We start from the raw sequence: 71,723 nt of genomic DNA, 5'->3' as shown, positions 1-71,723 counted from the left end.
GTGCAGAGCATGCAGTAAGCACCCAATAAATGCCAGTTATCATTACTCCATGCATCTAGAGTTTTAACAACATTGTTGAATGGAATATCATACATTATCTTTTGTAACTTCTTTTTCTATCATTTAGTGTGAACATTTCCTTATATCACTAAATATTCTTTGAGGCATTTTTAATGACTATAATATTTTACCTCAGGAGTTATGATAATTTATTTAGTCCCTTTCAAAGGGATGACTTCTATAAACTACTTTTTTTAGCCCAGACTCTCCCAGGTCAGAGTTGCAAGGGCGGAGGGGTGGGGTAGGGGCTCCTTCAGAGCTACTGACCCTCCCTGCCCCACCCCCAGTCATCCATAACCTTCTGCCTGTGCCTGCCTCCCAACCTGTCTTCAGCTGGAATCAATTTCCCTTCCCTCCCTCCTACCCCATAACATCAATCAACCAATAGCCACCACTGTGTGCCCAGCCCAGTGCCAGCAATACAAGGGACTCCTGATGGAAGAGGTTGCCCTGACCTCCAGGATCCTGTTCCTGCTGGGAGAGGCCAACTGTTGGTGTATCGGACAAGCAGAGAATATAGGCAGGAGGCCATGCTCGGGAAGGGACAGGAGGGGTTGGCGGGAACTGGTGTCCCTGAGAGCACTGGACCTGGAGCATGCAGTCTAGTGGGGACAAGGTGCACCCTGGCAGGCTGGGCGGGAGTGGGGCAGGGGAGGGGTGGGCTGGAAGATAGAGTCAGGCAGGAGTGCAGCTGTGAGCCCTTGTGGGGGTCACAGTCCTGCTGGGGCCTGAGCTGGTGGAGACTGCTGGCCTGGGGGGTGCCCAGCTTGGAACTAATGCCCCCAGTGGCTAGGAGCAATCATTTCGAAATGAAGGTAATGATCCAATTAGTGGTTATCCATCAAGTTCAGTTATCTCTCCTTGGGCTGGGGAGCGGAGAAGCTGAGTAAACACGTGCCTTGGACTGTGACATCAAACCAGACTCCCTCGTGCTGGAAAATGAGTTCAAGATGTGGGCTGAGCCACCTCTTAGGGCCTGCAGGTTAGCGTCTGTGGCTCAGGCTTCCCAGGGCAGGGTCTCTGAGATGGCAGCTCCTTCTCCCCCCAGCACTGTGAGGGTGGGGAGAGGCCAGGCAATATGGGCCAGAGAAGAGCTTTGCCACCACAGCCCAGGTCAGACCCAGGTCTCATGCTGAAGGCTGCAGTTCATGTCAGCCCTGACCCCAAACCGCCAGCTTGGAGCGTCCAGAAGCCTGAGCCGGCCTCCCAACTCACCACCTCTTCCTCCTGTTCAGTGTCTGTGGAACACATTTCCACACTGGTGTGTCTGTTGAGCCTCCTTATTCGGACTCTAAGTTCCTAGAAGACAAGTGCTCTTTGTGTCTTCTTCTAGAAGGGCAGAATTTATAGTTGGAGGGAAAATGGCTGAGTGATCTGTTGCAAGTGCCCACTTTAAAATGAAGAAACTGAGCCCCAGAGTGGGCAATGATGGCCCATCACCAAACGGATGGTTGCTGAATGCTACTAAAGCCAGAGACAGAAACCCCCACCCATGGAGCTGATGTCTCGCGATATGTGGCAGATGATGTGCAAATGAACTAAGTAAATGGCATGTCACTTGATGTAAAGTGCTATTGGGACAGAGCACTGGGGAAGGATTTTGAATTTGGGAAAGGACACTTAGACCACTACCTGGGGGAAGGTGGAAAGTAATAGTGTGGCTTTCTGGGGATAGGGACTGGCAGGTGCCTTCTGGGCCTAAGGCAGGAGAGTGCCTGGCAAGTGGTAGAAACAGCAAGAAGGCCAGAGTGGCTGAGCAGAGGTCAGGGAGGTGACACAGGACAGGGGTCATCAGAGGGTGCAAGGCCTTGTGGGCTGTTGTGAAATGGCTTTTGCTCTGAGTAACATGGGGACCATTCCAAGAGTGTAAGTGACACAAGGGTCATTCCACGTGTGTACACTGAAAAGGACTTGACCTGACTTTGGTGGGAAAGCAATCACGGCCTGTTCTTTCCCTGTTACCCACAGCCCTGCCTGCAGCACGATGTGCCTCAGCACGCACAGCCTGAGCCCATTTCACCAGAACCAGGGAGCAGAGAGGCAGGGCACAGGCAGTGGATGGCAGAGTTCAACACTGAGGGGTCCTTCAGGTGGCTAGTTCCCTGGGCCTGGGACAGAAATCATGGGAAAAGAAGGAGCAGACAGAGTGGGGAGGAGAAATGGACCCAGGGTGCACCACATGCCCATGTCAAGAGGGACTCAGGGCTGAGGTCCTTCAAGAGGCCTGAGATCCACCTGGAAAAAATTCATGTGTGTTTTCTCCTTAAGCAACAGGAGAGGGGGACACTTGGTGAATGAGGGTGCTCATGTTCGGAATGCCTCAAATTCCTTTCACTGAAACAGAAGTCTGTTTATCCTCATTGTCCTCAAAGAAGGGTCCCAAATACCATTCCAAGCTGGCTAACTGTTTATGAGCTTCCTCTTACTCCGCCTTTCATTCTGACTCTGGAACTCTGGACATCGTGGTTGAAGCCAGCCTCCCATTTCTCACTCCCTGCTTATGGTACCCCTGCCCCCCGCCACACACATACATACCCAGAATAGGACATTATGGAACGGTTCTGCTCCCTTATTTCCCACTCAGATCACACTGCCATGTACAACCCACCACCACCACCCCCCACTCCTAATGCTCACAGCTGCACTCCCCCCAGCCCCAGAAGTTACTGTGCAGGATACAGGCTGGTGGCACCAACTCACCTTCCCTCCTCTAGGTGGCTCAACTTTACAGGGGCTGTCAAGTAAGACCAAACCAAAGGATGACATTACTAAAGCTAGACTCTCCCTGGGTCCACCAGGATACCACTGACCCTTCGACCTCTACTCTCTACCCTGTGAAGGGACAGGACCCTTCTTACCATCCTCTGGACGTTGCCAGTCCTCAGCACACTCTGGAGAAGGCAGACCTTGAGCCCCGCGTGGAGGACTGTCCCCTTCTGTACCAGGACTGCAGGAATTGAGGCCCAGGGCTTCCCCTCTGCAGAAATTTCCTAGTGGACTCATGGTTTCTTCCTCTTAACCCAAGTGAGTGCTCAGTAACCAGAGGTGGCTCCCTGTCTTCTGGGCTGTTCAGATCATCTCGTGAACTCTGCTTGCACCATCTGCATACTAATTGCAATACGTTTTACATAGTTAAACAATTTCCACTTATTGGATCCTCTTCTGTCACTTCCCTTCCATTCCTACATATGAAAATCCATCAGGGCTTTGCAAAGGTGAATCCCAGCTCTGCCACTTACATGCTATATGACTCCAAGTAAGTGACTTAACTACCTTGGAGCCTCAGCTTCTCTATATATAAGATGGGAAAAAAATAACAAGTACCTCGAAGTGTGGTTGTTGTAGTTAGAAGTGGGAAGATCAAGGGCAGACTCATGCCTGGTACAAAGCAGGCCCTCTGCTAAATGGTGGTGGTTATTAGTGTTGCTGTTTCAATATTCACATTCCAAGAGCCACTTCTTTCATGATACCTCTCTCATGACTTCATTTGAAAACCCTTTTATGTATTGCATTTTGTATTTTTCTTGTAAAACTTCCCCCAGGGTAATGGTCACTGTGGAGCTAAGGAAATAGGGGAGATGGAAAAATAATTTTTTTAAGTAGAAAAAAATGAGGGTGATTAAACAAAAAATGTAATGATTGATTGCATAAGCCAGGTGGTAAATGGGCTTCATCTCATGTGGTAACAGGACTCGGGATGGGAGTGTTGAATCACAGGAGAATAGTGTGTGGTTCATTAATTATGTCTGCTATGGGTGCGGACTCTGTTGTCATGTACGTGCCAGTGATACAAAGCACTTTCGAACTGTGGGCTACAATTAGATGGACAGGATTTGGTCAAAGTTTTTCATACACTGCAGTGTATGCTAAGGTATACAGATGTGGAATCTTTATTTACTGATTTATTTTTCATATGACTATTACTTTACTTATAGCTGTGTCCCACAGGAATCAGGATGCAGTAAATTACATAATTCTCAACCGTACAGCTTTCTAGGTTTTTTTTTTTTCCAAGTGAGACCCTAGAACATTCTAGAAATTTGGAAACCAAAAAGAAGTATGTTAGCCCACATGACAATGAGTGTTTACAGTGCACTCAACAAAGACCAGTTTAGGTATAAAACCATAAAATTGACAAAATGTTGTGGCACTCCTACAGAAGAGGGGTGAGAGGAGAGATTATGGGGAGTTGGGACCACTGCCCATGAAGAATGTAAAGCCCCCCAGCATTGTTGCCTAGAGTAGTCTAATATCTGGGTACTTCAGCATGAGGACTCAGTCAGTAACTATGATGACTGTTTATCAAATGGCAGGGGATTCAGGACACCAGCAGGGGACTTAATTTGTTTCCCCTGAGAGTTCAAGGGCTTCCAGGGGAGAGACTTTACTACAAGGAGACCACCCACACTTGCTTGCCTACATTGGAGGTTCTGTCTATGCAATATTCGGAGATTACCATCTCAACCACCTTAGAAAACAGAAAAATTGGTTTCCATTTGTCCTGTAAGGACCACGGCTTAGTTAAGTGGACTGCACAGGGATAGCAGAGAGTGTGGCAGAGCCAGGATTTGCACCCACAGCTTCTGACTCCAAATTCTTAAACAATGCCATGCTTTTTGGTGCTCTAGGTCCCTCTGTATAAGGCGTGGAATCATTTGAACAAAATTCTGCTCCAACTCTGAGCATAGAGTAGTTGTCACCTTGAAGTTTGACTCTCTTCAATCCTGTTGGTGGTGATTTCTGAGAGTTGCTTAAGCTGAGTCTCTAAGAGAATATCCCCACTGTGACTGTTCCTCATTATCCCATGGAAGAGTACCCTGCTTTTGGAGGGACATGCCCCTGAGGAACATGAAAACCCCTGTCTTTGGCAGACCTGCGTGGCCCTGGGCAGCTGGCTGTCCATGAGTAGGGTGTCCTGTGGGGCCTCTTACTGGCCAACTCTCACTTGTTGAGTGGCTATTGGTATGCATCCTCTGAGGGGTCCAACCATGTTAAACTGCTTCAAGCAGCCTATAAAATAAAGACAATTTCAATGCCATAAGCAATAGCATATCCCCAACCATAAATAAATTAGGTCTCTAATTCCATCAAGGCATGTGGGTGACATCACACACCGTGAGAGCTGAGCTCGGAAGGGCTGTTCACAACACCACAAATCTGAGATGGAATTACCATCTTAATTTATTTACATCTTCTTGTGGCTGGGCTGCTGTGACAGATGATTCTGAAAAGTCTGATCCCTCCAGATTATGACCTCATGTTCTGCTCTTTTCCTCCCCCTCTCGCAACCTTGCCTCCTTTACCCTTTCTCCCTACCCCTCTTCTGCATTTCCCTACATTTCCCTCATTATTATCTTATTTTCCCTGTGGTCCTGGTAAAGAATGGAAGGAGAGAAGTTCCTGGGTCTGAGAAGAAATGGCAAATTCCAGATGCAGAGGACAGGCCTAGGCGAGGTGGGGGAGGCACAGGAAGAATGAACCTCCTCTGCACCAAGATTTGTTGCACTGCCCCAGGGCCATTCATCCAGGGCCTCTCTGGGGACATATAGCCTTTCCTTGCCTAAAATTTCAATTTAATTAAATCCACTAGGTGTGTTCTTGGATGTCACCCACATCCTAGACAACATGGGGCAGTCAGAACCATATGGAACCAAGGAATTTTAGAGGCAGACGGGCCTTGAGTTATTTCAACTCCTCATTTTACAAACGAGGGACCCAAGGCCCAGAGAAGTGAAGTGATTTTTCTAAAATTGCATGGCTAATTAATGGCAGAGCCAAAGTCTAGACTGCAGAAAAAGTAGGAAATGTTAACAATGTCTGCCAGGGCCTTACAGCTTAGTCAGAGAAATAAGACAGACAGTTTCAAATGAGTTACCTAATAGCAGGACGGTGCCTAATTCAGCTACCAAAACTGAATCCAGGAGAGGAAGGCAACCACACTGGCTGGTAAGTCTGGGGCTGCTTTCTTAGAGGAAGCAGCAGCTGTGTTGAATGTTGAGGGTAACTGGGTCTCACTTGGCAGGGAATATAAGGAAGGGCCTCACAGGCAGAGAAACAGCCCAAGCAAAGGCCTGAAGCTAAAACAAGTCAGTAGACTCCAGAGAGAGGGGTTAGTATCTAAGTATTGCTATTTGATGGGACCAGAGGACTTTAGACTAAATGCTGAGTTCAGCTGATGGTACTAGAAGTTCTTGAATAAAGAACAATAGAGAGCCTCGGCATGGTGGTGCACAACTGTGATCCCAGCAACTCAGGAGGCTGAGGCAGGAGGATCACAAGTTCAAAGTCAGCCTCATCAATTTAATGAGGCCCTAAGCAACTGTGTCAAAATGAGAATAAATAAATAGAAAGGGCTGGGATATAGCTTGATGCTTAAGCACTCCTGGGTTATATCTCTGGTAACAACAAAAAAAAAGTTTAAATAAAGCAGTAATGCAAGCATTATTTTGAACTTGTCTGCACAAACTATGGACTTGGGGGCGTGAGGACCAGAACAGCCCTATTCACCTTAGACTCACTGAATCAGAATCTGCCTTTTAATTGGACTCCCAAGTGACTCACCGTCCTCTTCAAACTGACATCTGAAAAGCCCTGCTTTAAGAAACCTGCTTAGCTAGAATGCTGCTTCCTGACCAGGGTTGTTCTCTGGTGCTGATGTTTTTTTTTTCCCCCCTGAACAAGAATGACTTCTGAGTAATCTTCATTGTACTTGGAGATTCTTGCAAAGCAAAATAAACTAAAAAGTTGTTTTTCAAGAATGAAGTGCTCAGGAATATTACATTTTGCAGTTCATGAAGATCACAGTGTTACATTTTGTGATCACAATTAAACTTGTATTCATTTCCACCTTGCCATTCTTTTATTAAATTTTGGAGCCCAGGGATTTCCTTCCAATGATCAGGTATTTTCTGAGCCCTTGAAAACCTCTTAGGCATTAGCAGCTGATAGATGAAACCAGCCATAGTGGATCTTGCAGGAGCAGAGACACCCACCTACCTGACCGCAGCAGCTTCCCAGGAAGGTGGTAAGACCTCAAAGAGGAAAATGGAGAGTCCCTCCCCCATTCAAGACCCCTACCCCATGCCAGGGGACTTTGAGGGAGCCCTTGGCCTGGTGTTTGGTTCCCTTGAGTTGGAGGTAATTCCTCTTCTCCAGGCACCACATAAACCTCCCAGATCCTGGTGGTGCCCAAAGCCAGGGAATAGGAGGAGCCAGTAATAACTGAATTTCCCACCAGCCCACCACATGGAAGCTTAGAGTTGGAATTAAATTGATTTAAAGAAAATAGACTAAGTGGTGTGTGTGTGTGTGTGTGTGTGTGTACCTCAGTGTGTAGACCAAAATGAATACTTGCTGTATTTTCTTTTTAAAAAAGCACACCCACCCCACTCCAAAGACCTCCATCAAAGGGAGGAGAGGGTGCGCATGCGCATGTGCTGGCGGTAAACCACAGCGAAGCTGCAGAGTCAAGAGGGCCTTTCAGTTCTTTCTGCGTTAGTCTGACGTTGGTGTGGAGCGCAGTGGCCCTCCTCCTGCCAAACCACAAAATATGCGACCCGTCTGGGTCATCGTTTCCTCTCCCGGGGGCCACCTTGAAGTGCTTGGGGCAGGCTTTCAAAGGCAGAAATCTCACCTGGGACTCCTCCACCATAACTGGCACTGCATTGCTTTGGTCTTCCGGCGACAAGTTCTCAGGGAGGGAAGGGTCCAGGGGCTTGTCTGCTTCTCTCTCCATGGGTCATGTGTGCTGGGGACCTGCCCACAAAAATCCCACTGAGGTGCCCCAGTTGTGCCCCTCACATGGCTTCCTTCTTGGAACATTTGGGTCCCTGTAGTGTCCTCTCCACTCAAAGGGGTTTTCCAGCGAGAAAATCTCCCACAGCAATGGGAACCTTGCTGCGAGTCTCCTTTTTTTTTATTTTTAAAATTGTGCTGTAATTCTCATAGCCTAAAAATCAGCCTTTAAAGACTCTTCAGTTGTTTTCTTGTCTATTCACAAGGTCATGCCACCATCACCACGATCTAATTCCAGAACATTTTTCATCACCCAAGAAGAAATCCCATAACCCATCAGCAGTCACTCCGCATTCCCCTTCCCCCAGCCCCTGGCAACCACTAATCTGTTTTCTGTCTCTACGGATTTGCCTATTCTGGGCATTTCATATAAATGGAATTATACAATATGTGTTCCTTTGTGGCTGGCTTCTCTTTTATTTTGCCACAAGCAGACTTGTCTCACTAATTTTTTATGAAGGTCTCAGAAGTTGCTAGACTAGGAAAGATGGTATCCTTCCCAGAACAAATTCTCCTGAGGAAGACCATTGGCTGTTCTTCTCTCCAATGTTCCTTGGGCAACTACACCAGTGTCCTTGTTGGGACTTGACTTTATTAGAGGGACCATGTCCACACAGGTGAACATATCTCTGTTAGGGGCTGTGGTCAAGCTCTGTGCTTGCTGTGCAGAGCAAGGGATGGCCACTGCCATAGAAATTAGTTTAACTCAACTGGCCATGGCCCCTCACAGTTTATAAAATGCCTCCTCAACTGAGCTACACAATTGTGGAGAAAAGGGCGTAAGACTTGCCCAATGTCATGGACTGAAGGGTAAATGCAGGGTTCAAGTTCATGGCTTCTGCCTCCAGTGCTTTTCCCATTGGCTTCCACTTACTTAACGACCTCAGACCGCTTGCTGCAGCTACCCTTCTAGTCCTCTTCCCTTCAAACTTCTCCCCAAGAAAACTGCCGTGGAGGAAGCAGGGGCAGCTCTGAGCTGGCAAGGGCACACTTTCCTCCTCTTCCTGCCTCCCACTGAGCTCCCTTCCTTCCACATCCTGTCCTACCAACATGGACCTTTACTTTGTTTCCCAACTTTCCAACTGTATGACAATCATGGACTGAATGTGTGCCACATCTCCCCAGGCTCATGGGTTGAAGCCTAACTCCCAGTGTGATGATATTTAGAGATGAGGTTTTGAGAGATCATGAGGGTGGAGTCTCATAATGAAATTTGTTGTCTTATAAGAAGAGAAAATGATCAACAAGATCATGTGGGCACATAGCAAAAAGTCACAGCCTTCTGCGAGCAGAGAAAAGAGGACTCACCAGGAACCAAATTGGCCAGGACCTTGATCTTAGACTACTCAGCCTCCAGAACTGTGAGAAAGAAACCTCTGTGGTTTAAGCCACTTAGTCTAAAGTGTTTTGTATGGTGGCCCTAGCTGATGAAGACAATGATGTTGAAAAAATTATTGAACTTCTTGTCCTTACATTTTTTTTTCATTTTTTACAAGTGAGGATAATATTAGTACACCCACCTTTTAAGGTTGTTGAAAGGGCTACTTAAAATGTTCAGTAAGTGTTAATTTTTTTTAAAAAAAATTGTATATATTTGTACTTTTCATGCTATTGAATATGAAATGTTATTTGTGCATACATGCCTTATCCAAGAGATTTTCACAAATATTGTAAGAACAAAGAAAAGAAGTAATGATGAAAGAAATAAGGAATGAGAGAGGGAAAAGAGAACAGAGGAAGGAAGCAAATACTTTACAGTAGCTTCTAAATAAAGAATAAATGGATCTAGAGCCAAGTTTTTATTTTTTATTTAATATCTCTCTATGTATACCCAGAGAAAATTCCAGCAGTGCTAAATAAATAAATAAATAAATAAACTCATCGGCAATCTATGAAATTCACTTGAGGTTGCAAAGGGAAAGGCTAGGATAGCATCCTCTTTGTTAGTCAATGCTGTTCTAAATGTCGGAGAGTCAGTGCTCAACCTTTTAGAACTCATTCTCACATCTAAACCTGCAGTTATTCTTGATTACATCAATTGCCATTTTATTAGGTTCTCATTTCAGCATCCTGAGGGCCTGGCTTCTTTCACCCTCTGAATTGACCAGATATCAAGTTCTCTGCTTGATCTATCCTTCTTTTTCTCTCCCTGTGATCTTTCAGGGAGAGAAAAGAAGACTGATGCTCTCACTTGTAAAATTCACAGCATTTCCTCACATTAGTATTAGGCTGCCTTGCCGATTTCCTTTCAACTCGTCCATCCTCATACATCTCATGTCAGGAAATGCTCTCCATGTCTGGTGAGGCTGCGTTGGGGGTGGGGAGGTGAGGTGAGAGGACTGAGATTCCAGACAACTAGGAAGTTCTTTCTCTTGATCATTCCTACCCTTACTTGTGTTCCTGGTTCCAAACACAGCAGCAAGAGATAGCACTGGATAACATCTCTAACCTGGACAGACTTAACCTCAGAAGGCTGCTGCACCCTCCATGGATTCTGACAGAAGACACTTGTGTTATGGGTAGTCTTTAAGTAGCCATCTTTTGGACTGCTTAGACCGGGAGACAGATACCTGGATTAAGGACACCCAATCCAAAAGATGAGCTGTGCCCATCTGACTCTCTCTAAGGCATTTGAACCAAGAACTAACAAGTGAAGGATGTCATCAATTACAATAAGGTTAAGACAGAAAGTTTGTGATATAAAACAAAACCAGGAATCCATGATAATCCAGTGTAATCTAAAATTACATGGAAACAGAAATTAGAAATGAACAGAATCCAGAATCATCAAGACACACAGAAAGAAGCAGAAACACAATGATACAAAGAGACCAGGCCACCCATGGGAGAGGAGCCTGGGCCCATGCCCTCAATTCTAGACTACATTCTGGTCTAGAAATCCTTATGTCCTCTTTTCTCCTGAGATAACTTTACGGAATCCCTATTTCCTACAACTACCAGACCCATAGTATCTTCCCGTTCCTCAGACTCTCCTGATTGGGAGTCCCATGGGGTCCTCCAGACCAGATGTAGTAACAGGGATGAGTTCAACTCAGCCCACTGCTTTGCATTTGGAGTCTGGGGTCTAAGCTAATCCAATAAGTGTCATCTGAAGGCCCACTATTGTGAGATCCTATGAAAGACTTGCAGAGGACAGGTGAGTAAGAAAGCCCTTGACTTCAAGAAACATGTGATCTAAATAGGGATGTAAGAAACACACAGAACTAAGTCAGTACAAAACTGAATACAACCAATGTTTTGGAGTTTCAAGGGAGGCATAATCTGAATTGTTTTCCTCCCAAAATTCATGTTGAAACTTAATCACCGATATAACAATAGTACTAAGAGGTGGGGTGTTTAGAGAGTGATTAAATCATGAGAATGGGTCTCTTAGGAATGGGATTGGTGTCCTTATAAAAGAGAAGGAGGGAGTTGTTTTCTCCTTTATGTGAGGATTCAACAACCAGGCACCAGGGATCAGGGATCGAGAAACAGAATCTGGTGGTGGACCTCCTAGCCTCCAGAACTGTGAGAAATAAATTTCTATTATTTATAAACTACCCAGGCTAAGACATTTTGTCATAGTGACCACAGGGACTAAGACAGGAAAGCCATGGTTCCATTACTACATGGAGTGGGAGAACGGCTGTTCCACTTTGTTGGGTGTGCAAAAAAGAGGTAAGAAATATGGAGGTTTCTCGGTCGGAGCTTGACAACCAATGGACTTTGAGAGGTGAGGAGGACACAGAGGAGACAGTGAGATTCCAAGCAGCATCGTCAACAAAGCAGGGCAGATATTGGGGAGCGCAAAGCTGATGAGCTCCATTAGGGGTGAGTTGAAATTGTGGCACCAGCCAGCAGGGGACATCCCAGAGGAGACTCCACCAAACAACTGGAAGTATGGCTGGGACTTAAGAAAGAGAGCAGACTAGGAATGTGGATGAGGGAGCCATCTGCAGAGAAGTAAAAGCCAGAAAGAAAATGTGAATTGCCGAGAAGTGGAAGAGGTCACGATGGAGGGGAGAAGACAAAGATCGGGGCCACCGAGCAGCCAGAAAGGAGGAAACATACAAGTGAGCTCAGTCAAGTGGGGTGGCAAGGAAGCCAAAGGAGGGGAGAGAGTCCCCATGGGAAATGGTGACCAGAAGAGCCAGCTGCTGCCCAGGGTGGACTGTGGGAACTGTGGAGAGGTAAGGAAGGGCAAGGGTGGTCATTTGAGGAAGACTGGGGCAGATGGGAGTCAGAGAAGGGGAAAGAGGGAAAATGCAAGAGGTCCACGTGTGGTGGAGGTTAAGCACGTGAACTTAGTGGGCCACAAGCCAGAGCTTTTCACCTCATCCTGCACTGGGGGGCTTGGAGTGGGGTACGGGGTAATGGCTGTGATGGGGCAGGGAATGAGACACCCAAGACAAAGCTGCTGAGCCCTGAGGAAGAGTATAAATAGGTAATGGTCTGAAAGTTACTGCTGCTCACTGAGGTTCAGGCGTCCTCTGAATGCAGCTTATGTCAGCCCCTGTGGACTTCTGTTTTTAAATTATTACATTATCATTCATAAATTTTTCTAATTTTATAAATAAAACAAGCTCTTCATTTAAAAAAAAAGAGGATCTAAATAAGGCATACATCTATAAAGTAAAAGTGAAAATGTGAGATAAATCCTCCCTCCCTAAAGATACAATCTATACATTTTTTCCAGTCTCTGCACATGAAAACACACTTTGGTTTGCTCCGTCTCAAGGAAAAATAAAAAGTCAAAGAATACATGCTGATGCGCAATGTGTTTTTGTTTCATTTGTTTTTTAGCTTATCATATGAGACACAGAAGATGGGTACATACAGATCCACTTCATCGTTTTTCAATATTCATGCAGGATTCTATTGTGTGGAGTATCAGCTCAACCCAGTTTATTTAGCTAATTCTTTACTGATGGACAATTAGGGGATTCCAACTTTTTTCTATTATAAATAATGTAATGAGTCTAATCTATGTTGCTTATGATTGCATGAGCATTTTCATAGGATAAATTCCTATATGTGGACTTTGGGGTTCAAAGGGTATGAACATTCTAATTTGCATGGACAATCCAAATTGCTCTCCAAAAAGTATAGGCCAACAATTCACAATAACCAAGTCATGGAGACAGCCTAGGTGTTCATCAGTAGATGAATGGATAAAGAAAATGTGGTGTATACATGATGGAGCTCTATTCAGGCACAAAGAAGAATGAGATTATGGAGCTGGGGTTGTGGCTCAGAGGTAGAGCTCTCATCTGGCACGTGCAGGACCCTGGGTTCAATCCTCAGCACCACTTAAAAAAGAAGTGAGTGAAATAAAGGTATTGTTAATAAATATTTTTTTAAAAAAAAAAGAAGAATGAGATTGTTTCATCTGCAAGAAAATGGGTGGAACTGGAGACCATCATGTGGAGAAATAAGGCAGACTCAGAAAGTCAAGGCTCATGGGTCTTCTCTCCTATGTGGGAGCTAAAGAGGAAAAAGAAAAGAAAGGATCCCATAAAAACTGAAGGAAGACCAGGAGGGTAGAGAAAGGAGACCAGGGGAAGGAGGAGGGAAGGTCCTGGAGAAATGAAATTGATAAAATTATGTTAGATACATGGACAAATATACCACAATGAAACCCACTATTCTGTATAACTATTATGAACCAATTGAATTATTTGGTTTGTGGAAGTATCTCTTTCCTGCCACATCTTTGCTAAGCTAGAGTATTTATTTGTCATCTTTCCTAATCTGAAAGGGTAATTAAGAAAGCAATCATAATTTTAATTTGCCATATTGTTGAAGAGACTGAACATATCTTCATATACTTTGACCATTTGCAGTTTATCTTCTATTAATTTCTTCTGTGAATTTGTATAAGTTTTCACATTTTTCTAATGAAATGATGGGGTGTTTTTTCCCCCTTCTATTTGTAAGGAAATTATTTTAAAAGATATACAGATGTCCATGCAAAGATATATTTGTAAACTTGTCGGGGAATCTAGAGAACCACACCATCTCCAATGCTGAAGTACATCATGGATCCTCACAGTGGCAGGCTGGGTAGTTAATACAGTACATACAGCATTAATCTTGTATAAAATACTGAACTTTGAAAGTAGAGACATGTGCAATTGGAAAGTTTTGTAATAGTATACTACTTTGGATTTGAGGAGTAGTTCAACATGGATACCAGTTAATGATACAGAAGCAGATTAGACATAACATAAGGACCCCATGCTGCTTGGGCACCCCATTCCTTAGGGGGTTATACCAATACTGAGCTTGAAGGATGTGGTAATTAAGCATCAGAGCACGGCTGCTCTCACACATGCCCATGATGAGGAATTTACTCTTCTATTGATGTGCATAAGTAACAGCTTAATAAATTATGTATTAGCGTATTCCATTGTTTGAGTTTGGCCTCTTCTCCATTAATCTTTTGCTGTTCTTAGAAAATCTCAAGAATACTTTCACATTTTATTAGGAGATGATACCTGGAGCAAAAATAAGTGTGTGAATTAAAATGCATGCAGGTAGAGGCGTGGGGTAGGAGTAGAGACGACCAACCAACAATTGCTGTCACCATACCGAAGCCCAGAGTGGACAGACTATATGTGTGTTTTTTTTCCCTTCTATTTGTAAGGAAATGATTTTAAAAGGTATACAGATGTCCATGCAAAGATATATTTGTAATCTTGCCGGGGAATCTAGAGAACCACACCATCTCATAGTCCCAGAGTAGTATCCATTACCACTGAATGCCCCACCATCTCCCCAAGCAAAAGGAAGAGTCAAGTTCTAACGTCCATGAAGCTCAGGACCAGGCACTCAATAAAGGCAAGTTCGTTAAATGCAAAATTTCTTGGGCGAGTTCCTCCCAAGAAATGGAAAAGGCACACAGATTTAAGATAAAGCTAAAACCTGAGTGGCTGCAGTCAAGCACAGACCAGCTCATTTGTACTCAATGAGGTGAAATTTCTTCCCAGGGGACATTTTTTTCTTCTATGATTTTCAGTTTCTTTCGCAGCCAAGGCACACTGCTTCTGCCCCTCCTCCGGGCTGCGGGAGACCCAGGCAGGTCCTACAGCTGCTCAGCTGGGCTCTCTTTGGCAGCTGATTAGTCCATGAGCACTGCCTGGCTGGTCCCTCAGAATCCCCCAATGCAAATGAATGAAAACATGCCTTTCCCAACAAGGAAAAATATGTGAGCTTGAGTTCCCAGTCATGTTTCATGTTTACAACGGTCTTCTCATCATCGTTAGTTGGATTAAATTTAGTGATTACAAAGATTTTTGTTTTTATCAATAATACCCTTGATCTTGAAAACAAGAGCAATTTAAACAAACCCAGATGCTCTAAACTTCACCACATGTTTGTCGTAGTTTTTTTTTTTAATCGCATTGTATTTGAGGCTGTCCCTTAAATAAATTAAATATGGACAGTATTCCTACAGCCACATTTCCCCTGCTTCTCACACTAAACTTTCGCTGGTTTGAGTTATTCAATGGCAGAACTGTGGGTGAAAAATGTCTAATGTTAATTGCGATGTTATCCCTGCTCATGCAACATAGGTATGTCCCCCTACCAAAGCCCATGCAGAAGACAGAATGTAATCCCAGGGAAAAAATTACCCTGGATCTTCAAAGTCATTGGATTTTAAGTCACTGCTGTCTGCTCCTTTTCAGAAAAAAAAATGTCCCCCTGACCGCCCCCCACCCCCCGCTTAAAATGGATTGTTTAGTTGAATTATTATCACTATGATTATCAACAATTCCTGCTGTCGATATAATTCAACCAAGATGTACCAAGTGTCCACTGTAAACATGTCCTCTATCTCTCAATCAAAGCAGCTGATTAGTCCATGAGCGCTGCTCAGCGGCTTTGGTCACATGACAGTGCATTCTGGGCCAGGAGAAAAGAGTAGAGAAGGAAGACGTGGAACAATAATTTAAATTTAAATAACTTAAACAATATCTTAAAGAGAAGGTGGCCATGAATTGAACACTGACATTAACATCCCCCAGGGACCTTGGGCATTTAACTTTATTTCAATTTTAGTTTTCTCATCTGTGAAATAAGCACGTACCTCAATCTTGTGAGAAAACACCCCTGTGGACACTTTGGTAGGTGACAGTTGTACAACTGCAACCTCAACAGAGGACCTGCACAGAACTGGAGCTGCCTCCAGCGTGGAGGAGTTGAAGCCTCCTATAAGAAGTTTGGGGCTTTTTCCTGGAGCTCTTGGGTCTTGAGGATGAAGAAAGAGCCCAAGGATCTCCTGCCAGAACCACCGAGGACGAAGCATACAAGAGGGCTCCCTGGAAGAGGATGACAATCTGGTGTCCACCACCAGGAAAATGGCCAGAAGCTAAGAAGAGTCAGCAAGGGACTCACAATTAACATTAGAGGTGACCAACCCTTTGGGATGAAAAAGTCAATCTCTTATCCCTCCTGGGATGAGCAGGGCTGAAGATTCCTGTCCTCTTGAAGACAGTCAAGATTTCACTTTTTTTTTTTTTCTTTTCTGAGCCCTCCATTAAGATTAGCTGAAGACTCTGGAGAAATTCTAGCTGTTTCCTCCGCCCCAGTCCTTCTTTCTCTCTGACACGGGGAGCTAGGTGATACTGAGGTCATCAAGGCAGTAGGAATCAAAGGTGATCCCCAAGGATGACTCATGCTGGCAGGCTTGGGCCTCTTGGTCATAATTGTTTCTCCTACCCTGAAAAACTCCTTCCAGAACTAAATCTATTTGGAGTTTTATTTTATTACCGGAAGCCAAGTTGTCTCAAACTCTCTGAGTCTCACAGCCCAGATACCCTTGTACCTGACGTTCCAGTGTGCTAACAACCCCTGCCTCACCCTGAGCTGGGGTCATGCACTCTGAACTATTTTGGTGATGACAGGCTGCCTAGTGCCACCCACACCCTCTCCAGGCCACTGGATGACTGACTGCACACACTCACTGGCCAAAGCAAGGATGAAGCCTGCAGCCTAGGAAGACTTCTCTAACCTATCACTGTCATCTTAGACTTGGCTCCAGGCAACATCCCACCAGCCCACATGACTCCCCTTGGTGATGTAAAGAACTAGATCACCCTGAAGGGACACCTAGCCTGGGACCCAGTTCTAGCAGGAAGAAAGCAAGTTCTGGCAGGAAAGAAGCAAGACAGCTGGGACCTGAACAGCAGGATTTGTGGCCCTTGTCTCCAGGGTACTTGGTGTTCACTTTCATCTTCAGGGCTTCAAAGTTACAAAACTCCTAGAAAAAAAAAATCAGATTATCCCTAGTTGGTTGGGACCATTGACCAACCACAGACATAACTGACCACTCTGTTTTGGCCAACAGGGCAGAAGCAGATGCAGGGACACTGAGAAGGAACAAGGTAAGAAGTTCCTAGAGAAAGGGGGACACTGAGCCTGGAAGCTGCTTTCTGCATCAGAGAAGGTCGACAGTGATATAAGAAGGGGTAACCCAGAGGGGCCCTGGACTCCTCCTCCTTGGAGGGATTCAGATACACCTGGCTGGTGATGTAAAGAACTGGATCACCCTGGCTGGATCATACCTGGCTGGTATCTGGGCCCTCATGAGCTGGACAGTGTTAATAGTATTAACAGGTTGGTTTTCTCTGCCTTGGTCCTTTTTTCTCTTTGACAAGCCTACTTTGTCTGTGTCTTTGCCCATTCCATCTCCCCACATTTCTTATTTTTTTAATTTATATAAATATATATATATTAGTACTGGGGATTGAATTCAGGGGCACTTGACCACCGAGCCATATTTTCAGCCCCATTTTATTTTGTTTAGAGATAGCGTCTCACGAGTTGCTTAGCACCTTGCTTTTGCTGAGGCTGGTTTTGAACTCACAATCTTCCTGCCTCAGCCTCCTGAGCCACTGGGATTACAGGCGAGCGCCACCACGCTCAGCTTCCCCACACCTCTTACTTTCTCCACCTCCTCTCTAGCATTCCCAGTCTTCCCCATCCTTCAGTCCCACAAGTCCCACATCCTCCAGAAACCTTTCTTGGCCCCTCCCTTCCCCCTTCCTCCAATAAACACCTTCAGCAATGAATCACACTTGACCATTTGAGCCATGTTCTATAATACTTCTGTTATAAATAGTACAGAAACATTTTTTGGTTTCTCAGTCTTCCCTCTGCCAACTAGAATAGAATCTTTGAGAGCAAAGACCTTTTTTTTCTCCATGTTTTTATATTTTCCTTGTGCAGAAAAATATAGGATTAATAAAATTCAGCCCTAATACAGGAATGAATATGATAATAAAAATAACCACCCAAATATTAGCTATATTTAGAGAGGCTTTTCGAAAGACCTCTTTGTGCCTTATTTCATTCGCTCCTCATGAAAGCCCTGCAAATTAGGAAATGGAGATATTATTGTCCTAAGTCTGTGCACAATGTCTGAGGCCTGGTTGGAGGCTGGAGTCATCTGGTGATGAACATTAGTGTCAGCAGAGACCTGGGGCTGTTGACCAAAGCAACCTACATGTGGCCTCCCCATGTGGCTTGGGCTTCCTAGTGGCATGACAGACTTGGGGTGATCCACAGCAGTTCCTGGTTACAAAGGCCAGTGACCAGAGAAGCTGGGTGACCTTCTCTGATCTAGTTTCTGAAGTCACGCATAAGCTTGGCCCTCATTCAAAAGTAAAGAACATAGAGCTCCTACTTCTCAATGGCAAGAGTGTCAAAGAATTTGCCCAACATGTTTTTAATTGCCTCAAGTCCACATTGGACACATAGACAAATTGAAGCTTACAAAGGGTAAGTGGCCTTGCCCAAGGTCACGGTGCAGACTGGAGAATAGCAGAATCAGAAGCTGCCCTTGCCCCTTGTGCAAGTTTGTTCTCCTTCCTGGCACCTGCTGGGTGACCCCTGGATAAGTGTCTATGGACAGGTGACACCAGGGCCAAGAAGGAGGGAGAAGGGGCCAGTGATTGCTCCAGACCCTCCTTGCTCTGTCTTCTTGGAGTCTGTGGTCTCCTGGGACACTGCTGACCATTTTGTACTCAAAGCACAATTTGAAAGGTGCTTACTCCCTTAGCCTTGAGAAATAACTATTTGATAGTCAAGAAATAGATAAAGAACATCAGTATCCAATGTACATGTTGTGTATTAATCAAAATATAGACAGCAGATCTGCTGATGGCCTGTTTTATGGAGGCAGCTCTATAACATGCAATTGGACTGAGGCTGAAATCTGAACCTGAGGCTGGGGCTGGGGGCTGGAGCTGACCCTGGAGGCTGAGGGTTGAGGTCCAGGAGGAGGGGTCTTTGCCCACTTTTTAATATGACCTGATACTCAACCCAAAGTCAACGTGCCTGTTCACACATCTGTTCAGCACTTGCCAGCAATCACTAAGATTTTATTATTAGACTTGTCACTACACTAATGTAGCTGCACATTTAAACTGATTGTAAGTTTCCTGAAGAACTTTGTTTCGCTTTTGCAAATGCTAATTAAATGATGCACTAAATTAAAAACAATTATGGAGCTGGGAGTATAGCTCAGCAGTAGAGTCCACACAGCATCCCCAGCATCAAAAAAATGTTCTTAATTTAAAAAGTTTTTTAACAAAAGCAGTTTTGTAACCTCAAAATTGCTTTTCTTATTTTCCATGTCAAAAATAAGGGTTACAAAACCAGGCACAGTGATATATACCCCAGCCCTTGGAAGGCTGAGGCAGGAGGATTACAAGTTTGAGGCCAGCCTGCGGAAAATTTCCCCAGGAATCCTAGAGACTTGCTGTTTTTGCAGCCCCAAACTTCAAATTTTTGAACATTCTAAACTGTAGAACACCCCAAAACAATGGAACCAACCCCTGAAGACCCATTTTCAGAGTTACCCAACTACATTAGCTTCTAGATGTGCCTAAGTGGCAAAATATAGGGAAGAAAGGCTGACTCTCACTCGGGCCCTAACTCCTCCCACCATGAACTGGACCCAGCCCAGCCTCTCCAGTCTCAGTTTCCTCATCCGGAAATGGGGTTGATCAGGGGATCTCCGAGGACTTTGTGCTCTCTAACTGTAGCTCATTTTGTTTTGTGTCATGGAAGCAAAGACCTGACCTAAGTTACTTCTGATGTCATCCAGAATCTTTCATTTGATTATTTTCCCAAAGTCACAGACTTGACAGAGGTGTTTGAGTTTCCTCTTACGAAAAGGAGATATTTGTCCCAGTGGACCAAGTCTTTGAGATATGTCTTCAGTAATGGAACAGGTCTCTTTCCCTGAACCATTCATCTCACCCAGCTGGTTCCCCACTCTGTAAGAGGTTGTCTTGCTAAAGTTCAATGCCTGAGGAGGTTCAGTGGGGAAGATGGTAAAGCAGTACTCGGAATCTGCAGCCTGTCCTGATGTCAGGGCTGCAGCCAAGGAAGCTGATGGGGATGGCAGAGGGAGACCTGCCCTCCCCTTGTGAATTTTCCAGGCCACAGTGACTGTGAAGCATTAGATGGAAGAGAGAATTCCCAGCCAATTGACTAACACTGAGTGGGGAGTGGCCAACAGAGAGGAGGCAGGACCTCTATAATCCAGACTCTTTTCAGAACACTGGCCTCTATACTTAGCAGAGGGCAGGAAAGAGCAACTGTAGTGGGTTGAGTTCTCTTGTTCCAGAGAGAACTCCCTGTCCACACGCTGGTCACACCCTTCTCCTCGCTGGTCACACCCTTCTCCTCTCCTGGGAAATTGCCTCCTCCCGCTGCCTGGCAGGAGCAGCTGCTAACACCAGCAGGACAGCACGGGTGGCTGGGATTTGAGGGCAAGGCTCCAAAAGCTGCTCCCCTGACCTCACCCCTAACATGCATCCTCCTGGGATCCCCCAAGACAGCTGTTGCACAAATTCCCTGGATCCAAAGAGACTCTGGGACAGTAAAGAGATGACAAAGCAAGCAGCAGGCTACAGAGGGAAGAGCTCCTGACTTGAACCTCACGGTGAGTCCTGATTCTTTTGTTCACACATTCCACACACGTTTACTGCAAGCCAAAGAAGTGGCAGGCACTTTCCTGAGCCTGGGGTCACGCAAGTGAACTGAACAAGTAAGACCTCTGTCCTCATGCAGATCACACTCCAGGAGAAAGAGAAGAAGAAGAAGAAAGAGATAAAAAAAAAAAGGGGGGGGAAGAGGAAGAGGAAGAGGAAGAAGAAGTAATAGTAGTAGTAGTAGTAGAGTGGAAATAAAATAGACTCCTGGGATGGAAGTGTGCAATTTTAAATGGAGAGATCATGGACAACCTCATTGAGAAGGTGACATTGGAGCAAAGACCCGACCCAAGTGAGCTCCCAGTTCTCACCTGCATTAGCTCCCAGGGTAACCCTGGGAAAGTCAATTTCCTTCTTTGTTTTTCTCTAGAAAACAATAAAATAAGTAGGCTGATCAAAATCAGTAACTTTCTAAATTTTTTCCTCTGTAGCAGATCCCTTTAGTCAAGGGAAGAATTATCCAGAACCCTGTAGATTAGGCATCCCAGATAAAATATAGTATGGGAACAAGGAAGTGCCACTCACAGCTCAGGAGCAGGTTAGGGAGTTGGGGAAAGGCTCAGGAATATTTGGTGCTTTCTCCCCAAGGCTTTCCTTATTCCTGGGGGTAGAGAGCCAAGCTGAGTGTGACCCCCAAACTCTTTTACCTCCATTTGTCTCAGAAGGGCTGACCCTGGGCTCTCCCACCCAGTAACAGTTTAATTGGAAAAAAGAGGTGGCATTTTTTAATGAAAAGAATGAACAAACCTCAAGGCTAGATAAAAAGCAGAAATGGGAACAGCAAAATGTCTAAAAAAGTTCCCAGCAGGTTTTGCAAAGGACCTCTTTAGGGCATAGAGTGGAAGCAAAGTCACTGGCCTCTCTAGCGCCTGTGGCTTCCGAACGTGCTGTGGGCAGCGGGCACTTCTCAGCTGGCCATAAGCACTTGTTTTCTCTCTGGGGTGAAATCAGTAGTCAAGGCAGTCTCCTTCAATTATCTGTCTCTTGGTTTATCTGAACTGGGCATAACTTTGGGGTGAGAGAGGAGTAAGACAGAAGGGAGGGGAGAAGGGGTCCTGACTAAAGACAGGGCATAGCTGGAAGAAACCATGGTGAGTGGCTGTGCACACTCTGGTATCAACTGTAGGGTAACAAACCACACCCAAAATGTAGTAGCCCCAAAGCAACAATTTATTCCAATTTCCTGCGGTTCTGTGGGTTGACGGGGCTCACTGGGCATTCTCATATTGGGTCTCTGCAGATAACAGCAGGAGCTGCAGCCATGGGAGCCCTGGCTGGGCAGGTTCCGTAAAGAGCTTCTTCACACATGTCTGGCACCTGGGCAGAGACAGTAGGAATGGGTGGGGTGGCCTCCACGCATTCTCACTTTACCATATGGAGGATTCAGAACTCAGAATAGTGGCTGCTCACACAGTTGTGGTTTTCCTTGGCACCTATGTTTCCAGAGTCCAAGGCAGAAGCTGAAAGCCTTTCTATAACCAACCTCGGAAGTCACACGGTGTTACTTACCTCTGGTGCATTCTAATGATTAAAAGGGCCAGCCCAGATTCAAAGCAGAAGTGGGTATTCATGGAAGATGGGCTGCACTTGGGGAGAGACTAGCTACTACTATTGTTTTTGCGGTGTGACTAGGGCTTGGGGCAGGGAGTGCTCATCAGCCCATCCTCCAGGCAGAGTGGAAGCCAAAGTAACAAGGACTGCCACTTTGTTCCCTGGTGCCAAGGATGCCCTTTAAGTCTTAGGGGAAGGTTCTGTGGTTGTTATAGTTTGGATGTTGAATGTTCCCCAGAGTTCCCCAGATTAAAGGGTTGGCCCCTGGGGTGCCACTGTTGGGAGGCAGGGCAACCTCTGGGAGGTGGGGCTGAGGGGAGGTCTCTAGGTTATTGGGAGCATGCCCTCAAAGGGGATTGTGAGAGCTGGGCTCCTCCTCTTCCTCATTTGCTTCCTGGCCATGTGGAATGAGCAGTGGCACTCTCGCTACCATGCCCTCTGGAAACCCCACCTGCACCCTCAGAGCAATGGATCTGCCTGATTGTGGACTGGAACCATTAAAATTGTGAGCCAAAATAAACATTTTCTCTTTATAAGAAGTTAATTATCTTAGGTGTGTTGTTATAGTGTCCAAAAGCCAGCTGACACAGCAGTGGGAAGAACCAGGAAACCTGGGAGCTGGCTCAGGCTCTGGATTATTTCTCTTATTATTATTATTTTTACTCTTCATCATAAAAGTGAGGCAGTTGGATAAAAAATTAATTAGTTTCTTCTCCCCTCTGAGTTAAGAAATATAACATGTTATATGAATTTATCATGGAACCCAAGTGCTTTAATCAGTTTTTTCACTGCTGTGACCAAAAGACCTGAGACAGACGTTTTTAGAGGAGGAAAAGTTTATTTGGGGGTCCACAGTTTCAGAGGTCTCAGTCCATAGATGGCCAACTCCATCCCTCATGGCCCGGGATGAAGCAAAACATCATGGCAGAAGTGTGTGGTGGAGGAAAGCAGCTGGGGTATAGCACCAGAAGCAGAGAGAGAGTTCCCCTCTCCACGGGTAAGATACAAACCCCAAGGGCACACCCTCAACCAACTCTTCCAGTCACAGCCTACCTGCCTACAGTTACCACCCACTTAATCCCTATTAGAGGATTAATGCACTGATGAGGTTAAGACTCTCATAACCCAATCCTTTCATCTCTAAATTTTCTTGCATTGTCTCATACATGAGCTTTTGGAGGACACCTAATATCTAAGTCATAACCCCAAGCGTTTCTTTCAAGAGGCAAGAGGACAGAGCCCCAGGGCCAGTCTCAGAAGCAGGCAAGAAAATATACTACCAAGTTATCAGTCACCAATTTTTGCATCTTAGGCAACAAAATTCATATGGCTAAATGGATGTATCCAATTCAGAGGATCTACACTTCTCTTCCTGACTGCAAGTATAAATGCTCGTGTGAGCATAAATATTCATATGTGTACACTAGTGCATGGAAATGCATGTGAGGAGAGGTGAATATCAGGCAAGTGTCCAGAGCTCTACCCAGAAAAGACTGCCAAATGAGTAGTTTATACTGGAAACGGCCCGGAATATCTCACTACTTATATAACTATGGGTTGTATGACCTTTTAATTTAGCCCTCATTCCAAATGCATGACACATCCTTTTGACACCTTGAAGAAATGTTTCTCAGATGGCAGGCCGGGCACAGCAGCTCCAGGCTGCAGTAGAAAAACACACAGCCCTCAAAATTAAAAGTGATTTAGGTCCTCTTAGGAAATACCTCATTCAGGGTACTTGATGTGGTCATTTATTAAGTGACTTAATCAGGAAAAGGAACGCAGCCTCAGAGCAATTAAATCCCTTCTTGGGCATTCCTAGGTCCCCCTGATGATAAAAGTCAGGTAATGTGCTCATAATGGGACTACCAGAAGAGAATCCTATCCTAAGGCTGAGTAATGGTTGGCTGCCCAGCTAAGGAGGCTCGGTTGCTAAGAAACATTCCTTAAATCACTGAATCTAGGGTAACTCCCTTTTGATGAAACACAGCAGTTTTTTCAACATGGTTTCACTTGTCCTGCATGGAAGGGTGAGGGTTGTAGAATCACAGCCTGGCAGAGTCTGAAGACTCAGAGCTCTCCTGGCCCAAGTGTGTCCTCCCTCTGCCAAAGAAACAAAGAGAGCATGTTCATGCCCAAGACCACACACCTTGTCTTTGGACAAGCACCCAGGGCTCCTTTCTTGAACTTCAAGATTTTTGGCTAAACTGGAGGAGAAAGAGACCCTCTAGGGCCCTGTTGGGATACTGAGGGGGCATTTTGGATCCCCCCAAATAACCAGATGTGTCTCCAGCAAATTATCAGAACCATATAGACTCAATATTCCTGGTAGAGTATCCTATCCAAAATGTGAATGTCTAGTAATATTCAATGAGAGAATATGTTCCTAATTATTTATTCAGGGGGCTGGGAGGTAGCTTAGTAGTACAGCACTTGTCTAGCATGTGTGAAAACCTGGGTTCGATTCCCAGCACTGGAAAAAAAGAATAAAGAAAGAAAACTTCTTTTATTAAGGTCGTACTATATGCCAGAGACGGTGCTAGAAACCAAGAAATTGGCAGAGAACACAAAGTGTCTGTCCTCGAGAGTGATCTTATATTATTAGAAGGAAGTGGGAAGAAAGTGGAAGACAAGAGAATGCGTAAATAGATAAGTAGATGCTTGGATAATGAATGGATAGATAGATACATGAATAATAAATGGAAGAATGGAGGGGAAAGAACAGGAGAAAGGGCAGGAGGGTCGTTACTACATTTAGAAAGACAAGAGCATAATAATTCAGGAATTAGTTAGGACCTGGACTCAGAAACCTGGAGAGCTGCACATCTCTGCAAGCCTACAATGCAGTCATAAGGAACTCTAATTAGGTATTATCTTGCTGGGGGAAAAAAAACAACAAACTTTCATGGCTCACCGGTCCTCTATAATCTATTGCACCAATATTTGCCTTTTGTTTTGATCTTGGTGATCTCATCACAGTGCCCTCGATCCCATTACCAATCAAAACCACTCCTACTCTTAGAATGACACCCGCCCTGGAATATCCTCCCCAGCATCCTCTACCTCTTCTCTAGCCCTTCTCCTTCCACTTAGCCATCTCTGTGGCCACCAGACCTACTTGTGGCATGCACCCAAGAACCAAGCACATCTCTCCTAGGAGATGTGCTGTATCTGGTGAGCTGGACTTGTCTCCTCTACCCTCAGTGAATGAGGTCATCAGGGATAGACATTGTCATTCCCTTCAGGGTCTCCATTTACTGAAGCCTGTAGCTGGGTGTACAATGGATGGTCAATAAAGACTTCAAGAATAACATGGAATCTGGACCAAGTAAATACCAGTGGTCCCCAGTCCCCAGGACACATGCTCACCCCTAGGAAACTGAAGCCTAGCAATTGCTGCACTCAACACATTCCTTCTCCCCAACCTGCCATGCTGTGCTGGATGCAGCCCCTCGGGATAAAATTTGGGTGGAGGCCCAGAGTGCTGAGCAGAGATTTGGGGAGGGGTCTCTAGACTACTTTACAACAAAAACTGCCCTTCTGAGATGGCAAATGACTCAGGATGAAAAGCTGTTTTCATTCTGGCCTGCAGGAAGTAGACCCTGCAGAGGGTCTAGATGACTCTTTGAAGCCACCACGCCAGGCTCAACACCCAGTCATGCCAAATCTGGGCATCTGCAGTGTGAACTGCTCTGCCACCCTTCCAACCAGTCAGCAATGGGGAAAGGCATCTCCTGTCAATGGACTTAGCCAACCCATTTTATAGATGTGCAAGTTGAGGTACAAATAGATCAAAAACCTCATAGGATTCCCCAGGTCACCCCTCACTCTCCTTGATGTCTGTCCCTGGCCTCTCTGAGCAGGTAAAATATGAGGAATTAACACTTCTTTAAAACAGTTGTTAGCCAGATGTGGTGTCCCATGCCCGTAATCCCTGCTGCTAGGGAGGCAGAGGCAGGAGGATCACAAGTGCAAGGCCAATCTCAGCAACTTAGCAAGGGTTGTGGATGTAGTTCAGTGATAGAGTACTTGCCTAGCATGTGGATGGCCCTGGGTTCAATCCCTAGTATTGAAAAACAAAAAATGTCCCATCTGTGTTTGCGCACCTTGAATGCCATTCACAGACTCCTTGGCTAGTATTTCACAGTGTGACAATGACTACCTAATGGTGGGATCTTAGGCTGAGATTCTTTCCAGTGCCCAGTACACTGCCAGACACTCACGGAAATGCATGCTGGATGGTACCCAAGACCTCTCCTAGACCCCCACATCCCTGCTCCTGCACCTACCACTGGGCTGGTTCCTGCAAATCTGGGGCCCTTCAGAGAAGGGCTTTCTCCTAGTTGAATTTGATGGGAAGCCAAGAGGACATTAGCAACAGGTCCTGAGACTGCTGAAGAGAGACCTGTGCTGCAGGAAATGTGCTAGATAAGGATTGATAAGGACAGTTCATCCTTATAAAAATATCCTCTATCTGACCCCAGCTAGCTTAGAGATGAAGGAGAGCGAGGACAGTTGGAAATGAATCTCCAATCCAGAATAAGCCAAACCTTTCATGGAGGCAGTTTTCCTCCTGCCCTAGCCATCAATGAAGAAAATGCCAGTAAATTGGGGCATCAGCCTGTCCTTGTGCCCCAGCTCAGATTGCCTGCTCCCCAAGACCACACAGGGAGGAGTGGTGAAAGGTCTGACCTGCAGCCATGCTCCTGTAGGCATCTGTGAGCCCACCTGACAACAAGACTGGTCTTGGATCCCCCCACTGACTGGGCAGGTATTGCATCCTTGCTTCCTTCCTTTGGCTCCTGCCAATTGTGGTAAAGGTGGTCGACTTCAACTCAACAGTGGTGTAGGATAGAGGTTATATGCCCAGACTCTGCAGGCAGACCCTGGTTCAACTCCCTTTTTTACCACAATGCTAATTTAACCTCCCTCAAATACAAGTACCCATTCTACAACCTGCAAGATGGACCTAATAATAGCATCCACCTTATAGAGTTGTCAATGAAATCCAGCTATGCACTCAATTAAAGGTAGTTATTGCTTATAATTTAACAAAAGAATACTGTCTTTTTTTTTTTTTGGTACTAGGGTTTGAACCCAGAATCACTTTACCACTGAGCCACATCCCCACCCCTTTTTATTTTTTATTTTGAGACAGACTCTCACTAAGTTGATGAAGCTGACCTCGAATTTGCAATCCTCCTGTCTCGGCTTCCTGAGTCCTGGGATTATAAATGTGCACCACCACGCCCAGCACAAAAAATGTTTTGCACTTAGGAGGAGGACAAGGCATCATACTGAACCATTTCAATGTTCATTGAGGATGCACCAGGTCCAAGAAGAAGAAATTATTTAATTCAGTAAATTATGAGTTATAGGAAAGAAGAGTGTTGGTGGTCTGAGGAAATGATAGCATTGACTGAAGGACAAGAACTGTTGTGCCCTTGATGAGGGGGAGACCCCTGGTGCAGTGGGATGGGGCAGGCGAGTGCCAAGACTTTCTTCTCCCTTCATGTTCTTGTGCTGTAAAGGGAGAAGAAAGCCCTGTCCTAGACCCACAGGGGTGTGAGAAACCCCCAGCAAACAGGAGCCCCCCAGTGTCTGGCTGTGTCCCAGGAGCCCTTACCAGTCCACACTGCAGATGCAGGGATTGCTCAGGGTTTGAGGGGTGCAATCCGCACAGCCCTGAAATTGAATGCCACCTTTCGTGTGTGTGAGTGTGTGTGTGTGTGTGTGTGTGTGTATGTACACGTGTGCATTTTCCTGGGGAGACCATTTTTGTTGAGGGCCACAGCGGAGTCGGGATGACGCATGGCATTTTTGCCAGAAGTAGTGGTTGAGAGGTGACGCAGCGAGTTTCAGTTGAGCTCTCCCGCGGGGATTCCCAGAGAGTTCCCATTGGTTGGGGAAGTGCCGGAGGAGGGATATTTCCTGCTGCTCGTTCCTGGAGGAGCCGCATGGCTTTGGGAGAATTCCCGGGGAGCGTGTGCGGAGTGTGCTGGTGGAGTTCAGAAATAAAGTTTGTTCCTGCTTCAGTGGCTCGTGATTTGTGCCCAGCCAGACTGCGGCAATTATCTTCACATTTCCAATGGGGGCTTTGACCCCAAAGAATTGAAAACTATTGCTGTGAAGATTAGCTTCATCCTGTCTGTCACGGGTGCTCAGACTACAAGTGAGCACCACTCCTCTGGGGTGGGATTTCTATATATTTGAACTTTTCCCAAAAATCTCACTCTCTCTCACTTGAGAGCACAAATCCTAGGAGGCCTTCCCAGGTACAACTAAGGTAGGTCAGGAAGATGGTGATGGTTCCTCACCTGACCTCACAAGGCCCTGGATTCAATCCCCAGCACCAAAAAATAATAAATAAATAAAATAAAAATAAATATTTATTGAGCACCTACTATGTGGCACACACTCTTGCAGATGTTGGCGATACAGCCATGAACCGGTTAGGCGAAGTTCCCACTGACATGCAGCTCTTCTTTCAGCAGGGAGGCCATCAGCCAGTGATCAGACCAGCGTGATGCTTTCAGACAGCGGCAAGCACTCTGAGGAAGATTATTCAGGGGAGAGAGTAGGGGAGAGCAAAGGCGGAAGTCTGGAGGTGGGAAGGAGCTATGTTTGAAGAACAGGAAAGAAGCCAGGACAGCAGGAGCATAATAAGCGAAGAGTGCCAGGTGCCATGTGAGAGGTGAGCAGGAGTCACATCACACAAGATCATGGTGAGGAACTGTGCTAGATGCAGTAGGAAACCACCGGAAAATTCCAAATATCAAAGTACCATGGTAGAGTTTGAAATCACTGGACTGCCATGGAGAGCTGTGGGGGAGAGCAGAAGCAGGGAAGACATATGCCAGGCACCGAGCCAGGCCCAGGGGACGTACGTGCATGGCAGACAAGACAGACCCTGATCTTTGGGATGCAGAGCTTTGGTTCTTAAATCGGGGATTCTGGGGTTCCCTCCTGTTTTAGTCAGCTTTGTCACTGCTGCGATTGAAAGACCTGACCAGAACAACTGTAGAGGAGGAAAGGTTTATTAGAGGGCTCACAGTGTCAGAGGTCTTAGTCCACAGAAGGCTGGCTCCATTCCTTGGGCTCAAGGTGAGGCAGGACATCATGGTAGCAGAGGAAATAGCTCACATGGTGATCAGGAAGCAGAGAGAGACTCCATATGCCAGATACAAATACATACCCCATAGCCGTGCCCCCAGTGAAACACTTCTTCCAGCCACACACCACCTGTCTCCAGTTACCACTCAGTTAATCTCCTGAGGGATTAATTCACTGCTTAGGTTTAGGCTATGACTCGATCATTTCTCCCCCAAACCTTGCATTGTCTCACATGTGAGCTTTTGGGGGACCCCACATCTAAACCATAACACCTCCCTCATTTGACTCTTGGTCATAGACAAACACCAGGCTGAGGTTACTGATCTCTGTGCTGATAAATGGGGAAAAGCATAGTTTCCTTCTGCTGTCCCCAGCTGCTCCCTACCTCAGAGACCCACTTCCACACTCTATGTCTATTCAGACCTCTGCCTCTCTCACTATCCCCTTCCCTAATTCTTCCCTAATTAGTCCAAAGCCTGGTCAAGACCACTTCTTCATCTTGCCCATCAGTTAGTGTTCCTCCAACCCTGGGCCCCAGTCTCCGTGATAAGTGGATTTGGCAGAGGGGCAGGTCTTGTTTTCTTCTGCATCACGAGAATAGTTTTGTGATCTTCTCCCCCAACAGCACTCTACACAGAATTGGACATAGATTAAAAAGCACTTTCTTTGGTGCATGTTGGGGGGTATTGAACCCAGGGCCTCACACAAGCCAGGAAAATGCTCTACCACTGAGCTACATCTCTAGACCTAAATGTGTGCTTTGCTATATTTTATTTTATGTATTTATTTTTTTATGGTGCTGGGGATCAAGCCCAGGGTCTTAAAAGCACTTTAAATGCTCCTTAGATTTACATATTTGGGGAAAAGACATTTGTTTATTTCATTGACTGGAACAGAATGAGATTAGATTAAATTAAATGGCTGGTGAACATTGTCAGTATTTATGTGGGTAACATATGACCTTCTAGGAACTTCTCAGATTAAATGCGGGTTAGAAAAAAGCTAATACAATCTACAGATTCCTTATGAATGGCCACAGCCCCAGCCACGTGCCACAGTAGCCACAAAGATTATAATGTATTGAGCGTACAAATTTTTCCAATTAAGAATGCTTGCTATTCAGAAGGGGGAAAGCTCAGTAACTGAATTTATTTACATTTTCTATTTTCAACTTTCTACCCCTGTTACTACTTAAGTATCCCTCTCCCAAAAGCCATGACTGTAAATAATGACTAAAGTTCCTTATAAAGGACTGGTTTGGGGGTGATCCAGGGGCATATGGTGCCTTGAAAGTGAACTGGTTCCCATGTGTTCAGAACTTATTTCTGCATGTGTATCCACTATTACTATTAATTATCAGTATAAAGCATGTATGTGCATCTACATATGTGTGGGGACAGGTATTTACCTATACGCATATTATTTATGTAAAATGCAGACACACATGTAGGTGTGCCCCTACATTACCCTTTGAACAAGGACTCTAAAGTCTTTCTAGGGCTACCAAATGTCTCACTTAGGTCTTCGTCCTTCTTCCATTGCTATAACAAAATATCTCAAACTAGAATTTTTTTTTTAAGTTTGTTTGGACTTTTGGTTCTGGAGGCTGCGAAATCTAAGATCACAGCATTGGCATCTCGCTGGCTGCTGGTGAGGATCTCGTTTGTGCTGTTTCATAACATGACTAAAAAGCAGAAGGGCCAGTGAGCTCATGGAGGAGAGACATAGCATGAAGGGCAGCCTTGCTTTGCAAAAAGCCACTAACCTAGTCCTGCAGGAGCAAGAACTCACCCAAGCTGGGAGAGGGAAGCCAACCCTCATCCCTCCATGAACTCATGACCCAAGCACCTCCTGAAGGTCCCACCCCCTCTCAACACTGCCACATTAGAGGCCAGAGTTCAACATGAGTCTGGCTAGGACAAAGCACATCCTAACCATAGACTGTCACATGGCCAAGCTCAAGGACAGTGAGGAAGGACTTAGGCTTCTCCTTCAGAAATGTAAGTAGGTGGTGATGTGTATTCATGACACAGGTGAAAGAGATCATGAACTACATACTGTCCAGGATGGCTGAAGCCTTGAATAAGAAGTGGGCATCTTGGAGAGATCTGATGGACATGCATGCAGACTGGCAACAAAGGGCCTCTTCTGCTATGCTGGAGTCTAAATTTTGCCCTGAGGTTAATAGGTATCATTAGAGGAATTTAAACAGAGTTATCACAATCTTATCCGTGCTCTAAATTGGTGACTCTGGCTGCTTTGTGATGGGTGGATTGGAAAAGGCACCAGCATTGAGGAGCTGGGGAAAATAGGAAAGGAAGAAAATTAATATGTATTTAATGACCCTTATGTACCATGCACTAGAATTGCACATTGGATGGCAGAGTGGAACAGTAAGCCCTACACTCACTTCACACCTCCAAGTCTGGGCTCACTGTGTCTGCAGACTGGGCAGCGGACCATGCAGTCCCGCCCACCCACCTGAACCTCAGTTATTGGAGTAAGAATTACCTGAGATGAGCCTATAAGGTGTTCTCTGGCTCCTTCTCTTCCTTTTCTCCTTATCCCTCTTTTTCTCTCTCCTTCTCTCCACTCTTTCCCTCTCTTGAAAATTTGGAATTGGGCCAGATATTTTATAATGCCAGAACCAAAAAGATAGATTAAAGGCAAGAGAAGGATCAAGAGGACTAGAAACAGAGAGGGCTGTTCCATAGAGGAAGAAGAACACAGACTTTCAGAGAGAAGCAGAGAAGGAGGCCATTCTACCACCTGGAGGCTGCCTCCATCCACTCTGAACTGTTCTCTGGGTTCTTGTTCTATTTCTCTTAAGAGGTGGTGGTCCCTGTTCTCGAATCCATGTTCTACCCCTGAGTCCTTATAATAAATTTATTTTTTTTGTTTGAATTTCTGTGACTTGTGCTTCAATGCACCTTATCTAAGACACTATTTCTCTGGGTGCCACAGGCTCCCCACAGGTGTAATGGATATCAACTCAGCAGAGCCAAGAGTGTGGCCAGACTTCACCAGCTGTGGGGTTGAGAATGCAGCTGTACTGCTGGCCTGGTCACAGTGGCTCCTACCAAGCAGGGGCAAATGGGGACCTAAGGCCACAAACCTCAGGGAATCTCAAGGCTTCAGGAACATAAGTAGGTGGTGATGATGAAGCTGTTAATCATGCCCAGCTCTTCGAGGTATTTGAAATTATGTGAAATGCACAACAGCTGATCTGATAACTGAGATAGCTACCAAGCGACTAATGGGTGAGTAGTGTGTGCTGTGCAGAGTGGATATGCTGGACAAAGAGATGGTTCATATCCCAGGAGGATTGGAGCAGGACCACTCCAGATTATATCATGATACTCTGAATTGCACACAATTTAAAAACAATAATTATTTCTGGAATTTTCTGTTTAATGTTTTCAGACTTCAGTTGGCCATGGGTCACTGAAACTGAAACCATGGTTAAGGGGAGACTGTATAACACTAGGTATATGCAAATCTAAACTCCCTATCAAAATCACAGCCCTAGCGACAGTAGCCTCATTATTTGACACCTACTACGAACCAGATGTTTCATGAGGATCAAAGCAACTGAATTCCATTCAAAACCAACTGTTGAGTGCTTACTATGCACTGGGCTCTTGTTCTCATTTTACAAATGAGCAAAATAAACTAGCACCATTAAGTAACTTACTAAAGTGGTGGGTCTGGTCAAGGACCCAGCCTGTCTGATGCCAAGGCCCAAGTCCTTATTTCCTTCTCCATGAGTGAGCATATGCTAGCAGGGCAACTATAGTATAATGATAGTAATTGCAAGAGGACCAATCCTATCTGTCACCACAAGCTAGAATGGCCAGGTGTTACCAGAAGGCCTCTATTTGAGACTGGCTTTGACTATGTCCTTCTGCAGCAGCTTTATGCACAGGTTTCCCTGCGCTATCTGCCCTCCTTGGCAGGACTGTATCTTGTTTCTACCGACTTCATTCAAAAGTTCTTTCAGCACTGCATGTAAATTAATTAGCACGTCTTCTATAAGAAAAGGCCCCTGGATTTTAGCCTTATTTCACAAAATATTGGACTGCCAAGTTGAGAAGAATGTTGGCTTTTTCCAGGTTCCATTTCAAAATGCAGAACTTTGTGGAAATCCTGTGTGGGCTGCTTCCAATAGCCAGATGGGAGTGGTCTTTTGCCCAGTCATTACCCGAATCAAGAGGGCCAAGAACAGTCACCAGCCAAGGGAAAGGGTGTCACTGATGAGTGGGTCTGACATATTGTAATTAATGGTAATAAAAATAGATACCACATGAGAGAGAGATGCCAAGCAGGAATTCCTACTCCCAGATAGAGTTTCTCACAGGTAATGGAAAGAAGTGGGGAAAAGAAGTCCTTTCTTACAGGAAACCTGATCTATTCGTTACTTACAGAGGATTTTTGTAAAGTGACTAAGGAAATGCAACTAAAGACAGCAAGAAAAATCAGAATTACTCTTCTTAGAAAACTTTCTTTCCTGCAACCCATGGGAATCTGGTAATGCTACAGGTAGATCTGGAATTCTGAAGAACAGCAAGTTCAGCCTATAGCTTCATGGGTCTCCGAGGAGACTTCAGCACCCAATACCTCTGGTGAAAGGAAAACATGCAGCTCCGTGAGACTTCCCCTATAAGGAAGAGAATGGATGGAGGCTGAGGCAAAGAGCCAGAGGAAAGAGGAGGAAGAGGGCTATCCTCCTATTGGCCTGGTCACTTCCCAGCTGTTGCTGTCAGTCAAGCCCCGCTGGTCATTCAGGCATCCATTCAAACATTTCCTTGGCGTTCAGAAGCTCCAGAAGGAACATTCTATGGAGCAAAGGCCATGTCTGTCTCCCAAGAATCTTGCGATCAGACCCTGTCTGGCAGCCTATTGCACCTCAGGACCGTGCGAGTGTCTGTAGAGCTCCTCAGGGGCTCCTTGCATTTCTCGTGCTTTCTCCGCCAGCGCACAGCGGGGAATCGGTGCTGCGGGTACTGAGGAGGGAGCCTGGAGGCCCCCCCAGCTCCCTCTTCCTCTTTGGCTAGAGGCCTGGGGGAAACTGACACGCCGACCCGCCGACCCGAACGCGGGGACCTGCCGCGCGGGGGCGCCCGCGCGCAGAACCGGCCGCAGGCTGGACAGGGACGCACAGCGCTTCTACTGTCCCGCGGAAAAACTACCCCGCGGCGGACTTTACCGCTTCCTGGACCAAAAGCTGCGAGCCCGACCCGCTCACCGGATGCCTGGCCCGCCGCGCCGGCGCCCCCACCCCTGGACGAAAGGGCCCGGAAGGGAACCCGGCGCGATAAGAAGGCACACCAGGTCTGAGCGGTGACGGCAGGCTGGAACCAAAGGGCGATCTGGACCAGTGGCCACCTCGGGTCTGGGCACCCGCCTCAAATACCACCTGGGCCTGGCAACGCCCAAACCAATTCGCCGCCTTGCCGGCCTTCAAACGGGCCCCAGGTCTCAGTGCGCGCTCTTTTCGTTTGAGCAAGATCCCTTGAGAGGCCGTGGCCTCCAAACCGTTTTCTTTTGAGGGGCCTCCAGGTCGTAAGCTAATGGCTCGGAGGGTAGAGGAGCGCGGGGACCCACGGGTTGGTGCTGTTCTGGCTCTCAGGGCCTGTGACCAAGGCGACCACGTGCGGCATAGGCGACGCCAGGAGTGAGGTCACGGTAGCCCAGGGTCCTGCAACCTTGCACTTGTTGGGGGCCGCAGGGGCTGCACGGAGTATTCGCGTGAGCAGAAGTTCCGCTCCGTTACTTGCCCCTAGCGTTGGGCAATGCGGAAACGCCTGGACTGTTGGGCTTTGCAAACACCCAGCTGTGCCCTCCCTCACGCGACAGACCGACAGACCCGGTGGATTTGAGGCGCAGGTGGGGACGCGGCGGGAACCCAGGCGTCTACTGTCAGGGCGCAACTGACCTGGCCCGCTTTCAACGAAACACGTCGCCAGGCCTCGGGAAGGGCCCAGGTCTGGGCGAGCGTGCGGTGGGGAGAGAAGGCACCGAGGCTGCCCGGCACCGCGCCCGGAGCTGCGGAACCACCAAGAGCCCCGACCTGATCCTGGTGGTCCAGACCCTCAGAACCCAGCGTTGGGCAATGCAGAAACCGTGCTGCGTGCGGAGCGGCGTGGAAGGCCTGAGGCGGGCGATGCCAGGGCAGGACTCTGCCTGGGATTTCTATAGCGATTATGGGCTGGAAAAATAAAAACCATTCAGGCACACAGCTCTGGTTTTCTGGTTTGGCACCGACCGCTCCTTTCTCTTCTTCCCTCAGTCACAAACAGGGATTCGTGCTGGTAAGGGTGGCCTTCCCATCCTCTGGCATTGGAAATAACCTTCCAGTCCTTCCCCCTAGATCACCCCGTTCCTTCTGAAATGGCCCCAACCCAAAGCAAAGGAAGCCCTTCGGAGCACTGCATGGCTGCTTTCTCCCTTAAGCTAAAAGTCCCATGATGGGCCAAATATGTCAGTCCTTAGCTGATCAATGACGGTCATTAATGGCCTTTGGGCTCTGTCCTACAAACTTCTGACCAATTTAGACTCAAAGGCCCCAGCCTGTCCCTGACCAAAAGTCTGGGGCAAAGGCATTCCGTCAGCGTGAGATCATGGGGCCCACCCACTACAGCTTTCCAGCAAGTCCTATCCTCCTAGGGGACTTTCAGAACAGCTTGGAGGTGAAAGGAGGCATTTCAATGAAGCCCAGATTTCCATGGGTTTACAAAAGTTTTCTCTTTCCTGGCCTTGGAACTGCTCCTGTTATTGCTCTATGAGCAAAGTAGGCTAGCCATAAGTCTCTTAGGTGTGTACTCTGAGGGGAGAAAGATAGGGATTTTGGACATTTCCATCTGGGGTAGACCCAAAGCACCTGGCACTGCAGGCCTCAGGAGCAGCTGCTCTAAGCAGCTGGAAATGGGAATGAAATTGTCTTGGGGTCAAGCTGGCGTCTACCAAATCCTCACCCAGACACCTACCAAGTGTTTCATCTTGTGACAAACACTGTCAGGGAGGAGGCCAGGCAAGGAAGGACTGAAGAGACCCTAGCTCAGCTACTAAACTTTTTAGGGCAGACATCCAACAGCCCTTGTGGTCAAGAAGTTCGGGCCCAGACCTGCTAGAACTGGTTTCCTACAAACATGAGAGGATAACTAGTGGCATAAGGACACACACCCATACATCAAGTTTTCTGTACTTACTCTGTAATGATTTTTCATATGGCACCCACACTATATTATCCAAGGTGGTAGGTTCCCCATCTGTTCTGTTCTGTCTCCACAGCTGAGTGCTGTGGAGGTTCCTGGCAAGGCTGCCTCTTGGATTTAGGGCATGGAAGTTTTTCTGTATCTTTTTCAGATTCCCTGTCTCTCCCAGTGCTACCCCCCCCTGAAAAGTCTGCCCTCCCAGAGTCTGAAAAAGATACAGAAAAACTTTCCTCGCTGAACAGTTCTGAGGGAAGTTCAATATTGAAGCTCCAGCTATCCCAGGAGAGGCACATTCGTGGTAAAGTCTGGGACTGAGATTGCAGAGATCACCCACTTTGTCAAGGTTAGTATTATTAAACCTACACCAGCCTAGAATCAGCAGAGATTGAGAGATCACCCAAGCCTCTTCTAATAGTGAGAAAGAATGAAGCAGAGCAAACCAGAAACTGGCCCAAAGTCTTATAGGAGGAAGTAATTGCCTGGACTCATCCACCCACGCCCAACAAGGCACTCTCCTCCAGCCCCAACCTGATCTTGCAGAGATATAAAATGACCATGGCTAGAACTGGGGCCAGCCTGCTACTGGGAGTCTTTCAAATGTGTGCCTGAGAACAGGTCTTGGAAAGAGCAGGTCACCTTTGTTGAATATTAGCAAGGTGGCTCTGAACCTCAGAGCAGTCTGGAGTAAATTTTCTTCAATATTTCCCAAGGTCCTCCTGGCTGACTCTGAAGCAAATCTTGTGTGGCAGCGCATAGGACTCTGGATAGGGTGTCCTGGATGCATCAGATGAAGACTCCAAAGATACCACCTGGATATCTGCAGGAAGCTGTCCTGCCACTGGCCTGGAACCTAATTTGACAGCCCTTTGGCCTCAACACAAGGGGCAAGCACCTAGGAGCAAACTCTTAGGGAGATTCCAGGTGTTCCACTCTCATGATTGCAACACCCCCCAAAGGAACCCCAGCATGCTAGAGCACTATAGAAGGAAATTTTTGAAAATCCTGATGAACACTTAAAGGAATAAATATGTGCCTTACCCTTAGACACAAAGCAAAGCAAAAAGTTAGGGCCCTGGACTTCCATGCCAGGACTGCTAGCACAAACCCTCTAAAAGCTTAAAAGGGTGGAAACAAGAAATGTATTCTAGACTCTGATTCCATAGCCCTATACTGAGGAGGGCCAGAGATCTGTGCTGGCTGGGGACCCAGCATTGAGAATGGCACTGGGAGTTCTGGCCTGCAACAACTGAGAGTGAAGAGGGGAAACGGAAGGGGAAAGGACAAGTCGCAGAACTAGTTAAGCCCGGGGCCTTTCAAAACCGTGGAAATGGAAGTAACACCCCCCTCACAAACACACCCCAGTTCTCTCATTTCCTCCACGTGCGCCTTTCTGCCAGAGAAAATGCACCATGCCCTGAAAAGAAAAAAAAAAAATCCCTCTTTCTAAGGCCCTCATTACCCAGCCCAGCTCGAGGTTCCCAGGCTGAAGCCGCCTGGAAGGAGTGCGAGCCGAGCCTGAGCCGAGTCCAAGCGTAGAGGCAGGACGGTGGAGGTCCCTCCACTCTCTCCTCCCTACCACCCAACCGGGAAGAGCTGGAGCCCCTGCCTTCAGCTCCCCGTAGGTAGTCTGTAGGTGTACGTCGTTCCTCGGCTCTTCGTCGCCGCTCCCGCCGGAATCAACTTCCGTATAAGCCACACGGAACTGCCTGAGGGTTTTCGGGCCGTGGGACCCGTGGGGTTAAGTCTGAGTCCCCGCCCGACGAGGAGCAGAGCGCGCTGAGTAGGGCGGTACCGGCTGAGGGGCAGCCGGCCGGGCTAGGAGAGGGAGGAAAGGCGGGATCCTCCGGGAAGTTGATTCTCAGGCGTCCGCCTGCAGCTACTGCCAAGTCCCCCACTTCTCTCCCCTGTTCCCTCCCCCTTTCCCTCGAGGACAGCTCGGGTCCGGAGTTTCTAGCTTGGGGGTGGGGCGTTTTCAGCAAGAAAAGCCAAGTTTTTGAGCGGCGCCTGGGCACGTCCAAACTCTCCATCCCAATAGTCCGCTCCTGGATAGTATCTGCCTGCGAACGGCCACCCTGGCAGGGATGCGGTGACCCAGGTGGGACCCGGGCAACTAGCAGGGCCTGGGTGAGGCTGCAGCGCCGCCCCTTGCAAAAAGCTGCCCCAAATTCCTTCCCCCTGGAAGCTCCTTCTACCCTTCTCCCTCCCCTTCCTGCCAGGAACCCCCTTAAACGGTCCTCCGCCTTTCCTTCTCTCCTCTTCCCTCCCCACCTCCCCTTTTCTTCTTGCGTCCAGTCTCCCCCAACCCTCCCGCGTCCTCCTCCTCCTCCTTGTTCTTTGGGCGTCCGCCCCGTCAATCACCGCCGCCGCCGGCCCCTGCCAGCTCCTCTCCGCCTCCCAAGCTCTTGGAGCGCCTCCGGCTCCTGTCTCGGGCCGCCCTCAGCTTTTCGCGGAGCCGGGCGATCTGTCAGCGGAGCCGGCCGGGGGGAGCCGCCCGGCCCGCCGGGGCTCGGGTTACCAGTGACTGACAGCGTCTCCATGGCGAATAATTTGACTCGACTATTGTCTGGCGCGGGCAGGCCCCGGGTCAGATAACCGGACCAATCAGGGCGCGGGCCGCCGCGCCTCATGCCCGCTTAGAATAATATTATTAAAAAAGCTGCGAGCGAGCTAGACGGGAGGGAGAGCGAGCGAGAAGCGAACTAGGGAGCGGCGGGCGGGCGCAGAGCATGCGGAGCGGCGCCCCAGGCGGCCCCCGGACTTGGGCGAAGGCGCGGGCTGGGCACGCAGGCGGCGGGGGCGCGGAGCTGCGCGGGACCCGCGGCCGGCACGAGGACGTGCTGCAGTGACTCAGGACTCGCCGGGAGCCAGCGCCGGACCAGGGGGCCCGCCCCTCCCTCCTCTCGGCCCGGACGGCTGGCGGGGAGGCGCCCATGCGGGACTGCGCGGCGCGGTGAGGGCGCGCGCGGGCGGGCGGGGGCGCAGCCGGCACCATGTCCATGCTGCCCACCTTTGGCTTCACGCAGGAGCAAGTGGCGTGCGTGTGCGAGGTGCTGCAGCAGGGCGGCAACATTGAGCGGCTGGGCCGCTTCCTGTGGTCGCTGCCCGCCTGCGAGCACCTCCACAAGAATGAAAGCGTGCTCAAGGCCAAGGCCGTGGTGGCCTTCCACCGCGGCAACTTCCGCGAGCTCTACAAGATCCTGGAGAGCCACCAGTTCTCGCCACACAACCACGCCAAGCTACAGCAGCTATGGCTCAAGGCCCACTACATCGAGGCGGAGAAGCTGCGTGGCCGGCCCTTGGGCGCTGTGGGCAAATATCGCGTGCGACGCAAGTTCCCGCTGCCGCGCTCCATCTGGGACGGCGAGGAGACCAGCTACTGCTTCAAGGAAAAGAGTCGCAGCGTGTTGCGAGAGTGGTACGCTCACAACCCCTACCCGTCACCCCGGGAGAAGCGCGAGCTGGCGGAGGCCACAGGCCTCACCACCACGCAGGTCAGCAACTGGTTCAAGAACCGGCGGCAGCGCGACCGGGCCGCCGAGGCCAAGGAAAGGTACGAGTAAGTAGAGCTTCGGCGCCGGCTTTCCCGGGCCCGAGGGAGTGGGTCGCAGGGGCGTCTGCCCAACCCCAAGCGAGGCCTAAACTGGACCCTTCAGTCCCAGCAACGGCCAGCTGCAGACTAGCATGACCTAGAGGGCGCACAGGTCTTTTCGGAGACCCGGCGGGCAGGGATTTGTCTAAAGCGGGCAAAGCCCAATGCGGGAAGTTGTCAACTAACTCCCTGGTCGTTTATGGACAAAAGTGGAGAAGCAGCGAGCTTCAAGGAGAGGGCAGAACTGTGGGCCTGAACCCGCACAAAGTAGGCTCAGCAGGCAGGCCCTGGTCTTACCTGGAAAGGCCAAGGACTCTGTGTGGGCCCAGGTAGAAGCGGGAGGCGATTCCTGACTGGTTCTGTGCTTCCCTGCACTTCCCCTCAGCCTTACTCACCTCCAAACCTAAGTGTGACTAGGGGTCAGGACTGGGATTTCCGTAGTATGGACTGAAGGAAGAAGCGCCTGGGCAAGAATTTTCCTTGTCTGAATGTGGGAGTTGAGAGCCAGTCTCTTATGCTGCATGCAGAGGACTGAGGTGAGGCTCCAGAGAGCAAGTACCAGCTCTAAGAGAGAAGAGGAGAAACGCATGACCCCTTTGCTGCTTAACTGGACCCAGCAGCCCTTCCCTGGACTGCCAGGCCCTTGACCCTTTTCCTCAGATTCTACTACCCTCTTTAGGGGGTAGGTCGGTATGTCGCGAGTGAGCTAAGAGCCTCACAAGGCCTGAGAGTTGTATGTTGTCAGGGAAACCAGGACTTTCTGAAATAGTCTAGGGGTTGACCAGCAGGCCCTTGTTACTGCCTGCTTTGTAGCCCCTCAGAACTCCAAATCTGGAGAGGGGGTGGGAGAGAAAGTAATTATGGGAACAGAATCCAACCTGAAAGTAACAAATAGGACACCTGAGGTTGGTGGTATGGGGTGTGTTTAGCCCAGAGTTTGAATGATCAGGGTCAGAATTGGAGTGCTGAAGAGTAGAAATGGAGGGAACGCTGCAGGCTGAACTTTGGTATCTGGATATCTGAACTTTGGTATCTTGAGGTTGGGGTATCCACAGTGGTCAGGTTCCCCACAGCCTGTCTGTGGATTCCTCTCCCAAGATATCAGGAACAGAAGCCCCCAGCGAAAAAGAGACTCTACCCAGTATTTCAAATATCCAAGTCTGAGCAGGGACTGTCAGCAGAGGCAGGGCAAGAGGTGAGTTCTCTTTGCTGGGTCCCCCTACATCCAGACTGGCCTAAGTCCAGACTCCTTAAGAACTGCCTTCCCTGGCCCAAGCCCCTGGTGAGAGCTGGAGTTTTGGGTTATGATAGAAAAGTCTAGGTCAAGACTACCAAGTCCTCCCTTCTGTTTTCTCCCAGGGGCTACCCTCCATGCCCCAGCTTCCAGTTCCCTGGCCAAAGTTTCCACTATGCCCACCAGGGAAAGGGAACCCTCTGTTCTTGGAGCCTTGATCCTAGGCTTAGCAAGGGCAGCCCTCACAGGATGTGCCCAGGTTGGAGAAATAGGACCCTCGGGGTCAGGACCCTGTGCCCAAAAGTTTCTCTCATGCAGAGAAAAGCAGAGAGAAATGAAAGCCTATGAGATACTCACTTTCAAATTGGTCACCCAGCCTGGGATCTAGGGTACCTCATCCTCCTGGCCCCACTTCTATTTAGTAAACCTACCTGGAGATTCCTAGAGCAATCTGAAAATCGAGGTATCGTTGTTTTGTTTTGTTTTGTTTTTCCTGCCCACCCTCCAACTCCAGGGTCGCCTTCTCTTGGAAGAAGGGAGGGGGGCAGATAGAGTAGGAAAGATAGTCATGAGATTGAGCGCATGGGAGGCGGGGGAAAGAGAGAGGGAGATGATATAGGAGAGAGGGACAAGCGAAATCGGGTGTTGAAAGATTGTGAAAACTGGCATAAATGAAAAGCCAAGGCCAGGCGGAGAAAACCATAGAAACCGAAAACACCCGCAAGCAGGGCGCCGGCGCTCTGTCTCCGCAGACCGGTGGCAAACTGGCTCAGGGTAAGACTGCGCTAAAAGGCCTCATTTCCCCGCTGACCCGGCTGCTTTGCTCCTGCACTTGCAGGGAGAACAGCGAGAACTCCAATTCCAACAGCCACAACCCACTGGCTTCTTCTCTTAATGGAAGCGGCAAGTCGGTGCTAGGCAGCTCCGAAGACGAGAAGACGCCGTCGGGGACGCCAGACCACTCGTCGTCCAGCCCCGCGCTGCTACTCAGTCCGCCGCCACCACCCGGGCTGCCGTCCCTGCACAGCCTGGGCCACCCTCCCGGACCCAGCGCAGTGCCGGTGCCTGTGCCGGGCGCAGGCGGGGCGGACCCACTGCAGCATCATCACGGCCTCCAGGACTCCATCCTCAACCCCATGTCGGCCAACCTCGTGGACCTGGGCTCCTAGAGCTCTGCTGCCTCTTCGCGTTTGCCTTCCAGGCTTGGCGCTGGGACCCGAGAGAAGGCGGTGCCCGGAGGGCCCCAGCGCCGGCGGCCCCTCCAGGTACTGAAAGACCCGCGCGCAAGGCCGGCAGAACCGCCGGCAGGGACAAAGCGGATGGCACTCTGGGTCCTTATTTGGAATTTATTTTCAACAAGCCGCTTTTGAGATCCTTTGGAGGCCGGGGACCAGGTCTTGAACCAGGGAAGGGAATAAATTATATACACCATTCTCATTCTTTCTCTCCGTCTTTTCTTTCTTCTCTCCTCTTGCCTGCACCCCTTTCCTCCTCTTCCTTTCCTTTTCTTTTCTCCTTTCTCCGTTTTCTGTCCTTTCGCCTCTCCTCTCTCTCCTCTTCTTGCTTTTCCTTGTTTTCTTCTAGATTTCTAGCTCTTTTTTCTTTGTCTCTCCTGATGGTGTCTTGCACTCTGCCTTGGCCCTCTGGGTCTGTACCCTCTCTCTCCTCCGGTCTGGCCATTGATTTCCCTCTCCGCACTTTCCGGGAGTGGGGAGGAGGAAAAGGCCCTTAAAGTCTTGGATCCTAGGTCATCTCCAAAGGCTTTCCGGAGAGGAAACCCAGCTGCAGGTGTCAGCTTTTCGCCTAGTAACTTAAGTGAAAGGCATCCCAGAAGCTCTTTTATTCTCCCCTTGATCTCGCTGTCGCTCCCGCTGTCACTCTTGCTGTCTCCTGCTCTCTCTGCGAGGCTCCTCCACGATGCTGTCTCCTCTTTCCCCGGACTGTGGCCGCAGCACTCCCGGCAGAGCGTGCCTCCCAAGCCGCGGTCTTGCCGTTTCCCTGTTACGCCCTCCTGTGAATGTTCTTCGGAATATATTTCTGCTTTTATTTTATAATAAAATTAGAAATCAAATATATATGAATATATGCCATGAAGCCCGAGGGCCAGGAGTGCAACAGTGTCTGATTTCCCCACAGGGATACTCCGGTGAGTCCCAGAAACCCGTGAGTCCCTGAAACCCGGAGGCACCCTCCCAGACAAAGTGTATCACTTGCTAGGTGAAGGGCCTGAAAACTTGAAAGTTCTTCTCCCAAAGCCCTCGATCCCTTTTTTTTTGTTGTTGTTCCAGAAAATTCCCTGCAGAAGTGGGCAGGGTGCGGGCTCCTTCTCCCCATACCACTGCGCAGAGCACACCCCCCCCCCTCTTTTTCCACCTGGGAAGGGGAGGTAGGATGTGCCCGCCGGGTACGTGCATTTAGAAATGCGGAGGCTGGGGAACCAATCAGACCGCGGAAGTATCCTGTCTAGCTGACACCTTGGAGTAGTCTCAGCCCCTGGAGCTAGGAACAATACTCGGGGAGATATGCCAGCCCCCTGCCCCCTCCCGCCTGGCGGCGGGGTGGGGGGCGGCTGCCGAGACCTAGGCTCCAGGTACGCGTGTAGCCTGTAGGACAGCGCGGCAGAGCGAAGGTCTCTGAGCTCACGTACACGCACCCACCCAATGCTTCAGTCGGTTTGCTCTGGAGGTGAACAGGGGAGAAAGTCAGAGGCGACCGAGCGGCTGGGCCTGCAGGGCGCGTGTTGTAAATGAAGAGTAAGTGGGCACCTGGGTTCGGAAGGTCAGGCCAAGGGGACGCCGTGCGTCACAGGTGCTTCTGTGGCTGTGAATTAATCTTCAGCGCTGACTCTCCTCTGTGGTTCTAGCCCCCTTTAACTGGCTGGGCCAAGCCGGTCCCGGCAGATTCGCAGCAGGAAGAACTCTGCGAGAAGGAAGTTGGGGCTTTTGGGTGTTGGTTTTCAGTGGTTATGGGTACTGAAAACCCTTCTCCAAAACCAGGACACCCTAGTCCCTGAACTGGAAGGGATGGAGGGGAAGAGGCATTTATTGAGCTGAGATCCCAGAGCACATGGACCTCTTAGGACTACCTTTCTGGCAAAATCAGCGCTTTGGGGTAAAATCAGGGCAAAATCAGAAGACCTTTTTCCTCGGACTTTCTAAGTTATCAAGAATTCTCTCGCGGACTCAGGCTTCTGAGTGGCCTAACTAGGGAAGCTACTATCTGTGCAGGTCTGGAATTCAAGGAGATAACCTACCAGCTTGGACTGCTCAACGATGCTGGAGTCTCCGCCTTCCTGGGCACCCAGCGCTTGTCCACTTCTACACCCCGAGAGAAATTCCAGCCAGGGTACTTCTCTCTGCCTCTCCTGGAGGCTCTACTCTCAAGAAACAACTCAGGTCCTCTCGGGTACTGTCTGTGCTTGTGGGACCTGGGCGACCTAACTTCCACAGCCTAGAAGGATGAAGGGCCAGCCATTGCCTGAAGGTCCAAAAACCCAATCCATGCCTAAAACCGCTTCTCAAAACGACCTCTCCTCAACCCAAAGGGCCCCTTGCTATGTCAGAGTCCACTCTTTTCCATATTCACTTCTGGAAATGAGACAAACACATATTGTATATGTGTATCACCCCTACCCACTCCCTGTTTTTCAGTCCCACACTCACAGGAAAACAGACTATATTAACGTTCATATAAACATGAACATACACATTTAATATTAATTTGATTCAGGCAGTTATGTTCCACGGCTGTTGGATGGCAACAAAACTTTTCACCCTCTCATCCATAGTGACCACCCAGAGAAATAGACTGTCACACACACTCATACCTGCATGCATCAAAATATAGAACCAAGCACACAGAGACCCTCCTACCATTTGCAGACACAGCGGGTCCTCAAGCACTCTCTCTTGGATATATATGCAAGAGAATGCAGAAATAGACCCCCTCCAGCCTGCGTGTGCTCTCTCACACATGCCGACACACATATTAGGCTTCTTTCCAAGAAGCACGCAAATCCACAACCCACACTGTTGCCCCTGCCAGCAGTCACTTTCTGCCCACCGACCTGTGGGGACCAGGGCCCAGTCTTTCAGAAGGACTTAGTGTAAAGGCCTGGATACCTAACTGCTCCGTCCTAGCGAAAGAGATGGTCCCAGCCCAAGGCTGCAGCTGATTAGGGATCCCACCCAAGACACTCTAGCGTCTGCCCAGGTGGGATCCTTGGAGTCTGCCCAGAGTCCTAATGCGCCAGTAGAGGGCGGGGTGCCTGTTCCAAAGGCCGCATAGCAGGGGCAACTTGCTGCAATTTCCCGCTTCTCCTCGTTGGACAGCTGAAGGGGAAAATATTTATTTAAACGGGGTGGGGGAAATTATGCAGAAGTTCTGAAAACCCCGAGTAGCTAGCACCAGTTGCACACCAGCTGGAGCACTCCAACTGGGCAGGTCTTGCCTGGAGAATATAGACACTCCTATTGGCATCTAGGAAACTGGAATCTCAAAGTCCTGTTACCCCTCTCCCAACCACTGCCCTCTGCCTGAGGACAGCTCTGAAGCCACAGGTTTTGTCCTGAGCCCAAAGGGATGCAGCCACTAGAAGTGGAGAGCCTCCCTTTCTGCTCCCCTCATCACATGCGCTCCCAAACACCCTTCATTTGTTCTTTACCAGGTCCCATGCTCACAAAGCCCTCAAGGGCGAAACCAAATAAACTAAACACAGGCTCAGGGGCAGCAGGCTGGACTGAAGAAAGGAAATCTCCTTGGGGGCAGAAAAGTTCCAAAATATAGGAGACAGGAGGGGCTCCCAGTCATTGTCCTGCGCACCCTCACCCTGTAACCCTGATGAGGACCTTGGTCAGGACACTGGCTTCCCTACTTCTTGCATCTTATGTGGTGGCCCCACTGGGGAGCAGGTAGTAAGGCAAGGATTAAACAGAGCCAGGGAGATCTGGGGAGAGAACATGGCTGCAGGTACTCAGTCCTTGGTTATTGCCAGTACTTGTCGGAAACACAATTCCGGTCTGTAAGAAAAGGAAAGGCCAGCTGAGTGACAGGATGCAGGAAATTCGGCCCTCACAGCGCCACCTGCTCTATCTCCTGTGGGATGCCTCAGGAACTCTGGAAGAGTTTGTGTTGAGGGACAGATGAGGAAGAACCGAGGTGGAGTTGGACTCAGACTGGCGCTTTCCCTTTTTCGTGTTTCAGTCTCTGAGCACCCAGAGTTGCCTAGGGGATGCTGGAGGGGGACCACCACACAGTGCCTGCGGATGTACTGAAAGATGTGAGAAGGCATGAGAGACACTGTGTGCCGGCAGCGTGGAAAAAACCGCGCTGCTGTATGTAGGTAGGGTCGTGGGCGCCTTGAGAGAGGGGCTGAGAACACAGGCGTGCGCAAGAGCAGGGGAGTGCCCAGGGTGTCTGCGGGAGCCAGGAAAATCAGTGGACACCAGAGCCCTCCCCCTCTAAGTAGATGCCCTGGGACTGCAGGAGTGCCTGATCCCAACCTGGCGCGAGTTAGTCCTTGTTTCTGGAGCCATTTTTGGCCATGAGCAGAGGGAAAAACTCCGGGTCGCTGGGGGTCACAGCCGGAGGCGGGGCGAACCTGGACCGGAAAGACCCGGCATCCTGGTGTCAGGGTCAAGGCCCTCCATGCCTCATCTCAGGAGACGGTTTTCAAAACTTCCAGGCGATCTGTGCGGCGGGATCTCAGAAATGGTTTTTCCGGGGTGGCATTTGGAATCCAGAATGCAGAAGGGCCGCGACTACTATTTGCCTCCTGCGGCCGTCTCGCAATGGAGAATCTCAGTAGCTCCAAAGAAGATCGGCCTCACGAGGCCCAGAAGGTGCCCCTAGTTGCCCCCAAAACTCCCTTTCTAGGAGAGATCCACAATCCAGAAAGGCCGGCACAAGGGCTGACATATGGAGGGTTGGGGGCGCTTCTTTAGGACACCTGCAACCTTTATCCCTCTCAAGGCTAACTCAGGAACCATCAAAGGCCCTCTCCAATGCAGAGCGCCAAGATCCTTTATTCCGGGAGTAGTGTGTCCAGGTCCCTGCCGCTGCGCCCGGCTGGGGAAGGATACAGGAGAAGCAGGCCTCTGAGGTCCCGCCGGCACTCGGCGAGACCACGGCGCTCTTCTGCCCAGTGAGATTGGCTTTGGGGCTGTGGTCCTGTGCCTCTGCCCCGGTACTGCTGAGGCTAACGTGACTCCAGGATCTGAAGGCAGGACAGTGGAAGACCCAGGGATGGGTAGCCCTGGTCTCTCCGCCCCTTTAAGCAGACGGTGCGTAGGACAGAGGCTTGGGAGCCAGGACGTTTGGGACGCTCCATGGGCACAACTCTGTAATCCCAAGTAGCTATCGTGGCGCGGAGGACCTATCCCGGCACCGAAGCTCACACCTAAGATTCTGGGGGGCTCCCTGGAAGAACGCTTTCCCCGCTACACTCTGGGAGTTGTAACTGAGCCACCTGAGAGTCTACAAAGAGTGGCGGGTCTATCACACTGAGAGCGGCAACCGGAGGGAACTTGCGGAGCTGCCCGCCCTCCATTCCCTTCTCCCAAGGTTTTTCCACCGGCCAGGGTCGGTCCGCCCAGTCGGGCCCTCTCACTCCTCAAAAGCTCATTGTTGGCAGAATTAGCCAAGTAACTTTTGGGGGGGGGCCGTGGAGACTTCTTTGGTCCCCAAACTGGTCATAACTACCATTTCTTGAATGCATGCTATGAGTCGGACACTGCCGCACCTGGTATCTGTTTAATTCTCGCAGCAGCCACACAAAGACGCTAGTATTACTGGTGAGAGAATCTGAGGCGCCAGGTTGGGGAACTTACAGCGGCGAAAGATCGGCCTTTGAATTTGGTCTCTTGGATTTTGCCCACAAGTTCTTCCCTGGATGTCAGCTGCCACTAGCGCAGTGCGGGAAATTGGAGCCTTGTCCTGGAGCCCCGGCTGACAGCGGGGGCGCGAGTTCTCCACCCGGTTTAGGGACAGCGCTCAGCAGCGCAAGAGCCCGGCGAACCACAGGACCAGGGTCGGCTGCAGGCGGAGGGGCGGCAGTGGAGCCGGCACCTCAGGGCTCAGTTTACCTTTGAGATGCAAAGAGTTTATCTCCTCCAGAGTTTGGCTAATTACTCAGTTCTTCCCTTCCTCACCGGTCACGATGGAATAGCACAAAAGGAGGTTCATGGGGCAGATTATTCCAGAGTAAAGATGAAACCTTGAGACCTCAGTCAGCCTCCTGCAGATTCCCTTTTCCCGCTCCTCTGTACCCCCTCCCCATCTGGCCACTTCTGCGGAAGATGAGGCTGATGCTGGGACTCTGATGAACGTCCACTTTGCCTGCCCCTGCGCTGGTCATGCTGGGATGGTTTGGATGGTGTGTGTGTGTGTGTGTGTGTGTGTGTGTGTGTGTGTGTTCACACGCGTAATATCCTAAAGCATCATTCCATTCACACGGTTTACCACAGGGGTGAGAGGAGGCAAGGAGGGAGAGGGAGCCCCGACTCTCTCTAAAGACCAGAATAGATCTGACCCACTCCTCTCCCAACACATTTAGGCCCCACTGCAAGCCCTCAATCCCCTTCTCTCTGGAACGATGTTGATGGTTCAAGTTCTCCAATTCCACCTAAATGATATCTTCACTTTCAAGATAAGGTATGTAATATGTTACTGACCATGGGCAAAGCCATCCAAGTCCCTAGAAAGCTACTGTGAGTCACTTGCACTCAGGAAGTGAGTGAATGGAAGGAATGAAACCAGGTGTAAGGATATAAAATCAAGAAGTGAGTGACTCCTTTCTTTTCCACCCAGGGGAAAAGTATGGGCACCTCCCCCAGCAGTAGGTGGGGGCGACCCTCTTCAACTCCTAGGGCCCTAATGGGGTGGGAGAGGAGGCCAGAGGGCATTAGAAAAGTCCCATCATTTGATATTCAAAATTAAATAGGACAGGCAGGTAATTTTGATCCCCATTCAACCGATGAGAGAATGAGACTCAGGATATTGTTATGTGTAGCTTTCCCGAGGTAACAGGGCTAGTGGGGGCTCTTTCCTCTACAGTCTATTGTTGAGGTAAACTAATTGGGTTTTGGTGAAAATATCAGATGCCAAACTGAGAGCAACGATTGTCCCCCTGGGGTAGGGGGTAGGATGCAGAGAGATGGCAGCCATGGTGGAGGTATAGGTACTTTAGAGACCTCAAGAAAATGTCTCTCAAAATCACAACACCCTGCTCCTTAAATAACAAAAAGGAATACCCAAACCGAGGGAGCTTGGGGAAGCTGATGGAACTGAGATCTAGAGATTCATTCTCTAATTGGACTTAGCACATGTCAATTAAGTCTCTCAGCCAAATGAGTTGAAAACCAGAGTTTCCTTAGAAGGTGAATAAAAAGTCTGTGGGTGTTGCCCCAAAGTCTGTAGCTTTTCTAACTGAAAAATAGGGTGGGGGAAGAGACTTGAGATTTTTATTTATACTGACATACTAGACCCTGATGTTAGTTTGGAGCCATTGGTATGAAAATCAAGTCTCACTTTCAATTTATTCATTATTCTTTAAAGAAGTAGATAAAGCAATCACCTGAAAGCAAATATTAAATAGGAAGAAATGGCAAGGACGGTTAGGGACAAGGTAGGAAGGAAGATAAGACTTCAGAGAAGATGTGAAGGAGGTGATAGTCCATCTAGTAAGTTGTGCATGGAAGATGGAAGTTCTACCATTAGCCTGGGTCCCTAAGTGACCACATGGAATAGAGCACTGAACACCACCCCCCTCAACTCCTATCAGCCAAGCTAAACCAGCTGCCCCAGATTAAGTAAGAGAGAAACAAACTTCTTTTGAGTTTGAGCCAACATGTTTAGGATCTATTTGTTACAGCAATTTAATTTAATTCAGTTCCAGTGAATCTCTAAGCCCCAACAGGCATTATTCATACTGCCTTATGAGCCTGTGGAGCACAACAGCCTAATTAATAAATTGGGTAAACAGAATGGGCATGCCAAGCAGAGAATTCCTGATGTAGACAGATAACTAGATCTGTGTCCTATTTAGGAAGTGAAAGATCATCCTGTCCAACTCTCACCTGTGTGATTCTGTGAGCCACAACCACAGCAAGCAGCAGAGAACTTTTGAAACAAATATACTATTCTAGAACCAATGCTTTGAGTGAGAATGTTCTCTCTCTCTCTCTCTCTCTCTCTCTCTCTCTCTCTCTCTGGAAGCCAGCTTGTTTGAGTGTTCTAGAGTGTTCTAAGAATTCCTGACTTCATGATGTGTGGGAATGGGTATGGGCAGAGAGCAAGGTGGTCCAGGAAGAGGTCAGCTGAAGTCAGCACTTCAAACTCATGGAGAAGATAAAATCCAGGTTCACTGGCACAGAGCACCTGCACACATCTCTCCAGCTTCATCTCAGGAAGAGAGCACTCGGTGGGGAGTTGGGAAATCTGGGCTTCATCCCGGTCCCCATCTTCTCATGAGGCCTTGAGCATGTTAGTCAGGATTTGAAGTTGGCTTCCCCTGCCGATAAAGGAAGAGGACTCACCATAGCCTCTCATTCCACAGGCATGACAGAGGAAGTCTGATGAGTGTGGAAAGCAGCCTGGAATTTTTGGAGGAAAGACCTTGAGAATGGCAATTGGTATTGGTAAGGGCACTGTTCCTTTAGAAGACAAAATTATGCAATACTGACACTATGACCCTAGAAGCTGGGTTGGAGGACGATTATTTGAACCCTCTGCCTTGGAGCTGATATGCTGGGATTTAAAAAAAAAATGAGTTTTGGGGAAAAGTCTTCCAGTTAAAATAGCAGAATAAGAAACTCCAGGACTGGGGTTGTGGCTCAGGGGTAGAGCGCTTGCCTGGCATGTGTGAGGCCCTGGGTTCGATTCTCAGCACCAGGTCTATTGGCAACTAAAACAACAACAACAAAAATTTAAAAAGAAGAAAAGAAACTCCAAAAAGCCCAGATCTCCATAAAAATCAATTAAAAAAACTGTCAGAATTGTCTTTTTCAGAACTCTGGAAACTAATTAAAAGCTTACAGCAAACCAAGGAACGTGTATTAAAGAAAATAACTGAATCTCAGTAACCATGGCAAACTTGATAGTGTTTTTACTTTTCCTAGTGCCATCCACTCACCAGCTCAGCAGTAGACTTAAAAAGAATAGTCCACACTCAGCACCAGGACAGGAGGGAGTAGAATGGACCTCATTTTACTCAAATTGTGGGTCTATCTGGCGGCTCCCTAGAAGTTCTGCTCAAAAGAATTGCTTTATCTTGCCTACCTGACTGAAATTTATCTTGTGCTAAAGCCATTGCCAGGGGGCATTTATCAAAAACATTTACAGGTAAGGTTTCATTTCTGCTGCCTCAGACAATGGATAAAAGTTGGGCAAACAACACAATAACTGAAATTCTTGGGAAGAAAGTTTGGAGAATGAAATGCTTTGGGGAGTAAAGCTCCAATATTCTTGGGACTCTGGAACACCATATACAGGTCCAAGGTTGTGTGCATGCCCAGTAAGTACCTGAGGAGTCGCTAAGCTCTCAGCTCTGGTTGACCCTGAAGCTCTGCTCTAGAAGAACATAAAGGCCAGAGCAGAGGGATACAATTGCTGACATGGTGTTGAAGACACACTCCACATGCATACAGAATCCCTCTGCAAAGACAGAGCTTTTTGGTTCCAAGTATTTAAGGAAATTGCTGTCTAATCATTAGTTGACTAAAAATCTAATGGAACAGACTTCAGTGGCCACACATATGACAAAAACTACAAACTTTACTAAATTAATTCAGAAAAGTCATTAAGTAAATAAATCCTATACAGAAAAAAAATCAAATGCTGAGGAGGGATAAAGTCTTATTCCCAATGTTGGCACATCATAGTAGTAAAGTATTCAGTTTTAACAAAAGTTATGAGGCATACACAGAAACAGAAAATTATGCTTGGTAAACAGGACAAAATGGAGATCAGTAGAAACTGTCACTGAGAAAGCCCAGGTATTTAAGAGCTAAAGGAAATAATGTCTAAAGAACTAATGGAAGTATCAGAATTGTGCCTCACCAAGTAGAAATCACCAATAAATAGAAATGCTTGATATTGGTACATGCCTATAATCCCAGCAACTCAGGAGGCTGAGGCAGGAGGATCACAAGTTCAAAGCCAGCCTCAGCAACATAGCGAGGCCCTAAGCAACTCAGTGAAATTCTATCTCAAAAAATAAAAAATTAACAGGCTTGGGATGTAGCTCAGTGTTTAAGCATCCCTGTGGCAGTACTAATATAACAAGAAAGGAAGGAAGGAAGGAAGGAAGGAAGGAAGGAAAGAAGGAAGAGGGGGAGGAAAGAAAAAGAGCTAAGTTAAAGTACAACTGAAATTTAAAAATTCACTAGAAGGACTCAACAGAAGATACAAAGGGATAGAAGAATAAGCAACTTGAAAATAGATGATTGAGATTATCTGATCTAAGCAATAGAAAGAAAAAGCATGAGGAAAAATTAACAGAACTTATGAGATCTGTGGAACATCATAGAGAATACCAGCATAAAAAATAACCACAATTCTAGAAGGAAAGAAGAGGAAGAATCTTTGGGGATTAGCCCCAAATATTAGCCGCCCCCCCTAAAAAAATCCTCAAATCTAATGAAAAACCTACATATCCAATAAGCTCAATAAATTTCAAATAGGAAAAACTTGTCTGAGGAGATCCATATGAAGATAAATTATAATCAAAGTGACAAAAGAAAACGAATCTTAAAAGAATCATGAGAGAAGTGTGTTTTATCAGCTTTTCATTTCTGTGACCAAAATACCTGATAAGAACAGTTTAATAGAAGGAAAGATTTATTTTGGCTCATGGTTTCAGAGGATTCAATCCATGGTAAACTGGTTCCAAGGCAGAAGCATTATGGTGGAAGAGCATGGCAAAAGAAAGCTGCCTCAGCTCATGCAGAAAGGAAGCAGAGAGAGAAAGAGAGGGGACAAGAGAAAAGATGAACCTACCCAAGGCATGCCCCCAGTGACCCACGTCCTCTAACTGGGTCCCACTTCCCAGTAGTCCATTCAGCCATCATGGATTAATCCACCAATGAGGTCAGAGCCAATTCATTCTCCAATCACTTCCTAAGAGCCCCACCTCTGAACAAATGAAATTTGGGGGAACTTTCCAGATTCGAACCATAACAAGAAGCAACTCATGTGCAAAGGATCTTCAATAAGTTTAACAGCTAATATCTCATCAGAAACCATGAAATCCAAAGACAATAGGATGACCTATTCAAAGTGCTGAAAGAAAGAAAAGAAAACCCCCTTTAACTAAGCTTCTATACCTAGAAAAGCTGTCCAAAAAAATGCAGAAGAAATTAAGGCATTCCCAGTTCTGCTTTCTGACAATATCCTTGAGTGCTACCAAAAACAAACAAACAAAAACCCTCCATTTTATAGTAAATGGTGTTTTATAAAGCTGTGATTCTCCTGCCACAATGTGAAGAGGCCATTGGCCTCAGTTTGCTCATTGTCCTGAGCAACCAATTAACACTCACTGATCTCCACCCCACTATTAGAGATGCCACTTATTTCCAAAAATAAGTTAAAAACAAAGCAAACAAACAAACAAGTAGCCAGAGCTACAGTCGAAGTGACTGGCCTCCAGAGTCATTTCCGAGTCCTAGAGTTTCCAAGGGCCCTTTTTTTTCTGAAAAAAAAAAAAAATTATATAATTAATCTCTGCAATTTTCAGTTGAGAAAGTCAAGGTTCAATGATATGGGGTGACCTTCCTGAGCCCACATGGGGTGGTTGTCCTGGTTCTGATAGTTTTGTAGATCTCTCTTTTCTTCACGCTTGGTAATCATCCATCTTGGTCCATCTCAAATACATACAGGAAGGGAGAGTCCAGGTACTTTACATATTGGTAATTAAATAATCTCAATCGATTTTTAATTTCTTTCAAAACGTTCAAAATCTGTGAAATGTCAGAAGGAAAGAGGAAGAAAAAACTAGAAAGGAGAGAACTTGGAAACAGGAGGAAAAAAGAAAAAAAAAGAGAAGAGAAGAAAAGAGAAAAGGAAGCATCACTGGGAAAAGGAAAATAGAAGAATCAAGGGGAATTGAATGAAGGCAAGAAAGACATGAGCAGAGAAGGAGTGGAATGGAGTGGGGGTCAGGAAGTCCAAGGAGACTCAGATTCATCTCTAAGCAACTCTCAGTTTCCCTATATTGAGGGCACCACATTCTTATGCCCCAGGGCTGTTGCAAAGAGATGTCATTTTCTTTTGCACCATGAAATATGGAGGTTGACATTGGAGGCAGAATCTCCTGGTGGAGAAGGGTCCTGGTCCACAGATCCCTGACTCTATCCCTGGGTACTTTTTTTTTGCTGATTAACACTATCCTGATGGCTTCAAGGGCCAGTTTGGAGCTTAACACTAGCCTTACCCTTGTTCTCATAACACAGCTAAAATTTTGCTAGAATTCAAAAGGGATTTTACTAAAAATCACTTCTTCCAATACTCTCTGCCTCTTTTCCTTGGTTCTCTGCCTTCCTGGCTCTGTCTTCTAGTCTGGATCTCCATAGTTGCCTTGCTTTAATTGCTCATCTGGACTTGTTCCCTTCCCTCTCAACAGTCCCTTGATTAGACTAGAACCAAGAAGTAAGGAATCCTGTCTGGGATGTTCATACCAGACATCGCCCCCTTGCCCCGCCCCCTTTTTTCTTCCTACCAACACCAAGATCTTCCTTTGGAAACTCATTCTTCCCCTTTGTATAACAGCCACGTGGTTTGGGTGGTATTGATGCCAAGCCCAGCTTCAGGATAGAGTCCTGATTGTCCTAATACCATCAAACCAATCCCACCCTCTTGCCATAGTTATGGTTAAAAGGATGGTCATATAACCCAGGCTTAGGTCAATGTGGTATTCTGTGCAGAGTCATGTGATTTGTTTAGGTTTGCTGACTCTTAGAGAAGTGAAAGACATATTATCTAAGTTCAGTTAAGGAAGAGAAGATTTCTGGGTGCAGGTGGCACATATATAATCCCAGTCACTCAGGAGGCTGAGGCAGGAGGATCGCAAGTTCAAGGCCTGCCTGAGCAACTTAGCAAGACCCTGTCTCAAAATACAAATACATACATAAATAAAAAGGAATAGGGATGTAGCTCAGTGGTACAACACCCCTGGATTCAATCCCTGGCACCTCCCATCATTCTCACAAAATATTCCTATATATTTGAAGAGAAGATTGCTTTCTGTCTCCATGTTTGGACTGTGTAATAGGAGGTTGTGGTCTGAAGCCACTTTGGCCACCTTGTCACCTTGAGGAAAGATAGCCTGAGAGTAGGGCAAACACATGGAGGAAAGCAGACTTTGGAGAAGTCTGGAGAAACTGAGCCCCAATTCAGCTGCACTTGAGGATTGCCCTACCACTAGATATTTTTTTTTCTGTGAATCAAAGAGTTACCTAATTATTAGATATGCTGTTGCCTGAGTCCAAAAGCATCTTACTGATACTATCACCAGCCTCGATCCAATGGGAACCTATGGACACAGGTTTCTTTCCTTTAGTGAAAGGGGCTGAATCCCCAGGTCCACTCTCTGCCGAGTGCCAGGGGCAACTCCCCAAACTACATAACAATGGCAAATATGGGATTTTATCCAGAACAAGGGCACTTGAACTCTTAGCTCTGATCTCTGTTAGTTTCCCAAGCCTGGCATCTCCTGGTCAGTGTTTCTGCAGCTATCTTACCCATGATGTATAAAAATCCTACCCACTTCCAGAATGTGATATGGGCAGACCCCACGTGATATGTGATTACATCCTACCAAGGAAAAGGGGGACACTGCTTCTCAGTGAGGCGCTGGAAAACTCACACGGTGTTTAGATTCACAGTAATTGAGTGGGGAGGGTGGTTTTCTCAATTAGAAAACTATGGGAAGGTCTTCAGTGAAATAGAAGGAAGTGACAGAGCCGGCGACCATAGAGTGCCCCAAGAAGCATCCATCACGAGCAGTCGTCAGGTCGGCCTGCTTGGTAGCCATGCCCTTTGAGTCTGAGCTGGGAAAGGCGGCCTTCCTTCATCTCCTATGCAAGGTGAGGACTGACACTAAGAGGACAGAGGGTAGAAAGATGGAGGGGTCCAGAGTAATGGGGAGAGAAGAGAGTAAGTGATCAGGAGAAACCTCCTGATTCTCCTCTAAAGTGAATCCCAGATAGACTAATTAGGTGACTCAAAGAAATTTTTTTTAAAAAATGCTTTTCATATTCCTTAGTTGTGTAGTGTGTGTGTGTGTATGTGTGTGTGTGTGTATGTGTGTTGTGTATGCCCGCTAGGCTGTGGTACTATTTTCTTTCTGGTAATCAGCTCTACCTTCCCACCTGGGCACAGTCGGCCATCAGCCCTCTTCATCCAGAATCCACATCCTTCTTAACAACAGAATCTGTAATCCATAGGTGGGCAAGTGGCCCTCCAAAATAAAACTACATTTTCCAGTCTGCCTGTGACTAAATATGTCATGTAATTAAGTTTGGGCTAATTAATGTAATAGGAAGCATGTATGTACCTTTCTGGAAATGTTCAAGGAAGAGAATCCCTCTCTTCTCCCTTCTCCCTTTCTGATCATAGGAATTCAGATGTGATAACTGCAGCTGGGACAGCCATCTTGGAACTTGGACCTTGGACCATGAGGCAGTGGGCTGAAGTTGGTGGAGCAGCCAGGCAGAAGGAGCCTGAATTGCCTGTGACTTTGGAGACTTGGTCCTCCGACTCCAGTCTTCATTTAAGTGAAAGAGAAATAAAATTCTACCTTATTTTAAGTATGTATACTTTGGGTATTTTGAAAAGAAAAGCTCCAGCATTGCTTGGATAATGAGGAAAGTTTCCAGCCACACAAATGCCCAGATGGATTTGCCCAGCCTTGGCAGGCTTCCAGAGATGCTCCCACTTTCAGTTCAGGCTTTTTCTTGGGGTGAGCTATTGGTAAACAGAGTTGACTTTATTTTCTTTTCTGCTTGTAGAACCAAAACTGTTTTGTCTCATTTTTTATCAGTGCTCTGGAAGAACATAGTGACATATCTAGATTTTCAGATGTTACTATGCTTCTATAGCGAATGAAAGACCAAGAGGATGAGAACAAATTCAGGAAGCTCTCATCAAGGCTTGGGAGTGGGCAAGAAAATGTTAGGTAAATGGAGGCAAGTTAGTGACACTCTGGGGGTGGAGAATCACCTAAGACTCGTGAGCTAAGAGCTAATGGTGAAGGTGCAGACTATTGCTGGCTACTCTCTAAAGGCATAGCTAGAGAGCATCTGTGGTCAAGAAACTCAAAGCAGTTCAATTGCACAGCATTTAGCAAAAGTCTATAACACGCTAGGCGTCCTACTCTCAAGGGGTGTATGGTTTAGTTCCAAGTATCACCAGGAAGGGGTTTGAAAATATTTTCCTCCCCTGCTTTCTGGGATACTGTCTACAGAATGGCTCACTATACTCAGAAGGAGCCACAACAGAGCTGGAGGTCAAAAAACGTGGAACAGTGTCTGCCTCTGCACACTGGTTAGAGGCAAGGGCTTCCCTCTGAGCCCAGACTGGATGTCACTTCCTCTGTGAAGCCCTGCCTGATTAGCTCCCCCAGGAATTGCCTTGCTTTTGAGTGTCCCACAGTACTTTATAAACCATTTCATCCTGACACTTTATTCCAACTACTTTATTAAACATAGCTTCCCTTCCACAATATGTGAAGGTAAAGATCTATGGGGTTTTGTGTCTTTAGCATTTGGTATAGTATATACATGCATATAGTAGACACTCAATAAATATTTTCTAAATTGATGGAAAGATGAAAGCAAATTCCATTGGTTTCCAAAGGATTTTTCCCCCCGGTACTGAAAATGGAATGAATGCTGGGCAAGCACTCTACCACTGAGCTACCTCCCTAGTCCATTCCAAAGTCTTTTGTTCATATGCTGCATCCAAAAAAAATTTTTTGAGCATGCTCTATAGGAACATTTTTAAAATATTTTTTTTAGTTGTAGTTGGACACAATACCTTTATTTATTTGTTTGTTTGTTTGTTTGTTTATTTTTATGTGGTGCTGAGGATTGAACCCAGTGCCTCGCATGTGCTAGGCAAGTGCTCTACCACTGAACTACAACTCTAGCCCCTCCATATGAGCATTTTAAATACATTATATATGATATTGTATACATTGAAAGCACAAAGATAATTAGAACTAGATGAGGTACAAAATTCACTATAACATTTTTAATATCTTATTTTTAACAACTCATCAATAACAACAATGGATTCAATATTTGATTATTTCTTTGCCTTATATAATTAGGATAACATTGTTTTTATGTCATCATAGGGTAAATGAAATATCTAAGCCAGGAATTAAAATGCCTCGTCTGCCATTTTTTGCATTATTTTGCTTGGATTAATTGCGTAGTTTTTTAAAAGTACAGATTGCTTGCAGAAATCCTACTAAGCTCTGTGTTTGGGGGGGTAATTTAATTAGAACCAGATTCAAGCATCTTGGCATGTCTAAACTCCAGTACCTCTGTAGCATGAGGCTCATGCATGGTTAAGGATTCCCCTGGCAATCCTGTTGGGGAATATCCACTCTTATCTTGGCATATCTTGTATACAACAGGTAGCATATTTTTACACTGAGATACAGCCTGAATGCCAGAGTCAACTCACCCATGACATATTAAAAAGTGTCATTTTAATTTTCTAGGTAACATTAAAATATGAATGGAAGTTCTGTTATTTGGGGTCTCATTCTCAACTATAATTTTGTAGATTGGGTCATAGCTACCTGGAATCTTGACAGAGAAGTTTTGTTTTGTTTTATAGTAATGGGGATTGAATCCAGGGCCTCATGCATGCTGGGGAAGTCCTCTACTATTTTTTAAAATTTTTATTTGTTCTTTTTAGTTATACATGACAGCAGAGTCTATTTTGACATATGTACACAAACATACAGTATATCTCATTCTAATTAGAACCCCAGTCTTGTTTTCTACTATTGAGCTTATATCCCCAACAAGACAGAGAGGTTTTGAATAGAGAAGAAAGGCTAGATTTAGTAATGATACAGATACAGGAAAAACTAGAGGCAGATACAGAAAAAAAGAATTTCAATTTAATAACAAGCTTTCAGATCATAGTGGCAATTTTTTTTTAAACACACCTGCCCTATCAAGAAATAGAATTTAATCTCCTTTCTTCTCCAATCTGGGAAGGTCTCTGACTACTTGACAATCAGGATGTGGTGGCCATGGTGCCCTGTGACTTCCAAGCTAGATCCTGAAAGGTCTTGCAGTTTCTAGTTGTTTATCAGCACACTCACTCTGGATGCTCTGAGCCTCCTCACCAGAAGCCTACCTACCCTGAGGCCATCAGAGGTGACCTAGTGGATATTCCAGCCAATCCACTTCCAGCCCTCCCTGTCAAGGCACCAGACAGGCAAAAGAAGCTGTTTTGGACCCTCCCCCAGCTCACTGGCCAACTAATTGCCACCGCCTGACATCTGTCAGGGCTACATGGGACAGGAAAATCAGCCAGGCAAATGCTCCCTGAATCCCTGATGCCCAGAATTATGAGATATAAAAATATAGCTATTGTCTTAAATTACTAAGTTGGGGTATAAGGACATGGTATTGCTTTAAATCACTATTTATTCTGCAGCACAGTGCCGCGTCCGGCTAACGGAGCCGAGTCTGGCGAGGGACGGCGGGGTTAAAAAATACACAGGACACCAAGGTTCTTCATCCAGGAGGGAGCGTGTGCGCGCTTTATTGCCAAATTTGTTCCCCTTATATATCTTTTTAACAGCTGCGGGAAATCACTCAAAAGTGAGGAGGGAAGAGTAATAACTGCGTCCTTGGGTTACCGTCACGTCACCGTCCCCTATCAACAGGTCAAGATGTTCCCGAGAGACACATATGCTCTAGGCAGATAAACAGGGAACCGCAAGCCCGAGTCACGGCCCTGTGAGCTGGCCACATTGACATGCATAACAAAGAACTGGGGGTTGAGTCCCCAGGGGCCAGGGCGGGCCTGCTACTGCACAGGACACTCAGACATAAGGAAAGTGTTTCTCAAAATCAGAGGTCTCACAGTGGGACAGACATTCTTGAGAGGGAGGGATGGCAGCCTCCGTGGCAGTACTTGATAAAAGCCAAGGAAAAGGTTCTGGGGGGCTGGGGGTGCAATTCAGTGTAAAGTGGGTGCCCAGCATACATGAGGTACCTGAGTTTGATCCCCAACAACAAAAGGATGAAGCATGGAAGAAGAAGAAAGTGCTGAGCTTGACGTCAGGCAACACTATGAGATCCTGCACTTTGGAGCTGGACTCCAGGGATGAGTCACCACATCACCTGTGTAAATCAGTGAGCATTAAATAGGATATGAACATCATCCACAAACTGGAAGGGACTCTGAAGGTTGTCACATTGCAGGAGGGACCCCTGTATTGGGGGAGCACTTGAATTAGGTGAACTAACACTGAAATTCTAGGGGGGAAAAAGGACCATCCTACGTCATATAGTAAGGTGTAAACATGCTAAAATGTGTGTTCCCTACCCTATCAGTCAGAATTTCATCCTTCTAAAGACTGTTTAGAGCTTAATCTGGAAGTGTGCCCCCTAGCTTCTGAGAGATGAGATGAAAGGGTCAGCGAGACAAGAAATTTCATGATTAGGTTGAACACACAGGTAAATTTTAGAAGCTCTAGATCTGGATGCAACTCTCTGAAAGGAGGGTGAAGGATCTGGGGACAGTCCAAGGATTTGAGAGTGATCACATTAATTATCTATGCCTTGCACAAATTCTTTCTCACCATTTCAAGTCTGGAAGGATAATCAGTATTTTTCTTTTTGGCAGTACTGAGGCTTGAACACAGAACCTCATACATGCTAGGCAAGCACTCTACCACTGAGCTGCATCCCCAGTTGAAGAAGAATAACCAGTATTTCTGACGAGTTTGTAAGAAACTGTTCATGATGCTCAGATAAAGAAACAGAAATATTGAGGATCTTGGGAGCAGAGTGATATGGAGGAGTTTGTAAGAAACTGTTCATGATGCTCAGATAAAGAAACAGAAATATTGAAGATCTTGGGAGCAGAGTGATATGGAGAAGGTCAGCTGGGAAAAGACCTCTATGGGTTATTAAAGCCACAAATGCTGAGAAGAGAGTTCCAGGTAGTCGGTTCACATTCCTGTTTTGCAAACTCAAAGCTGCCATCGCCAGCGAGGAGCAGAAGGTAAAGTTATGGCGCCACCTGCTGGAGAAATGTAGGCTTGACTTCCCTACACTTGCAGGTCCCGTTTCTTCCTAAAATTCCGCCCTAATGCTCAACCCTGAAGAGCCAAAATCTGCAGAGAGGCTATCTCCCAACCAGGTGGGAAACCGCTGTCCTGCTTACCCATAGGCCTCCAGATCTTCAAAGCTTGTGCTCTGGGGTCTCAGAATTGCAGTGTTACAAACCTTGCAGTCTTTCCCAAAGGAGGAACAGAGAACAGGAACAGAGGAGAGATGGGGTTCCCCAAGCTTCCCCTATCTGTGGATAGGCACTGTCTGCCACCATCGTGAGGGTCCTGTTCCAAGAGCCATGGAGTCAGATGCTGCTGAAGCTCTAGGGCATGGCTAGGGATAAGGGAACAGATTTACTAACTGATGAGTCTGTAAATGCCGCCACTCTGTGTAGACTGGATCTGAAAGGCTCCATAATGACCTAATAATGGCAGGCAGATGCTTTGCAAATGGCTCCCTCCTCTAGGGATCATTAGAATGCTATTAAGAGTGTCTAATTATTTCCTAGTGCTAATAAAGGTGTCAGTAAGCCAGGGAAGTTTTCTCACTTTTATGGAGATAATTAGAAGCCCAGTTATTTTTTTTTTAAATGACTATCTTCTAGTTGTAGTTGGACACAATACCTTTATTTTATTTATTTATTTTTATGTGGTGCTGAGGATCGAACCCAGCACCTCACATGTGCTAGGCGAGCACTCTACCGCTGAGCCACAACCCAGCCCCCCAATTATTTTTTATGTACATAAATGAGTAAAACCTTAACTACTCTCTTTGCAGCTATATTTTATTCTGCTCTTATGACAGAAGCTACATTGTAGCACTTCGTTATGCATTAACAAGGACCTCCAGCTTTTAAACTCTAAACCACAGTCTACCTCAAATTGAGGGTTAGTCTTTAGGAAGCAGAAAGGAAAACTAGTCCATAGATTATTCTCTAGGACTTATGGGGAGAGGGACTGTGACTTCTTCAGAAGTTTATTGAGACAGGGTTCTCAAGCTTGAGCACAGAGCAGAATCCCCTACAGGCTCTTCAAGGGGGCCCCACCCTGGAGTTTCTGATTCAGTAGATGAAGGGCAAGAGTGGGCAGCCAAGGGTCCCATCTCCAACAGCGATGCTAACACTGCTGATCCTCAGAGCACACTTAGAATCATTGCTTTAAAACAGATGTGTTGAACATGGAGTGCACAGATAACCTTTCCCCCCAAGAGGGTCATGGATGCAATTCAAAGGAATCTATGACTTTGGTTGGGAAAAAAAACTGATATTTTTATCTTCACTAACTTCTAACTAAAATTCATCTTTTTCTTACATCACACATGCTGGCAACAGACCAGCAGTATTAGCAGTGATAACAGATATTTCAAATCCCACAACAGTTGTGGCAGGTATCTGCAAATATTATCTATGCTCATCACTGTTTCAAAAATGTTTCCAGTGGTTATTAGTCCTGCCATTAGATTGTATTCTTTAATCCATTAATGGAGAAGCACATATTACTATATCACTACTTTTTAAAAATATTGTGATCACTGCATTTCAAAATGATTGGTTTCCTTTGAGAGCCTATGTATTTCCTTTTATGCTTTGAAAATGGTTTTTTAGACTCCCAGTGAAGAGCGGATAAGGGAGGCTGGGCCTATGTGTGGGGGGAGAAAGAGAGAGAGAGAGAGAGAGAGAGAGAGAGAGAGAGAGAGAGAGAGAGAGAGAGAGATTGTGAAATCCTTGCTCTAAAGGTGTGAAATGAAAACCAGAGCATGGTGGCCCATACTTGTAATCTAATGACTCTGGAGGCTGAGGCAGGATGATCACAAGTTCAAAGCCAGCCTCAGCAATTTAGCAAAGCCCTAAGAGACATAGCAAGACCCTGTCTCAAAACAAAATGCCGAAAGGGCTGTGGGTGTGGCTCTGTGGTAAAGCATCCCTGGGTTCAATTCCCAGTACAAAAAGAAGTGTGAAATGAATCTTCAAGAGACATTCAGAAGTTCCTTCAAGAGAAAGTTTGAAAGAAATGGTTGTGCTTGGATGTTGAGGAGGCAGTGCATGGGGTGCCCTGGAGACACGGATGGAAAAGATGGCCAGCTGTTAGCACCCTGATGCTGAGAGGAGTTCTGGAAGTCTGTTGCCCCCTGTGCCATTCATGCTCCTCTAAGAGAGGTCCCTTAAAACCACTGGCTCAGCTGGAGACAAGGAGGGTCAATAACAATGATACCGTAATATTTAAATTATCGTTAGCTTTCATTTAGAAGCCAATGACTTATGAAAGACTTAGGTACATAGCACACTTTCTTTGCAAAATCTGACAGTGGTAAGAATTTTATGAAGCACAGAGGTGAAGAGGCCATTCTCTCAATCATTGGAGGGGCATGAACCTGATCTTTGGATTTCAAATCCTGGATTTTCCATCTCATTGAAGCAACACACCTGATATGTATGTCCAGATGTGGGGGTTGGGACATATGCCTCCTGTCCTGACATCCTTTGTGTCCCTTCTCTAGGTAAACAAGTCCTGTCACAGTGGTCCCCAGATCCAAACCCAAAGTTATCATCATGTGACTTTAAGGAAAGAACATGAAATGTGGGGTTTGAGGTTTGGGTTCCAGGGCTGATCCTTCCACAGTGAGTCTGGGCGGCTCACTGAACCTCGGCACCTGAGTCTGTGCATCTATATGATGAGCAAAATGTCTTCCTGCCATGGCCGTGGCAGGCTGGAGGCATAGTAAACACTAGCAGTCATCACCATCACATGTACCCTTCACACCGCCTACCGCCACCGCCCCTTCTCAGCTCCCCTGTCAATCCCTCCAGTTCTGCATGGCCACACCTCCCCCTCTTCTATCTTATCCCAAACTTGCTCCTTCTTCCCAAAACTCCAGAATCCATGAGAACTGAGTAGCTGGGACAGCTTGCCCTGGGTCTGCAGCTGTGCAGATGACAGCCTGCTGACATCTTCCTTAAAGATTGCCACCACTGCCCATACTGGTCGGCAGGGAGAGGAGAGAGGGTTTCACACAGCGAGACTTCCGTGGAATTGTTCAAACTTTCTGGCCCATTTCCTAGGCAGAAACTGAGGCTTGCTCAGCTTTCTTCATTCCCTCTCCTGGGTGGGTTGAGATTAGTTTCTCAAACCTAAGGATGTGACAGCAAGCCCTGCGCCTCATATCAAACCCCTTCTCAACCTACCCTCCCTTTCAGGATGGGACCAGAGAAGCACAGAGAAACTTTAAGGACTGGAGGCCCAGGAGCGGTGGCACATGCTTGTAATCTCAGCTACCCCCAAGGCTGAGGCAGGAGGAGCTCAAGTTTGAGGACGACTCGGCAACTTAGCAAGCTCGTGCCTCAAAATAAAATGGAGAAGGCTGGATGTAGTTCGGTGGTAGTGTCCCCTGGGTTCCACCCCCAGGCCTGCAAAACAAAACAAAACCAAAAAAACTTGGGAGGAACTGACAGTGTCGACACTTCTGTCCTGCATCCAGAGGCTTTTATTTACTCTGTGACCTTGGACAAGTCACCTACACCTTCTAGGTTAGGATCAGCATGCCCAGGTGAAGGAAGAGACGGCTGCTCCATTTTCTTGAGTGTCTAGGAGGTGTGATTGAGGATTCAGTTTCACCTAAAAGGCGGATGGTAAATGGTTAACGAGAACCACGGCTACGGTACTAGTCCCAAGATCCACAGGGCTTCCCCACATCCCTTTCCTATCCACCCATCCTGATGCCTAAAAACACATGAGAGAAACAGAAGACAGGAACTTAGGCCCCGCTACAGGAGAGACAGACCCATAAACTAGGATGACAGCAGGTGTGTCTGCACTGTTTTAGGTCAAAACTCCAGAGGTTCAGGGGAGTGAGGAGCACAGCTGGCTCAGACCTGGACTGCACACTGGCCTGAGGGAGAGAGGGATACAGAGGTGGCTCCACGTAGTCAGTGATAATAACAAGTGGCCCAGTGACGAACCCAGGGCATTCGGGGGGAGACCCAGCCTTGCCACAAAAGATAAGGACAAGAAGAACCCATATGGGTTGGGGGTGTGGCTTCTTGGTCGAACACTTGCCTGGTTCGGAGGCCCCAGCTTGATTGTCAGCACTACAAAAAAGCCATGTGGAGGTAGACATTCCAGGTTCTAAAAATGGGAAATTAGAAGGAAAAGGCCATAACCAAGAGCATCTGAAACCTAGAGTCTTCCAAGGCAGCTGAGGGAAGCCCAGAGGACAAGGCAAAATAGTCGTATTCATGATGATAATAACTGTGATAACCACCTTGGTGATCTGCCTTTATTGAGCAGGTGCTATGTGTCAGGATCTTGGTCAGTGTTTTTGCTATTGCTATTTAATCCTCAGAGCAAACTTACAAGGTGGGTATCATTGTCCTCATCATTACAGAAAACTAAAGCTCTAGTGGGATGTGTCACACACTCGTAACACACCACTGTGTGCTTAAACCTTTCTGTGGTGCTCTGGTGAGCCAGAGGGGACTCCACAGAAGACCCCTTAAACTCCAGCTAAGGACCATAAAGCCAAGAGCCACCATGAACTGAATGGCCCCTTTGCCGGTCTTCTCCCAAATGGGCTCTGAACTTCAGAGACTTAAATGGGGAGAAAGAAACCATCTAATGAGAAAGGATCAAGGTCTAAAGCTGAGCAGATGTAGCCTACAGTCCCATCTCACCTGACAGATGCTTGAGTCACCAACAAGAGGGAGGCTAAGGAGACAGAGCACAAGAGGGAGCTTTCCATACCAGCACCAGCTGGGTCCTCTGACCCCCATTTAATTTATTTAGGACCTCTTCACCCAGGATCCCAATACCTTATTGAGAGGGGATGGGGAAGAAGTAAAGTGGTAGAACAGAGAAGAGCCTCCACATCCCTCTCCTCCTGCTCTTTCTCCTATTAGCTACTCCTGTAGCCAAGCCCCAGAGGCTGACATCTCCTGAATGCCATCCCAGGAAGACAAATCATGCAGTATGCTCATATGTGTGTATGTGTGTGTGTTTGTGTGTGTGTGTGTGTGTGTGTGTGTGTGTGTAGGGTTTGGAAGCTAGTTGTCACCATGCCTTACATTTGACCTTCCCTGAGTTTCCCTGGTCAGGAAACTCGGCGAGTTTAGACAGGCAAACCCCAGATAAACTGGAAACAGCTGAAAGCCAGGCAGCAGCCTGGATAGCTGGATCCAGAATCCCTGAGAGGGTGGAGCTTTGTGTTTGGGGGCCAGGGGTCTGGCTAGACCAGGGACGGGGCTGCTTACATGCACACAGTGGTGGCCTGCCCACAGCCCACCCTCTCGGGGAATGGATTTTCCTTTGCCCTCTTCTCATTTCAGAAAGAGCTTTAGGGCAACTCTGGGGCTATTAAGACCACTTTCTCCCGCTACCTTCGCAACCCAATTTGGAGGAACAGGGAAGCTGCTGGTGGTGGTGGTGCTATTAGAAAAATGCCTATCCAAAATTTTTGTCATAGATCCTGGAACTTTAGCTTCTCTCAGCCTCAGTTTCCTTATCTGTCAGACTGACATGTAAATGTAAAAAGCTGTCTTTGCCTATTTAGGCAACTATGACAAAGCACCATAGACTAGAAAGCTTATAAACAACAGAAATTTATTTCCCATGGTTCTAGAGGCCGACGAGGTCAAAAATCAAGGAACTGGCATTTCCAGTGTCAGGTGAGGGCTCATTTTCTGGTTCATAGATGATTCATAGATGGTGTCTTCTTCCTGTGTCCTCACATGGTGGAAAGGGCAAGGGAAGTCTCTGGGGTCTCCTCTTTCAGGGCACTTATTCATGGGAACTCTGCCTTCACAGCCTAATCACCTCCTGAAGGCCCCACCTCTCAGTACACTCAGGCTGTGATGAGGTTTTTAAATTGGGGGAGGACACAAACATTTAGACCACAGCAAAAACCTAGCACCAAACCTGGCTGGACAACCATTAGCATCAACGGAAGCTGGTGTCTTTCCCTCCCTCCCCACACCCTGCTCTCAGCCCTGGGTTCATCCCTGGGACAAAGAAGAACAGGACCAAGTGGCCCCAGACAAAGGGGATCTATGTGACTGTTGCTAATCTGAGTCTATGGTCAGGTCTAGATAAGAAACTCCCTCCCCCCAGACCAAAATGGGGTTCTAAGATAAAGCGTTTCAGAAGCTAGGATGTCCCTGGAATTGGGAATGCCTGTGAGTGATCAAATAATGGCTTCCTATATTAAAAAGAAGTTGTATTTGTAGGAATGGGAGCTGGTTGGCCCTGGAACCCCAAGGGTTAGACAGTGACCCCTCCACCATGTGAGGACACAAATAGGCCCTCACAAGACACCATATCTGCTGACACCCTGATCTTGGATGTTTTATTCTCCAGAACCATAATAAATTTCCATTGTTTATAAATTACCCAGACTAAGATATTTTTAATAGAAGCCCAAGTCGACTTTAGACACCAAAGGTCGATCCGTGGATGAAGAGATAAAATGTGTGGTGTGTAAATACAAGAGAATATTACTGAGCCTTCTGGAGTAATGAAATCCTGACATTTGCTATAGAGTGAATGAACCTTGAGGACAGGATGCTTAGTGAAATGAGCCAAATGCAGAAGGACAGATGTTGTGTGTGAGGGATCTAGAGCAGTCCAATTCATAGAGACAGGAAGGGGCTGGGAGGGGGGGAAGTGGGACCTGAGTGTTTAATAGGTACAGAGTTTCAGTTTGGGAAGATGGAAAAGCCGTGGAGATGGATGGTGGTGATGACTGTGTAACAGAGTGAATGTACTCACAGCCACTGAACCTCATGCCTAAAAATGATTAGGATGGGAAATGTCATGATATGTATATTTCACCATAATGAAATATATTGTGGATATGCTGGAGTTTTGGGGTTCAGCAAAGTTCAGTGAGGAAGGCTATTGATTCTGTTCCCCAAATCATAGCCTAGTAGCCATTTTCCATGGTTACCTGGGCATGGCCTGCGAGTGACTGGAGTGGTGGCTGGGCACCATCCTTGAGTTCTTGAGGTGTTGGAAGGGCTCCAGGATAAGCACTTGCTGGGGTGAGAGGGTCCAGAGGAAGCAAGCCCCCAGCATCCTGGCCTAGCACTGGGCACAGTGGCACGGCAACCATGCCAACCTGACTGGAGTAATGTCTGAGTGGAGCAAGCAGTTGACAGGGGCCTGAGGTCATGACAGGGGTGGCCAAAAGAGGAGCAGAGGAAGCTCACTGGGGACAGCAATCCTGAAAGTATCCTTCCATTAGGAAGGGATTTTCAGTGTCCAAAGGGGATTCCCTTGGACAGTAGCAGCTCCAGAATTTCTACAGAGGAGGAGCTTAGAGGAAGCAGCCTCTTAGCACATATGTGCCCTCTCTGCCCCTGGACAGAGCAGCAGGTTTTGCTTCACAGCCAAGGAGGAAATAGCAGGGAGGCTGCTTCTGGGTCAGTACAAGGAAGAACTTTCTAGCACAACTAGAGATGGATAGGGCAAAGTTTGGAGGCGGCGAGTTCCCCATCTCAGAGATATTCTAAGACAAGCTGTCTTGTGCATGTTGGAGCCCCTTGTGTGCTAGGCTGCTTGGTTAGGACAGTGGTCAGACAGAGATCTATAGGAGAGGAAGAGTCATCTAAAGGAGTGGCTGTGACTTTTTCAGAAGAAGCCACTAATTCTTGCAAAAGCCTGCCTGGCATTGGGCACTAGATAATCTCAAACTGCTCCCTTTCTTCCTGGTTCCTGGCACATGGACAGGGCAGCATCTGCTGCCCTGATGCTTCTCGGCAACAGTGACAGGACAGGGCAGTCCAACTCCCTGTATCTTTACCCTGAGTGCTACAGTGAGGAGATGGGCACAGAGAAAGGACACATCACTCTCCCACTTTCAGAAGACCACTGCAGAACCTAAGAACAGGTGGCCTTGGGCTGCAGAGTGAGGACCATGGTACCTCCGGATTTGGCAGGTGCAGAGGTGCAGCCCAGGATGGATGCAAGATGACTCCAGAGCCACCGGAGCTGAGCAGCTGGTGCCCTTAGCAGCCCCCACCTTGGGATGGACTCTCCAGAAAAGCAGCATTTCTAAGAGATTTGGATAGAATAACACATAGCCCAAAGCCTTAAGTGATTCTTTAAGGTGAACTGGCAGGTTAGGTGAGGGCATCTTTTGGGGCAAAGGGAATTTTCTGGCACTTTTTCTCCGTACCCTCTGCCTGTCCCACCTGGGATCCCATTTGGCTTGCAGATCAATCTCTAAAACTACTGGAAAGCACTTCCCTGGTGCAGGGACTCTGTCTTGACTCTAGGCCCCAAGTCTCTGCCCATCAGAATCATCTCCAAGGTGTGTTGAAAATACAGCCTCCCAACTGTCAAGTTCCCTTGCCTCTGAGAATTATCTCAGGTAAAAAATCATAGGATTCTGTGATAAATGTATAGACCCAGGAACAAGAGCTAGGTAGGGAAATCTCTGTCCCTGCTGGAATTTTCACTTTGCAGGGTCAAGGATCAGGTGGCAGTGAGAGGATGTGCATACCAGCATTCATGTGCATCCTGCAAGGAGCATTTATTGAGCATGTCAGAGCTGCTGCGGATACCCTGAGGATGGGATAGCAAACAGTCTGATGATTTATCCAATAATCTGAGTCCCAAAAATGGTCCCTTGAGTTCCCACTCCAGGGCCCAGCAGATAACCACATGCAGTCAATCTCCAGCAATGGCCTCTGTGGGGAGTCAGGGACTCCCCAGGGGCCCTTCTGCAGCCTTTGCTAAACCTTCACCCTGCCTTGCTTCATCCAGTCCTCAGCTCTGAGTCAGACTGGGCATCTGTGACTGGGTCACTACCCAAACTGATGAGTGTTTAGAGATCCCAGCAGGGGCTGTTTTTTCCTGGTGACAGGTAGAGACAAGCAGAGAACTCAAAAGAGCTGTCACTTTAGAGGATCCACAAGCCTGTGTCTGTGCATATGGCTGGCAGGCTTGCAGAGAACCTGATTCCCAGCTCGAAGACAGGGGCCCAAAGGGATCCAATGAGTCAATGAGGAACCCAACTGGGGCGGGGGCAAACTTTGACATCCACAGGATTGTTTCCCAGCTGCAAAGTCTCCTGAGAGGAGTGACACAGGGCTGGAGCAGAGTAGAAGGGCTCTGTCCCTAAAACTTGAACCCTGTTCTCAGGGCTGATGAAGGGGGCAGGCTTGCTTAACTCTGATGGTGAAGCAAGGGTCCCCTCCTTTAGATAGTAACTGAACATAGATTTTTAGGAATGACGATTCCAATGACTGAAGAGCTCATTTCTCTACTGGCCTCTCTCCTTCCTCCCTTCTCTCCTCCAGTGCTCACCTACCGTCACCACTCCTATAATATCTCAGTATCTGTCATTTGCTGAGTTCTTGTGTCTGCCAAACTCTGTTACCCTCTGCACATGTGCTGTTACATCATCATCCTGGCCTTCCCCTTGGGGTACTTCTTTGGCACCTGGAACAACCCTGTCTGGTTGTCCTTCTGTGTTCCAGGTCACCCCTCAGCTTCTTGCCCTGATTCTCCCTTCTCCCTGACCAGTAAGTTACCATGCTCAGGGTTCTGCCTTGTTCCTTTCCTCTTCTCCATGCTCCCTTATGGAGTTCATCCCACTCCATGGCTTGAAATGCCATCTCCACATGACATGCCAACAAGTCCAGCCTGCCTACACCTCTCCCGAGGTCATCTTTGTATGTCCAACCCCCGACTCAGCCTCTCTATCTGGACTCCACGTGTCCCAACTGAACTCCTGATCATACCCCACACCACAGACATCCTTCACCCTAAGACTTCCCAGCCTCTGAGAAAGGCCACTTCAATCTTGCAGCTGCTGAGAACCTTTAGGGCACCTATTTCCCTCCAGTAGGAGCCAATTACTTATAAATGC

The 71,723-nt window shown here is 47.4% G+C and overlaps 1 protein-coding gene across 1 annotated transcript; it reads left to right on the top strand.

Moving 5' to 3' along the window:
* Positions 1 to 39,726: 39,726 nt before the first annotated feature.
* Six2 (SIX homeobox 2) lies at positions 39,727 to 42,728 on the top strand. The gene is made up of 2 exons (XM_027934606.2): positions 39,727 to 40,286; positions 42,398 to 42,728. The coding sequence occupies exons 1-2, from the start codon at positions 39,727 to 39,729 to the stop codon at positions 42,726 to 42,728; spliced, it is 891 nt and encodes a 296-aa protein (XP_027790407.2).
* The last annotated feature ends 28,995 nt before the right edge of the window (positions 42,729 to 71,723 follow it).

Source organism: Marmota flaviventris, chromosome 14 (genome assembly GCF_047511675.1).
Source record: "Marmota flaviventris isolate mMarFla1 chromosome 14, mMarFla1.hap1, whole genome shotgun sequence".
Classification (NCBI taxonomy): domain Eukaryota; kingdom Metazoa; phylum Chordata; class Mammalia; order Rodentia; family Sciuridae; genus Marmota; species Marmota flaviventris.
The sequence above is the reverse complement of the archived record's forward strand: the minus strand, read 5'-3'. Positions and strand labels throughout refer to the sequence as shown.

Bases quoted from the DNA above. Each gene is read 5' to 3' on its own strand.
- Six2 (XM_027934606.2), top strand. From the start codon at position 39,727: ATGTCCATGCTGCCCACCTTTGGCTTCACGCAGGAGCAAGTGGCGTGC. The intron at 40,287-42,397 runs GTACGAGTAAGT...CTGCACTTGCAG, and splicing joins GCCGCCGAGGCCAAGGAAAG to GGAGAACAGCGAGAACTCCA.